Source organism: Arvicanthis niloticus, chromosome 2 (assembly GCF_011762505.2).
Source record: "Arvicanthis niloticus isolate mArvNil1 chromosome 2, mArvNil1.pat.X, whole genome shotgun sequence".
Classification (NCBI taxonomy): domain Eukaryota; kingdom Metazoa; phylum Chordata; class Mammalia; order Rodentia; family Muridae; genus Arvicanthis; species Arvicanthis niloticus.
In genome coordinates, this window is record NC_047659.1 from 62,883,428 (window position 1) to 62,955,516 (window position 72,089).

At 35.8% G+C, this 72,089-nt stretch overlaps 5 protein-coding genes across 7 annotated transcripts in view; 2 read left to right on the forward strand and 3 right to left on the reverse strand.

Moving 5' to 3' along the window:
* The window catches only part of LOC117704702 (olfactory receptor 4P4-like), a 5,900-nt gene extending 1,100 nt beyond the window's left edge, over nt 1-4,800 (reverse strand). The window contains exons 1-2 of the mRNA XM_076929066.1: nt 4,675-4,800; nt 1-3,188 (exon numbers count right to left, since the gene is read on the reverse strand). The exon at nt 1-3,188 is cut by the window's left edge and continues 1,100 nt beyond it. Coding sequence (XP_076785181.1) covers nt 2,217-3,146 — 930 coding nt within the window. The 5' untranslated portion in view covers nt 3,147-3,188; nt 4,675-4,800 and the 3' untranslated portion in view covers nt 1-2,216. The remainder of the gene's footprint in view (nt 3,189-4,674) is intronic.
* An 8,890-nt stretch (nt 4,801-13,690) lies between these two features.
* On the forward strand, nt 13,691-17,685 carry LOC117703467 (olfactory receptor 4C46-like). The gene is made up of 3 exons (XM_076929068.1): nt 13,691-13,716; nt 14,096-14,141; nt 15,035-17,685. The coding sequence occupies exon 3, from the start codon at nt 16,509-16,511 to the stop codon at nt 17,436-17,438; it is 930 nt and encodes a 309-aa protein (XP_076785183.1). The 5' UTR covers nt 13,691-13,716; nt 14,096-14,141; nt 15,035-16,508; the 3' UTR covers nt 17,439-17,685.
* Nucleotides 17,686-25,407: 7,722 nt separating this feature from the next.
* Nucleotides 25,408-32,798, forward strand: LOC117704077 (olfactory receptor 4C11). Of its 2 annotated transcripts, XM_076929069.1 has the most exons (3): nt 25,408-25,732; nt 26,986-27,436; nt 31,091-32,798. In XM_076929069.1, exons 2-3 carry the CDS (start codon nt 27,026-27,028, stop codon nt 31,124-31,126), a joined length of 447 nt encoding a protein of 148 aa, XP_076785184.1. In that variant the 5' UTR covers nt 25,408-25,732; nt 26,986-27,025; the 3' UTR covers nt 31,127-32,798. The 2 variants fall into 2 exon arrangements, with proteins under 2 accessions (XP_076785184.1, XP_034351948.1); XM_034496057.2 differs by having other exon boundaries at nt 26,986-32,798.
* Nucleotides 32,799-40,948: 8,150 nt separating this feature from the next.
* On the reverse strand, nt 40,949-46,317 carry LOC117702336 (olfactory receptor 4P4-like). The gene is made up of 3 exons (XM_034493544.2): nt 46,186-46,317; nt 44,866-44,931; nt 40,949-43,050 (listed from the first exon to the last, which is right to left on the reverse strand). The coding sequence occupies exon 3, from the start codon at nt 42,387-42,389 to the stop codon at nt 41,463-41,465; it is 927 nt and encodes a 308-aa protein (XP_034349435.1). The 5' UTR covers nt 42,390-43,050; nt 44,866-44,931; nt 46,186-46,317; the 3' UTR covers nt 40,949-41,462.
* A 13,021-nt stretch (nt 46,318-59,338) lies between these two features.
* Nucleotides 59,339-65,140, reverse strand: LOC117703804 (olfactory receptor 4C16-like). Of its 2 annotated transcripts, none has more exons than XM_076929071.1 (2): nt 65,028-65,140; nt 59,339-62,485 (listed from the first exon to the last, which is right to left on the reverse strand). In XM_076929071.1, the coding sequence occupies exon 2, from the start codon at nt 62,438-62,440 to the stop codon at nt 61,508-61,510; it is 933 nt and encodes a 310-aa protein (XP_076785186.1). In that variant the 5' UTR covers nt 62,441-62,485; nt 65,028-65,140; the 3' UTR covers nt 59,339-61,507. The 2 variants fall into 2 exon arrangements, with proteins under 2 accessions (XP_076785186.1, XP_076785185.1); XM_076929070.1 differs by lacking the exon at nt 65,028-65,140 and adding an exon at nt 62,569-62,763.
* Nucleotides 65,141-72,089: the final 6,949 nt, after the last annotated feature.

The window sequence follows — 72,089 nt, forward strand, 5'->3', positions numbered from 1 at the left end:
AAATCATCAAATATCCCAAGTAGCAAATTATGTGTAGATTTATCAACTAACACATATATACACAAGCAAACACCTACATACTGTGCTTTACCATTTAAAATTCCACTATTCCAAAGAAAGTCACCAGCTACACTGTGTCAAGCAAAAAGTATATGCATAAATAATGTTAGAGCTCATTTTGTTTTGGAAGGGGCAAAATATTTTCCCTTACTATTCTACACTTTTAAAAACTTGCATGCTTGAAGCAATGACAGAGATGAATGAGAAACTGAGTTGACTTTAGGATTCTCTCCTTTCCACTTTCTACATGATTCTAAGAGAGGAGTACCTCACTGCAGAATAAATTTAGGAGTTCTGACTGAAGTAGAAGTAAATATATAAATAAAAGGAATTAAAACACTGAGCTGAGATAGAGAAGACATAGTGACAATGCTATATGACACATGAGAAAATTGTTAAGTATACCATCAATATCTCTCTAGTGCAGAAAATAAACAAGTAAGGTTAACAGATAAATGTGCAAAGGCTGGCTTCCATTCCCTCTTTGAGGTAACTGGAGATATTTGATGATTCTTTTCACTTTATTAAATATTATTTCTCATAATGTATCTTTACTTCACAAGAGATGTAATCTATAATTTTAAAGACAGTAAATATCATCATATAAAAGATAAGTAAAAAGTTGAGGCTATAACTTAGTGATATACTGCATGTTGAATATACAAAAAATCCTAAGTAAATATTAATGAATATAAACATGTAAAACCAAAATGCATTTTAATATTATTTGGTGAGTTTATTTAGCTCTTAATATTTTTTATTATTTATTTTGTATTTTCAGTACATCCCAACTTCTGTTTCCCCTCCTTCTACTGCTCTTCTCTTCCATTCCTCCATTGTCCTCCAGAAAATAGCTGAGTACAGGATTATACATAGAACCTCACATAAAAGGTACACTAAGAATAAACAAAATCCCTCATATCAACACTGGGTAAAGCAAGTCAATAGAGAAACCCAGATTTTAAGAAGAATTGTTCTCAAATGAAGGATTATTAGAAAATAGTAAATATCTTGAGGCATAGCAGTATTGGAAATTCAAGAAATTTGGGGGTTTTGTTTCTTTGATTGTCTGTCACTTTGTTTGTTTGTTTGTTTGTTTGTTTGTTTTGGCTTGTTAACAGGTCTCCAGAATCTTCCTTGAGAAAGTAAGAGCAAGAAGGATGGTGGTATATATAAGGCATGGACTCTCAACTGTAGTAAATAGAGCAAGCTAAGCAAATGAGATGAAGGAAAAATGCACTGGGTCTGGGAGAGACTTTGTTTTACATCCATACAAAAGTATCATGGGAAGACAGGAAATAAAAGAAACAAGCATATATCATAAAAGTGTCTTTTTAAACATACCCAATTAAGACTTTCATGTGTTAACAGAGTGATCTTCTAATTGTGAAATATTATATCACTTTTCATGTTCCAAAAATATATGGATATGACAGTTGCAAATTACTAAAGCATAGACAGAAAGATTTACAAAGGCAATTATGTCCCTCTGAATTTACCACACTCAAAAGCCTATAATCATAACACCATACCTGGTTCAGGAATAGTGAGTTCTAAGGATACTGATCTACATCTGCTCTGTGAGGGCTGCCAAGGGGAAGAGAGTGAAATATGGGAGTTTATTGTGTTCTAAATATATAACATATACATATGAAGATGACTTTACATAATCCAGTATCATGTTAATAAATAAACTACAGAAGGAAACATCGAATAATAATAAATATAAAACCAACAAATGAGAACATTGGATTAAATTCCTACTAGTAACAGGGTTTCCTATAATTTTTTTGAGACAGAGGACTGATGTGGTTAAAGATGTACTTCATTTTTAGAGTGATTGAGTGCATCTGTGGGCCTGTGTGTGTGTATCTGTGTGTGTATATGTATCTGTGTCTGTGTGTCTGTATCTGTGTTGCAGTGGTTGGAAAGGAACCTAGATTTTCTCATCCTAAGTTTGTACTCTACCAAACAAGGCATTTCTTGCAGCCTATATATCCACCTGATCAACTCTGGACAAACTTGTGCTATGTAGATTACACAGATCATTAAGTTGGTCCTTTGACTCATAACTTTCTCACAAATTGTACTCTCTGTGACCTGTTGAATAGTAGCTGACCTGGAAATATCTGAGCAGAATCACAAGATTGTGTCACTTATTTCAACTCTGAGTGTGACAGCCGATACCACAACTTGTGCATGGCGCTTTTCATCTCACTGTTTCTCAGAGTGTAGATGAGGGGATTCAGCATGGGTGCAATCACAGTGTAAAACACAGAAATTTCCTTATCCTTGTTCTCCCTTCCAGCAGGTAAAACATAGGTATAAATACAGGGCCCAAAAAACAAAACTACCACCATTATGTGTGAGCTACAGGTTGAGAGTGCTTTGAGTAGCCCCGCAGATGACCTTGTCCTCAAAGAATACAAAATGAGTATGTAAGAAGCAAGTAGTACAGTAAAAATGGCAACAAGTACCATCCCTGAGTTAGCAATTGCTAAGATACTAACAACATGAACATCTTTACAGACCAACTTCAAGAGAGGCTTGACATCACAGAAGTAGTGATTGATGTGGTTGGGACCACAGAATGGCAGACTGAGCACCATGAGTAGTAAAGCAATGGAGTGCCAGAATCCCAGTACCCAGGCCATGACAATCAACATATCACACCTCTTCCTGCTCAAGATAACCATGTAGTGCAGGGGCTTGACAATGGCAACATAGCGGTCCAAGGCCATGGACACCAGGATGAAGATTTCCACACCTGCCAGCAAGTGGGCAGTGAAAAGCTGGGTCATACACTCATTATAGGAAATGATTTTTCTTGTTGCGACCAAGTCCCTGATGAGTCTGGGAATCACAGTGGAGGTGTAGCAGAGATCCATGAGGGAAAGATGGCAGAGAAAGTAATACATTGGTTGTTCGATTAAGTGGCTGCAGGTGATGGTGAGTAGGATGACAGAGTTTCCCATTAAGACAGCCAGGTAGCAAAGCAGGAACAAGAGAAAGAACAGCAGCTCTATCTGTCTATTCTCCCAAAGACCCATAAAAACGAACTCTGTGACATTTTTATGATTTTCCATGAATTCTAGGTGAACCAAATGCAGAGCCGAAACTTAGTTCATCTGAAAATAACACATGAAAAAAGAAGAGCATGAGTATGGAAAGGAATAATTGAGGGAAGATGAGAGGAATGACCAAAGAAGGAATAAAGGAGGAAAAAGATGGAAGGGGTTTTGAGAATAAAATCCATCATGTCAGAAAAGTTATAGTAGCAAATGAAGCTCTAACCATGGAGTCACAAACATGAAGTGGATGACAATGGTGGCATCCTATAAGCAACCTTTTCATATATAGGTCTTTTCTATCCTCTTCTGTTCCTTCCTCCATCCTGCTACCACCATGTCCCAATACTGCTATATCCTTCTGCTACATACAAGAGTATATTGATGGCTGTCATGCCACATATATGCTATTCTTGTTTTTTATCATTATATTCCTATAATACTGAAATCAATTCTTCCTCTCCCTTTCTCCCCATTTTCTCCCTCTCTCCTACTTCTCCCTTCTCTGTGCCCCCTTTTCTGTTTCCACTTGTCCCTTTTGTGCCTGTGCCCCTCTACCTTTCTCTCTCTCTTCCTCTTAATCTCTCTTTTTCTCTCTTTCTCCCCTGATACCCTCTTTTTCTTTTTCTCTTTCTCTTTCTGTCACACATGCACATACATACACACACAGAAAGAAAGAGAAAGAGAGAAAGAGAGTAAACACATTTTACTTTAGTTACCAACATATCCTATATTTAAACCATATTTTTGAAGGTCTGCAATTTTTGTTTTTAATGGAAAGTCCTCCGATGTATGTTGTTTTCAATGCTACCCCAATTGCATCTTGATGTAAAGAAACAAAAAGAAAGGGAAGCACTGAAGTTTAACTCTTGAGACTTAAATAATAGGCTAAGACCAGGAGAATGTGTGGCTGGTGTTAATGGTCAAGAAGGAATTTCTATGATTTTCTGCTACTTTAATTAAGCCTATCTTAGAGAAAAATTGTAAAATAGCAAAGCCTAATCTCCATGATTTTAGTAATTCAAATAGGGGAAAAGAAAATTTTGCATGCTTTACATTTATCAGTAATAATGCTATGAATATGGTATTAACTAGCTTTCATAATTTTTCTCTATTTTATCTTCATCAAAACTTCACAGGCCCTATGTCATTTTATTTCTGCTTGTTTTTTTAAATAGACATACAACAGTGTAGGATTGCACACTGAGTGAACATAGGATTTGTATCTCAACAGTGCTGTATAGTTCTAAAGATCATGGTTAAATAAAAGAGACATAAAACCTTGGCTACCAACCTAATTTTTCATATGATTGCTGTAAAATTTTAAAATGTTTTATTATTTAAAATATCTGTAAGAAAGATAGATTAGAAATTGTATTTATATGTGGGGTTTACAAATATCAAATTCTATGAAATATTCTATTAGTATCTAAAGAGTTTATTATATTCATAGCTTTGACATAATTTTTTATTATTATTATTGTTGTTATTATATATTATGTACATACGTGTGTGTGTGTGTGTGTGTACTATTCATAATACTTACTTCTGTTAGGATCCAAATTTTTCCAAACTGCCATGTGTCCTTTAATATGTGTTCTCTTTATTTTCTGTGACCATTAGATGAAATAACAGTAGATGTGGGAAGCACCAATCTCTCCCTTGAATCTTTAACTCAGTGCAGTTTTTAAAGGCTCACTCCCTGAAATACTGTAAGCAAGCAAGGCTAGCCAAGGGGAAGAGTCTCAAGGGCACTTTTTGAAAGAAGTCTAGGCTGTAGTTATGGGTGTGACTGCCAAGCCAACACTATCCAGTGGTTACATAGTAAGACTTTCTTTTATTCACTTATAAGAACTATGGCATAAATGCTCTATTGTTTCTGTTGGTGTTGATAAAATCCAGGGATTTTTTTTTCCAGAAATTTTCTTTAAAGACTTAAGTTGCTGAAGTTTATATGACATATATAATAAATGCTGGATTACTTCTCATCTCACTATAATGCTGTGTTGAGAATAACCTAAGACTATTACTATTATCTTTATAAATATTACCCTAAAATATTATTATTGTGGATTTGAAAATATTTCATTCTGACCACTGGAAACTTAGAAGACATGCATAATACTTTGAGTTAATAGATACTCACTAGCATTAGTGTAATACTTAAAATACAAAGTTCCACAGCATTTAAAGTATTGTTCTTTGCTTTAATATTGGAATTACTTTTCTCCATATCAGAGGCAGCTCATGTCATTCTGAATGAGGTAACCCAGACTCAGAAAGACATTCATGGGACGCACTCACTTAAAAGTAGATATTAACCATAAAGTATTTGAAAACCATACTACAATCCACTGACCCAAAGAACCTAAGTAATAAGGAGGGTCCAAGGGAGTAAGTTGTAATCTCACTGAGAAGGGGAAATAAAATAGTCATTGGAGGTGAGTGAAGGGAGAGAATTGGTTGGGAAAGGGAGTGAGGAAGAGAACCCATATGAGTATCTGGTGTAAGGACAGTGCAGTGGGAGAGGTCTGCGAGCAAGGAAATCATTGTGGGGCATCTTTGGGATTAGCTAGAGATTGAGGATGGGAGAGGCTTCTGGGAATCTATGGGAAAGACCCTAGCTGAGAGTTCTATAACAAAAAACAAATGGCCGGCCAAACTTGAGACATATACCCCATAGGAGAGAGCCAACCCCTGACACTATTAATGATACTGTGCTATGCTTGCAGACAGGAGCCTTACACCACTGTCTCCTGAGAGGCTTTATACAGCAGCTGATAGAAAGAGATGCAGAGATCCATAGCCAAATATTAGGCAGAGTACTCAGTCTTTAGCAAGAATAGGGAATAGGATTGAGTGAGCTAAAGGAGTCAGGATACCACAAGAATATGAACAGAACCAACTAACTTTGGCCTATGTGGGCTCACAGAGACTGAATCACCAACCAATGAGCATACAGGGTCTGGGCATAGGCCTGTTAGACATTTGTCACAGTTGTGAAATTTGGTCTTTATGCTGGTTCCTTAACAACTGGAGCAGGACTGTACATGACTCTGTCTCCTGCCACTAGACCCTCATCCCCAAACTGTACTGCCTAGTCAGGCCTCAGTGAGAAAGTATATGCTTACTCCTGCTGTAACTTGATTTCCCAGAGCAGTGTGGTACTCAAGAAGAGACTTCCCATTCTCTGAGAAGAAGAGGAAGGGGTAATAAGGGGAATAATTTTTAAGGATGGGAAAAAAGGGAGAGGAAAGAGGGTGACTATGACTGGGATGCAAAGTGAATAAAAAAAAATTAATGGAAAAGAACTGGAAATAGACATCTGTAATGACACCTGTCTGTAATCATCTATCTGTGAGGAGGCTGAGACAGGAGGACTGCTGTGAGTTTAAAGACAACTTGGTCTACCTCCTGAGTTCTACTCCAGTCAAAACTACAAAGTAAGGTTCTGTCTCACAGTGGTACATATGATACTATTTACTAAAATCTGGGAAATATTTGTTCCTTATATGCCATTTTCACATATTTTCATGCAGTCATTATCCACATGTTTATGTATAGTTCATCATAGTAGTAGTTTTAAAATTATTCTTCTTTCCATTTCTTCTTTTTATATGCCTTGATTACTCCAATTTATATCATTTTGTCTAATATTTTGAAATGTCAAAATTACTCCTCATATCTTCACTTTATATCTTCTTAAATGTACTCTTTATATCTATTTATTTATTACCACTTACAAGACAATAAAAACATTCTGTTCCTAAGCAAGAAACTGGTGTTTATTTGGCTTAATATATTCATCCTCATGTAATTTGATTGTTAAATACCTTTATTGTTACAATTTATTACAGACTCTAGACAGTATTTTATCAATTAATGAAGACTACAAAAATGGCTAATATTGTTTAAACATGTGGTACTTTAATGTGTTTCAGATCTTTTGGTGTTGTTCATGGTTGTTATTAATAAAGGGATAAACAAACTGATATTACCTACCTCAAACTGGAGATAAAAACATAATTGAAAAATATGAGCTTGTACAAGAACAAATAAAGAAAAATTAGTGCCCTTTATGGTGATGGTTAAATTTTGCCCATAACGGAAGAATCCAAGTGTGATGGCTATCTCAGTTTTCAACTTGAGCACACCTAGAATTAATGAAAACTCAAGTGTGCATACTCGTAAGGGATTTCTATTTTCCTTAACTGAATCTTTTAAACCACAACCAATTTGGATCTTTTAGGTGAGAATATCTACCCTTAATCTTGGCTATACCTCTGTAGCAGCCTATAGAAGGATTAAGAAAGAACTAACTTACATTATTGTTGCTTGCTTATTCTCACACTCAGTAGCAAGTCTATTCCCTCACTAGCATTAGAGCCTACTAAGACCTGTTAATCTTGACTAATAACAAAATACTAAGAAAATTAGTTGCAGTATGAGAAATGGAAACCTAACCACATATTTCAGTGACTGTAGCATAAGTTAGGTAAGGTGCACCCATTTCTCCTACTTAACCATGAATGCTCACAAAAAAGACCCCCTTGAGATGTTATCAGCAGGTCATTTTATCCATGGAAATAACAAAATACTTAAATATTTTAGGACATGATCTATGGACCTCAACATACAACTTTGATTTGTAACTAGAACTAATTAATCATAGATGCAATAACAATTAAAAGAGTTCAGATTATTATTTACAATTAGATGTGAATTGTGTGTCTCAATAAGAAATACTGAGATCCAGAGACAATAAAATCATAAATAACTTGAGAGGAAGAGAAAACAGAAACCAACACAGACATCAGATACAAATATATAAAGGAATAGGACCTAGTTGCTTTGTCTCAAAATATCTTCATGGAATATTTTTGTCTAAAGTTCAAGAGAATATTGATAATAAGCTGACTTAAAAATCATTAGTCATCAAGCATACTACAAAGAAAAAAGAATATAAGAACTAACCTAATATATATATAATATATATATATATTATATATATAATATATATTAGTATAGTATAGTAACTTAGTATATATATGTAATATATACATATTATATATAATATATATAATATATAATATATATAATATATATAAAATATGTATATATTACATATATATACTAAGTTACACCAAATGATCAGCCTTGGAACATACAAACTAACATTACATTAGGTTATGTTAACTGACTGAAAATAGATTGACTAGGCTATGTTTAGGAATGCATGAAATAAGAATAAGTAAAAAAGCCACAATTTTGAAGGAAAGTGTGGATGGGGATATGGAAGCCTTGAAGGGGGAAAAATCAGAGAGAAATAAAATAATTAAATAATCTCCACTATGTTCATAGCAGCCTTATTTATAATAGTCAGAAGCTGGAAAGAACCCAGATGTCCTTCAACAGAGAAATGGATACAAAAAGCATGGTACATTTACACAATGGAGTATTACTCAGCTATTAAAAATAATAAATTCAAGAAATTCTTAGGTAAATTGATAGAACGAGAAAATATCATCCTGAGTGAGGTAACCCAATCACAAAAGAACACACATGGTATTTACTCACTGTTAAGTGGATATTAGCCCAAAAGCTTGAAATAGCCAAGATTCAACTCACAGACCACATGAAGCTCATGAAGAAGGAAGACCAAGTGTGAATGCCTCGTTCCTACTTAGAAGGAGTAACAAAATACTCAAGGGAGCAAATATGGAGACAAAGTGTGGGACAGAAACTGAAGGAGGGGCCATCTGGAGACCATTCCACCTGGGTATCCATCCTATGTGCAGTCACCAAATGTAGATTCTGATGTGGATGTCAGGAAGTGCATACTGACAGGAGCCTGATATAGTTGTCTCCTTAGAGGTCTGCCAGATTCTGAAATATGCAAAGGCAGATGCTCACAGCTAACCACTTAGCTGATCAAGGGGTTCCCAATGAAGAAGTTAGAGAGAAGACTGAAGGAACTAAAAGTGTTTGTGGCCCCATGAGGAGAGCAACAATACCAACCTCAGAGCTCCTCAGGGTCTAAACCACCAGCCTGGGAGCACATAGGGAGGGACCCATGACTCCATCTGTATATGTAAGGGAGGATGGCCTTGTTGGGCATAGGTGGGAAAGGAGATCCTTGGTCCCATGAAGGCTGAACACCGAATGGGGGGGGGTATTTCGAGGGTGGGGAAGTTGGGGGGGTAGGTGGGGACACATCTTCATAGAAGCAGGAGGAGGGGGATTGGGATAGGAGGTTCCTGGGTGGTGGGGGGAATGGGGTAAGGGGATAAAATCTGAAATGTAAATATAATATCCAATAAAGAAAAAAAAAGAAAAAAGAATAATCTCAAAACTTAAAATTCTCCAAAAATAATCTAAAAACATTAATGGAAAGCTCTCAAAAGAATAACTACAAATAACCAGTATACATTACAAGAAATTAGAATAGCTCATAGCCATCAGAGAAATGCCAAATTAATTCTATTTTGAAATTTCATCTCACCCTAGTAAGAATGGCCTTTATCACGAATATAAGCTTTATGCACTTTGTCCCCCTAAAGGCGATATGTAAATATATGCAGCCATTATGAAAATTGGTGTGAATGTTCCTCAGAAAGCTAAAAACAGATGTTCCAAATGTGTCAGACACACCACTCCTGGACATATACTCAAAGGACTTTATATTCTGTGTTAGAGATACATCTCTAGAGTAGAGATTTATACATATTCATGTTAACTGATCATTTCTTCAGTAGATAGAGAGAATTAGCTCGGATGCCTATCAGCTGATGACTAATGATGAAAATGAAGTAGATATAAACAAGATAATTCTGTCAATTACTAAAGATAAATGAAGTTATGAAATTTGCAGTAAAATACATGATACATACACACATATGTATTCATTCTATGTCTGGAAAAATATGTCATACATAAAATATCACATATTGTTTCTCAAAATAAAGATTATAGCTTTGAATTAATTTGTTTAATTTGGAATACAGAGAAATGCCAAGAAGCTAAAAAACAAAACAAAACAACAGCCATAGGGTAGGGGAAGAGACTTGAACAAGGAAAGATCATAGAGCTGATACAAAATAAAAGTAGAGTTAGAGAAATCCTTCAGTAATAAGACTTGAATAGTGAATGTGTCCAAGAAATAGGTGATAGAAAGAGGTGGAGTGGGTGTTAAATTGCGTTGAAAGAAGATACATAAAAACCAACTTCTTTGTAAGCTTATTAAAATATTTTTTTAAAAAATAAGTTTGAATAGAAGTATATTATAAGGGAGGATAATGATATTTACACCAGTCATGAGTTGTTGAATAAAAATTACGGTGCCGCTTGTGAAATATTTTCCTATTAATTGTTTATCTAGGGAGAAGACCTCAAACAAAGTATCTTATTGCCATTGTTATTGGAGGTCTACCAAAAAAAAAATATGGTAGGGCCTTATTGCTAAAGATACCAAACTCCTTGGTTATAAGGCATAGAGAAATCAAGCTGGAACAGAACTGGAAGTTTCCTCCTTCCTGACTAATTTTTAATGGCCTGGAAAGTGTTATTCAGGCTAGTAGCTCAGAGAAACATATTTTCACCTTGTAGTGTATGACTGCTTCTAAAATAGTGGCATAACTTCTATGGGAATAAACAGCTGTGTTGGGCGCCGACTTTTAGCAGAAAGCGGCTATCAGCTTTGCAGCCATCTTGAGCCATATACCCTGACATGAGACTTGGATTACAGTGGCCTGCAACAGCTGAGCACACTCCGATAATCTTGGTTTAGATACCTTGAGATTAAAGGTGCGTGAGATTAAAGGTGTGTGAGATTTTAGGTGCATGAGATTAAAGGTGTGTGAGATTAAAGGTGTGTGAGATTAAAGGTGTGTGAGATTAAAGGTGTGTGAGATTAAAGGTGTGTGATTTAAGAGTATGACTTAGAAGTATAGAGATCAGAGTTAGAGACAAGACCTAAGGGCATGATTAAAGGTGTGACCAAAAGGCGTGGCTTAGAAGTAAGACATAAAAGGCAGAGGCAGACAGAGAGAATGAGACTATAGAGGGAGAATCACACAGGAGACACTTAGAGGAAGAGAGACTGAAGAATAAACGGGATTGAATCACACCTTGTCTGGTCTCCATTCTTTGAGTCTGCTCTCACCCTCGCTCTTGCTGAACCCTGTGGGGCAGAAATTTCGCAGGCGAGGGGAAGGGAGTCCGGCGACAGAGTCTCAGGGCGGTCCAGCACCAGGGCTTCCCGTGCCACCAGCAGAGGATCCCACATTCACGCAGCTGTCGGTGGGCGGGCCTGCGGCTGCATCGGTAAGGTTCCAGGGTTCCAAAAGCTGGGAATCAGGCAGAGAGACCATGGACACGTGGAGTCCGGTTTTCCAAAGCTTTTATTGTTCATGGAATGGTGAATGGGCGCAACTGATACGCGCCCCCCCCCCTCCAAAAGTCAGGGGAGACTAGTCTTATAGGGAAGGGAGAAAGGGGAGGGAATAACTTAATTAGCTATGCCCCTGGCCTTTTGATAATTCATTAATATTTAAATCTCTGGAGGTGGAGACTTGTTAGTCACACACTCTACCTGTCCTACGTGACTGAAGGTAACAGGTTAAATGGAGTTACCTCGTCCAAGGCCCAACAGAACCCCAACCCGCAGACCGGAGCAGCAGCTTGGGCCGGGATACAGTGGCCGTCCAAATGTGGGTCGGCCCGGGCCTCAACATTTTGCCTGGGCTGCAACATTTATTTTGGCCGCCCCACCGTGGGGCTAGTATGGACCCCAACATTATTTTGGCGCCCGAACAGGGACTCGAGCTTGGGCCTCAACACAGCTGCACTCTAATGAGGTTTGAAGCCTACGTCAATGGACAAATTTATGCCTAATCCTGTAAATTTGGTCAAAAGGCCAATGATAGTTATGTCATGGGCCCTCAGAAAAAAATTGTTGCTAGGTTCATGTAGAAACAAGGAATTTTAAATATCCATGTTTATATGCATAAATAAATGCATTCGCAGCAGTGATATGATAAAAGACGGCTCTCTGTTCAATGAATAGTGGTGAACTTAGTCCAATGGCTAATGAAGGTGCTTGAAATAAGTGATGGTTGAATGATTGGCCCTATACAATTCACCACTACCACAACTTAGACACAGGTAAAATTGCTGCTGAGGAAGCCTAAAAATCCCAAGACCCATAGAATTGGGAGAAAGGCTATAAAGTGCTATGTGGGGGAAGCATACTAATGACATCATAATTTTAGAATGTCTGTGGCTAGCAGCACTAGGTTTACACAAGACAGCCCATGTGACATCATTCATGGAGTAGAGAGACATTCATTGATCTCCAACATGCATGCTGATCTGTAAATTATTAATGAATGCTGAGAGAGAGTTATTTATTGTCTTCATATGAATATTGACTAGTTAACTTACCAGACTACAGTGCATATTATTAACCCCATATTTCTAGTCACTTGGATGGTCATAGTCAAACTCAGTCACAGGAAAAGGGGAGGAGGAAGAGGAAGAAAGAATGTGAAAGAGACTAATTGGAAGGTTAGTTTAAGCATGGGTTAGGGAACAGATAAGGGTAGGAGTGGGTAGAGGTAATCATAATGAAGTTAGAGAGAAGTCTCCACCTGTAAAGCCTATGCGCACAACTAAAAGGCACCAGAGAAATAAGAATGTGTTATATATATTTATTAAATTGTCACATGTTTTTTGGAACCAATGAAGAAACGAGGGAGTAGGGAGGACTTGGGAAGAAGAGGTAGAAGGATCAGCAGTTCAGATAATGCTCTGCTTCATTGTGAGTGCAAGACCAGCCCAAGCTACATGAAACCAAGTCTTACAATTTAATAAGCACAAATAATTTAATACTAACCATCCTAATGACTAAATAGTTTCTAATAACCAATAGTAAACCAAAGGAATAATAAGTATTTCTCTTTATGGTTGTGTTGTTTGGTTTTTGAGACAGCGCCCATGAGGTAATCCTGATGATAACTAAGATATGGTGATAAGTAGAAGCATAATATGGAGATAAGTATAACACACAGAACTGTAACAATAACACAAAAATCCAAGACACTCAGAAATATGGGAGAAAAAGGTTTTGGAGTTATTACTTTAAAATGGCTGTCCGTTTTGAAACTTCCTTGGTTTAGGTATTAAGCAATTTTGCAGAAATAGGCTCACATTGGTAGGAATATAATCAGTGCCCCTGTCATATGTATCACAAGGGAAGCTTCATTCATGGTATTCAGGCTAGACTGAAGACACTGTTGCTTACATGGCATTCAGTAATCTTAACCAAACTGTTAGAGAAGGGGATCTACTATATGCTTTCTTTCTATGCTTCCAGAATACTACCCCCCATTGAAGAGTAAGTGAATCACACATATCTTTTAAGAAACTAGATTCTATGACATAGCCTTCCCATCAAAGGAGTTAATTAATTCCTGGGAGAGAAAGCACAAAAACAAGATCCTTGACATTCATGGAAACTTCCTTAAATACCCTTTCACTGCAGTATACAAATGTTGTCTCTGCATGTCACATATCCTCAGCAAGATTCATTGTGAGTAGAGTGGATTCTTTGGAGACTTTTCTGCAACTCTGCCAGCCCCTGCCTTCCAGGATTAATGACCATAATCAGAAATCAAAGATCAACTCTATTAAAAGAATGCATTCCAGATTCAAACACCATACTGCCTGTGAAATATCTTTAGGCTTTTGGAGGGAAGAAAAGATGTTTCTATGGAGACATTATGGAATACATGTTGATTTGATAGATACAGATATGTTGAGTATTTCATACTGAATGACTTTCTTTCCTGGGGAAGTTTACTCTAAACACTTGCAGTACTCACTGGAACTGCTGAGTTATATCTTTCATTAGTGTTGATACATGGTAAATACTGTAATGTTTGTACATAAGAGTTTGATTTCATTTTCAGGATTTGTCAATAAAGTCATCTTCACCCCAACTCTTCAAGACATTTGGTAAGCAATTTGCATTTACTTATTGTACTTATTAATGAATTATTATAGAAGAATAGGTGAATTAGATGTACCTATCTCTGCTTCACACAGAGATACATCTTTTAAAAACTAAGACTATTCATAAGATTGAACATACTGTTTAGCTTGAACACACAATCAAATTCTAAATATGAATATTAAGTGAGTAAATATTGAGCTTTTATATTCTAAGCATAAACACAGATAATTCATCTGATGATATGTTTTAGTGGATTTTAAAAATCTCTGTGGCTTCTGGCCATACGGTGATAACACATGCTTCTAATCCCAGCACTTGGGAGGCAGAGACATGCAGATTTCTGAGTTTACAGCCAGCCTGGTATACAAAGTGAGTTCCAGGAGAGCCAGAACTACATAGATTCAATAAAAAAACAAAACAAAATAAAACAAAACAAACAAACAAAAAAAAAAAACCAAGAAGTTGAATTTCTGTGGCATCTTTCAAAGTATTAAAGAATTTCTCTTAAGCTTATTGGAAAGTTAAATGTTTCTCCATATTGCTACCAAGTTATCAATTATGCTTATCTTGTAGTTATATTCGTGTTTAAAAAAATTATAGGGACTGGAGAGATGGCTCAGTGGTTAAGAGTACTGACTGTTCTTCCAGAGGTCCTGAGTTCAATTCTCAGCACCCACATGGTGGCTCACAACCATCTGTAATTGGATCCAATACCTTCTTCTGGTGTTTCTGAAGACAGCTACAGTGTTCTCATATACATAAAATAAATAAATAAATCTTTAAAAATATTTTTAAAAATTATAGTCTTGTATTTGCTCCCAAACATCCTTGTTCATCTTAACCAGTTCTCATACTAAATTATCCAATACTATTCTTGTTCTCATTTTATACACAGATGATGAAGCAGGCATGTGAAATTCCAGAAAATGAACCCAAGGTCAGAGACAAGAAAAAGATCAAGAATTCTCATTTGGTGTTTACAATTCTTGAACTGATATATTTGAGAATTGTTGAAGCACATTTCCACAGTGTCTGCTAGTGTTTTGCAACCTCTACTATATAATCATATATGAGAAAGAGAAAAGATGGACTATGATCCTGTTTGCCTATGAATTTGCCTCAAAAGAAGTTATTACATAAATGGTATTCAAGTAAGTAAATCGTTAAATCCTATCTAAAGTAGCTTGTGAACCAACACCTCTGTTACATGGTAGTATTAGTTATACAACTGAATAATTTAAATTGCACAATACTTTAAAATGTGGGAAGTAAAAATAACTAAAAGAAGCAAAGTACTATAATACTGACAATTTTTCTGCTTACCCGAGGTAGGAAAAATAATTTCTCTGTTATCTTAATACATAGTAGGACTTATAACAATTTGTAGAGTAATTATGACAACCACTTGTTTTGTGTATATGAAAAATTGAACAAGTACACTTTTTGTAAAAGTTCTTAGGAATAGAAACTATTTAGTGGTTTTACTTAATGTTTTGTTTAAATAAGTAGATAATATTCCCTTTCTCTGAATTGATAAATAATAATAACAACACAGGTTACACAAAGTACAAAAGTCAGCATTGGGTTTAAAGCACTTAGTAACAACCAATGCAGAAACACAGACTTGTCACAGACTGTTTAAGACTTTTTACATGGGCTTATTAATTATTATGGATTCTTTTACATGTGTTCGCTTATTGTAACCACAGCATTATTTCTGCTGAATACTTCACATCAGTTTATGTTGCAACTTATTGCTTTTTTAAAATTATCTATATTATTGTCTAGCACATGAAACTTTGACTTAGTTTAAAATATTGGTAGTTTTATAAGTAATTTTAAGATGCTACTATTAATATTCTAATATTGGGACTAAATATCTACCATCTACTGCTCAATGGTTGCCAGGTTATTTCAAACAAAGCCAAGGCTCGGTTTATGATGCTAGTATATAAGAAATTTTATTACACAAATCTGCTCTATTCTTCTACTCAGATCATGATTTAAAATTTCTGGTTGTCCATTTAATATGAATAAAAGCAGAGTAGTTCACACTGATGGCTACTGCACTAAACTACTACACACCTTACTACACTTGTGCATATAACTGCCTCTATGCATATAATGTGAACTTCTTTTAGGCTCTCAGTTATCTCAATTGCTAAGCAGACTTGAGATTGCCTAGTGTTTTTATAAACAAACATTGCTTATGTTGATAATCTGTTCAGCTATCTACACTGAGAGGACAACTCTATAACTCTTTCTGGGTTATTATACATCATTAATTAACTGAATACAGAAATTATATAAACATGAATTTGTATCAGTTTTTTTTTCCAGGAAATATGATGGACTGTCTCATAAGCTAGATGGAAATTAGGAACAACGTGACCGAGTTTGTTCTCCTGGGGCTCACACAGAATCCACACATGCAGAAAATCATATTTGTTGTGTTTTTAGTTATCTATGTCTTCTCTGTGGTGGGAAATTTGCTCATTCTAATCACCATTACAAACAGCCAACTGTTGGGGTCCCCAATGTATTACTTCCTGGCCTATCTCTCTTTTATTGATGCCTGCTACTCCTCTGTCAATACACCTAAACTGATTGCTGATTCACTCCATGAAAGGAAATCTATTAAATTCAATGGATGCATGACCCAAGTTTTTGCAGAACATTTCTTTGGAGGAGCTGAAGTCATCTTGCTTACTGTGATGGCTTATGACCGCTATGTAGCCATTTGTAAACCCCTACATTATGCGACCATCATGAACAGACGACTTTGTAACATCCTTTTGGGAGTATCATGGGTTGGAGGCTTTCTTCATGGAGGTATACAAATTCTTTTCATTATTGGATTACCTTTCTGTGGCCCTAATGTCATAGACCACTTTATGTGTGATCTGAACCCTTTGCTTGATCTAGCCTGTATTGACACCCACATTCTTGGGCTTTTTGTTGCTGCCAACAGTGGCTTCATCTGTCTGTTAAATTTCCTCCTACTGCTTGTCTCCTACATGGTCATCCTTCGCTCCCTAAGGACCCACAGTGCTGAAGGAAGGCGCAAAGCCCTCTCTACCTGTGTTTCTCACATTACAGTAGTGGTTTTATTTTTTGTGCCCTGCATATTTGTTTACATGAGACCTGCAGGTGCATTACCCATTGATAAAGCAGTTGCTTTGTTTTATACTATGGTAACTCCCATGCTGAATCCATTAATCTATACCTTAAGAAATGCTCAGATGAAAAATGCCATTTGGAAATTGTTTAGTATAAAAATTCAGTCAGATGACAAATAAAGCAACAGTAATGTGTCTTCAGATGGACTGGAGAAAGAATGGGATGGACAGTTTGGGTGAAATCAATATTAAATATTACTTACTCAACAAAGAAACAAATAACTGCTGCTCATGTCTTAACTAAAGAAAGCAGAAATGAAACCCCAACACAGGAATAAAATCTAACTTAGGCTGCTTTATGGTCAAAACATACACATTGTGTGCGCATGTGCACGCGCACACACACACACACACACACACACACACAGAGGGGTGGAGGGAGAGGGAGAGGGAGAGGGAGAGGGAGAGGGAGAGGGAGAGGGAGAGGGAGAGGGAGAGGGAGAGGGAGAGGGAGAGGGAGAGGGAGAGGGAGAGGGAGAGGGAGAGGGAGAGGGAGAGGGAGAGGGAGAGGGAGAGGGAGAGGGAGAGGGAGAGGGAGAGGGAGAGGGAGAGGGAGAGAGACTGCCTCTGACTTATGCCAAGAATACATTGATTCTATTTGACCTCTTCTAGAAAAGTTATGATTCCATGAGCTAAATTTAAGGTTTTCCAGGTCAGAAAATTCTGGATTCTTCTTTCATGTTCTTTATTATGTAACTACACAAATAATACCTTTGGAAGTTAAGTCCTCACCATTGACCCTTTGCAATCTCATAATCTCATTGCTAACTTAACATAGGTATTTTTTTTACTGATGACGTGACTTTTCCACTGTAGAAGCAGACTGAAGAGAGTAATGATAAAATAACTATTCAAGGCATTGATCTTCTCATTTAAGAATTTGTTTATAGTTTTGAATAAAATTATGCCCTAGTCTCTCCCATGTTTAGGTGTAGGATTTAAATGATAAATCATGCCATGATTCCAATTTCCATAACCATAAATCCTTTCTTTCTTAATTTTTATTTTCAATTTTTTGGATAAATTTATTGTTTATATTATTATTGTTCTTACTAGTGTGAAGGCAAGACATCATTGTTCATACATACTTTGCTACTTTTGTAGAAGCTAGAGGACAACTCTGTGGTGTCAACTCTCTCTTTCTACGTCTCTTTCTTTTGTGTAGTTGCAGAGATCAAAAACCAATTGCCAGTATAGCTAGGAAGCACCATTACACCCTGAGACATCTTGCCCACCTATAATTATGTTTTAAAATTTAAAAAAAATTATGAGTACATCATTTCCTCCCTTTATTCCTCTTCGTTCTCTAACTTTTCCCATGCTCTCCACTCACATGCATTCTATTGCTTTCATTGGTTTATACATTTATTCATATGTGTTAAATTGCTTATGTATTTCTCACTCACTCTGGACATACATTTGATCATGTTGCTGTCACCCATTTTAACAGTCATCTATCAATGCCTGAGCTGTAGCACTCTGTGTTACATATTATCCCATTAAGTGTGCATCAACACAGTTGATCTGATACATTCTGTAGTTGTTTCATCATTATTACACATGTTTCGGGTTAAGTTAGACTAATCACGCAGCCCTTTGTAAAGAGGTAAACCTGCTTACAGGTCAAACTTTAAAATAGATGTAAGTCCACTTCTAGGTCTAGAAACTGATCATAGTGGTGGGAGTAATCCCTAAGGAGAATTAGCATTGTCTAGCATTAGCATGCCCTGACAGAATGCCATTATAGTTTCCTCAGAAAATGTAGGATAAATCCTTCTGAGCTGAGACCACCAGTTACAATGGAAGGTGTTGTGTTACACATGGAAACATACCAATGCCTACAAATACTCATTGTTTCCTGTTGTATTATTTTTCAACTTATTGAGTGATATAAGCCAGAACTCTGTGTTTTTCTTTTTCTAATTTTCTCTGTAGAACAAGTTCCTTGTCTCTATCATCCTGTTCCTTCTTTTCATAAAAGAAAGGTGTATTTTTGTGCATTATATATATATTGTGGACTCTTAAAGTTCAACTAAGCACATTTTTTTTCTTTGTATCCCAAGAAGTTCATAACCTATGGTTATCAGGAATGTATTATTATAGTTTGAATTGGAAACATCCTCCAAATTTCATGTTTAAATTCTTGCTCCCTGGCATCTACCAGGTGGCTACAATCAGTAACTCCAGATCCAGAGGTTTTAATGCATCCTGTGGCCTCTATGGTTACGGCAAACATGTCATATATAGACATATATGATGGCAAAAGAGTTATACACATAAAAACTAAAGGTAAAACAATTGAAAACCCATTTTGATAATTATAAAAAAATTTAATCTGTGTACTAAATTAGTATAACTTGTAATTTTGTACCATCAGTTTTCTACCAAATCTAAAGAGACAAATAAAAAACTAATTATTTCATACTATCTGGCTAATGTTTCTTAATTGAAATTAAGGGGACACATTAGAAAAATCACTTTCCCCAGACTCCTGTATTTTACATCATTAGTGCTGAATACTCCTCCTGGGAAAGCAAAAGAAACATTTGTAAACTTCCTGTGTGGAGTTGGGTTTCAGAATATCTGTGATGAATCTGTAAAAAGTTAACGTAATTTGTAATGCTCATTTTAGATCATGTCTAATGGAAAATATCTGAATTATCATTGGGCTATGAATCTATTTGTAACCTTCTATTTTGTCAATATGTGAAATAAAGTTTATGTAAATTTCCTGTCATATCTCGATTTACTCAAAAACATTTCTTTCTTTTTATGAACAATTAAAATTGTACATGGTTATGAGTTAAAATATAAAATTATGATAAAGATAAGAAAGATGATAAATAGGCATATACATGATGAATAGGCACATAGAAGATGACAGATGATAGTTGAAAATGTATAAACCATTTTAAAATCTAGGATGTAGCCAGTACAATCTTCATAGTAAACACCCCATACCTTCTTCTAAAATCTAGAAACAGAACTGCCATCTTATCTGGGAACTTCAATCAATTATGCTTATATTCAAGAAGATTAAAATAATTATGTTGAAATGACATTGACACTTTGTTGAAAAGATGTTGACACTTTCATAAGTGGAAATATTTTCATGTTCATTCATTTTTATAGCATGTCCTTAGTCACTTTACTGAGAATGGTAGAATAATAACAAATATGGATACTAGATGTCTTTTAGGTTTTATGTTAGTCGCATTTCCTTTATTAATACTTTTAATTATAAGTAGATACCACCATCTTTACCACAATATAAGAAGATAAATTGAAGAAATTTTCTTATGTAGCTACCTTAGATTTATTTTTAAAAATGTGTTTCTATACCAAACGCTGCCTCTCTCCCTTACAGAGTCTCTTCCCTAACCCCCTTCCCCTTCTCTGAGAGGATAGGACCCCCAATTGAGAGAATAGGGCAGCATTACAATATGACTCTCTCCAGACTCCTGCATATAACATTATCAGTGTTATATATTCCATCTGATAATGCAGAGGGAAATATTAGTCTCTCAAAATATTTTGTGAAAATGGATTTCAGAACACATATGATGACTCAGTACCAATATAAGGGATTTCTCAATATTCCAGTGAGAATCAAATAGAAGTGACTTTATTGAATCTCTATTGAAAATTTTTGAATTCTTAATTCATCTTACAACTACTTAAGCTCCTGTCTTTATCAACATATAAAATAGAATACATATGAAATATTAATCTTATTTTTCTTTATTCTGATAAAGATATTTTATTTTCTAATTAATTAAAATTATATATACATATAAGCTAAAAAGATGATTTTGTGACAGAGGCATAAAAAACATTATAATAAATATATCTCATCTAAATATATCTTAGATATACAAAAAGATAGATAATAGATAAATAGAAAGATAAGAAACAATCATGATTAAATTAAAATGGCTACCTAACTCATCATCTCACATATTTTAGGTAATCTTTGAAAATTTTGAAATATTACTGTTATTTTCTATAGAAAACATTAGTATAATAAATCTCAAGTTATTACTCATATCTAATTTTGTCTTTTGACCAATACCTGTCTGCTCTGTACCACTTATATTTTAAAAACCAACACTGCTGTGAATTCATCTTAGGTGTAAGTATGGCTGAAATTGCACCATTTCTAAGTCTGTGTCCAGCTCATCCTACTTAGAACAATGTTCCCCAGCTTTCTCCATGTTGTTGTAAATGATAAATTTTCCTTCTGATTTATGTTTGAATGTCATTCCATTGCCTATCTAAGCCAGACTTTCTGTATGTAATTTTCCATCAGTGACACAAATGTTGGCTGTCAACTTTATTGGATTTGTAATCAATGAAAGCCCAAGCCAGAAAGCATCTCCCGCAACCACCAGCATTTGTTGTTGTTTGTTTTCTTTTCTTTTTCTTCTCAGCTCTTGTCTCCAATTCATGTCTTGGCTTCTCTCAATGACGTAAATTTAATCTCTAAGCCAAATAAACTCTTTCTTCCCCAGGTTTGTTTTGACATAGAGTCATAGAGTTTTTGACAACAATGGCACACAAATTATAATACTACTGATGGAAAGGATGGTTGGTTCCATATATTGGGTGTTGTTAATAAAGATAGAATGATCATGGTAATGTTGCTATTATGGCATACTGATATATTTTTGTTAAGCACATGTTTCCAGCAGGATCATGGGCATTTCTATATTTGTTTTTTTGTTTGTTTGTTTTTTGTTTGTTTGTTTTGTTTTTTGTTGTTGTGATGTTGTTGTTTTTGATGAAACCCCAAAATGTTCTCCTTAATGTCTAAATTAATTTACATTCTGTCAATGTAAATGTACAAGGATTGACATGTCTTTATTTTTTTATCAGAGTTTATTATCTTTAGCATTATTGATGGAAACCATTATAATTGTGATAAAGTGGTGTCTCCTTATAATTTTTAATTCACATTCTTCTTATTTTGGGTGATGTTGGGAATGTTTTCATGTTTCTATTTGAGATTTACATTACTTCCATTTTCTTTAAGTACTCATTTGATAAATGGGAATAAGTGTGACTTTTAAGTTATCTTTTTCATTATTAAATTATTTAGTTTTTTGTTACCTGGGTCTTGTATCCTCAGCAGGTGAATGTTTCTCAGGATCTCTGTGAGGAAATAAATTAATGATATTTCTATTTACCCTGGCTCCGCATTCTTACAGAGAAAAAACATGGTACAGCCTATACTTGAAGGTTCAGTATGTGGAAGATTTCTTGAAACTCTGCTTTCTGTCTCACCTGCCCTATAGTAAAGATGTAAAACAAATACAAAGCATTTTCATCGATTTGTATGTGGCCTCTCAACATTACTACATTCAAATTTCTTAAGTTTTGACTATAGTTCTGATTCTCCACTGATGTGAAATTCTGATTCTATATAACCATAGACTTAGTCATCACATTACTTCAGCATGTCTTAACAGTGACATATTTTCCTTGTTTTTTTTCTAATAATATTCTTTTTGCTATTTTTTTCCATTTTACGTACTGGTCACTGTCTCCCTCCTGTTCACCCCCACTCACAGTTCCTCCCCATATGAATTCTTCCACTTCTCTTCTGAAAGGGTGTCCACCCCCTACCCTGGTATCTCCCCACCCTGGCATATAAATTCTCTGCAGGGTTGTATTTTTAAGATTGCAAGCTTGACATCTTCAAGTGATCTTATTAGGTATTTTTCTCAAGATCAATTTAGAATTATTGATTTGGGTTGAAATAAAAAAGAATCACAGTACTGTTTTCATCATGTCTGATCAATGGGTACATGGCTTTTATTTTTTTATTTAATCATTTATTTATTTTTTTATTTATTTTTTATTTATTTATTTATACTCTAGATTTTATTCCCCTTCTGGTCCACCCTCCGACTATTCCACAACCCATAACTCATCCTTGCTCCCTGTATCCACGAGGATGTCCCCACTAACCCCACCAGACATCTAAACTTCCTGGGGCCTCCAGTCTCTTGAGGGTTAGGTGCATCATCTCTGACTTAACCCAGCCCAGATACTAGTTCTCTGCTATATATGTGTTGGAGGCCTCATATTAGCTGGTGTATGTTGCCTAGTTGGTGGTCCAGTGTTTGAGAGATCTCAGGGGTCCAGGTTAATTGAGACTGCTGGTCTTCCTACAGAGTTGCCCTCCTTTTCAGCTTCTTCCAGTGTTTCCCTAATTCTACCAAAGGGTCAGCAGCTTCTGTCCATTGGTTGGGTGCAAATATCTGCATCTGGCTTTTTCAGCTGCTTGTTGGGTTGTTTAGAGAGTAGTCATGATAGGACCTTTTTTTCATGAGCACACCATATCCTCAGTATTAGTGTCAGGCCTTGGGAACTCCCCTTGAGCTGGATCCCAATTTGGGCCTGTAGCTGGACCTTCTTTTCCTCAGGCTCCTCTCTATTTCCATCTGTGCAGTTCTTTCAGACAGAAGCAATTATGGGTCAGAGTTTTGACTGTGGGATGGCAACCCCATCCCTCCTATAATGCCCTGTCTTTCTGCTGGAGTCGGGTTCTATATGTTCCCTCTCTCAACTGTATGGCATTTCATCTAGGGTCCCTCCTTTTGAGTCCTGAAAATCTTTCACCTCTCAAGTCTCTAGTACATTCTGGAGGGTCCCTCCCCCACCCCCAACCTCCTACCTCTTGAAGTTGCCTATTTCCATTCTTTCTGCTAGCCTTCCCGGCTTCAGTCCTTTTCCCTCATCCAATAGCAAATCAGGTGTCCCTATTCTCTACCCCTTCTTTGCCCAGTCCACTTTCCCTCCCAGATCCCTCCCTCCTTCCCCCTTGTGCACTAGCCAGGCCCTGGGATATCTAGTCACAGCAGGACTAAGTGCATCCTCTCCTTCTGAGGCCAGTGCAGTCAGCCCAGATAGGGTAAGAGGTCCAATGGCAGGATACAGAATCAGAGACAGCCCCTGATCCAACTGTTAGGAGATCCACCTGAAGACCAAGCTTCACATCTGACACATTAATGATACTCTGCCTGCGTGCAGATAAGAATCAAGCCTAACTGAATCCCATGAGGCTTCATTTAGCACTGGATGGAAACAGAGGTAGGCCGAGACACACAACCAAACATCAGGTAGAGTTCAAGAGTCCTGTGGAAAGGTGGGAAGTAGGATTGATAGATCTGGAAGGGCATCACATGAAGACTTTCAGAGTCAACTAACTTGGATCCATGGGGGCTCACAGAAACTCAACCACCACCTAAAAAGTGTCTAGGTGTCAGACCTAGACATTTGAATTTTGTTAATGCTTACCATTTGAGAAAATTAGCATTTATCCTATTCCTCCTGTGTAATGACCCCCATCATCCCTTTCCTTCTATAACTTTAAAGAGAACTCTCTTTGGTCAGATCACATGAGCTAAGGTAGATAATTATGCTATAATTCTTGGTGAGCACATTCATAAATTATTCCAAAATCGTGTCCTGTGGAGCTTTCTCTGTATCCCTATTTTATTCAGTTATTTATTCAATTATCTGTGACTATGAGGAATCTGATAAATATGCTATACACTTAGATTGCATCTCAATGTTGTAGTATTTTTCTTATTATATTTAATCTTACATAATCTATTACCAAACCAGTAAGATTTGTAATAAAATAATCATATTTTATACCAAAACATTATTAGTCATACTAATGTCATGTCTGGTGTCAAATATGTACTTTGAAGGACAAAACATTTACAAACATTATTGAAGGAGGGCTTTACAATCTAAAATGATGAAATAAAAATCAAACACTAGAAAGGCACTGTTAAGTATGATAGAAACCACTGGAAATTGGCACTGTTAAGTAAGTTTAAGTTGATGATATCAGAAAATTAGAGATATTAAAAATAACATCTATTTTGTGTCTTCCAGAAAATTCCTTATGAAAGGTTATGATTTTGACATGAATGTAGCATGATAGAAATATGCATTTTTTCTCAATGGCATCTCAGTATAAAATACCATACACAATTAATTTGTGTTTATATGGTATTGGTTAATCCTATGAAGTTTCTTCATGTCAGCATGTAAGCCATTATTTGTACTTGTGATTGTTTTCAAAGTAGAAAAACATAGTGATAATATTTGTTTTACTTACTTCAACCTTAAAGTGATTTTTGTTTGCTAAGAGACTTCATAAAGAGTACTGTTGGAATACATCCAACAAAGTAAGTGAGTCTTTAGTTAATGTCCACGGGGTAACTGTGTACAAGTATTTAAAGCATACTCAGTTTCAGAACTATCTTTATAGCTGAGTCATTTGACTATATTTCCAGAAATTCATTTCACCTTAAAAATGTCACAATACTTCCTATGTACAATCCAATATCCATGATGCCCCAGTGACAAGCCAATGTGACCAACAATCTCCTAAGGTAAGTCTTCATAGGTTTATTTTAGTGCAGTACTACCTTTTGACTTTCAAGATTTTTCTTACCTCTGTTGCTGAAAGGTTGCACAGATTGTCTGTTCCTGTGAGTTGCTATGCATAGGGTAAGTGATTATTTGCTGTCTGTGTCACAGTGATGTTTTAGCCTTGTTTACACATCACAGACATGACATTTGTTCGCACATCACAAGCAAATGTGACCTTACTGTTCTCACATATTTATAACCAATAGTGGATAAAAGATAGCATTATTATATTAAGCACCCTTAGCCAGAATTAGAACATATGAATAGAATTAATTACATACATTATATATGTTTTCACAATAAAAATGCCTTTTAAAATAAGATTATATATACTTAATTAATAAATACATTTACTATTTTGATAAATTTAGTTTTGACTGTGCTACCACTAGAATACACATGTTATGAGTCAATTAGAACAATTATATTTTATCCAAATAAACATATACATGTGTGTGTGTGTGTCCTTGTGTCTCTTTGTGTGTCAGTGTATGAAATACTCATAATATTATTTATAAGCACTTAATAATTTCACCAAAAGTTCAGCAACAGAATGAAATACCAATGTCTCTTTACGTCTGAAAAATAAGTAAGATTATGATTTATTTCAGACATTGTCTCTTTTTTTCCTGAGCGTTGACACCTGTGTTTCTGATAAAAAAAATCTGGAAATACTAACAGCTATAAAATGTTGAGTTCTATTTAAGCAGAATAGGCTAGATTGAGGAAGATAATTTAGTCATTTTTACTGTGTATATTAACCAGACAGGGGTGCTCTTCAAAAATAGAATTTTATGTTTATTATTTCTCATTTGGCAGTCTCATATATTTGAAAATCATTACATGAATGTTCAAGACACATAGCATGTGTCTTCTTGTGCAAATATGTGGTTCAAATAAAATGAGAGCATGTAAACATGAAAAACACTTTTGAAAGTTTCAACATATTAAACATAAACAGATAGTGCATTATACTAACACATTTTGTTCAGAAAGTTACCTACTCAAATTTCATTACTAAAAGTAATTCTTACTTCACAACATCATTGGCTTTTTAATTATTTGAATGTGAAGTCTATTTAGTAAGCATTAAACTGATACTTTCTGAATAAATTAAGCCAAGAGAATGGTAAGTGATAACTCACTGGAAAGATAAGATCTTATTGAACTTCCAAATTTAGCATGCATTTCATACTATTTTTTTCTTTTTCAGATTCTTTCTGGCATGTGGGCTTCTCTCATGAACTAGCACAATGCAGCAAAATAGCACTGTCACTGAGTTTATACTACTAGGATTGACACAGGATTCCCTGAAGCAGAAAATGGTGTTTATAATATTCTTAATTTTCTATATGGGGACTGTAGTGGGGAATACACTCATTATTGTGACAATCAAGTTCAGCAAGACACTTGGCAGTCCCATGTACTTCTTCCTGTTTTATTTGTCCTTTGCTGATTCCTGCTTTTCAACATCCACAGCCCCAAGACTCATTGTGGATGCCATCTCTAAAAAGAACATCATTTCCTACAATGAATGCATGACACAAGTCTTTGCTCTCCATTTATTTGGCTGCATGGAGATCTTTGTCCTCATTCTCATGGCTGTTGACCGCTATGTGGCCATCTGTAAACCCTTGCGTTACCCAGTCATCATGAGCCGGCAGGTCTGTGTCATCTTGATTATTATGGCCTGGATAGGGTCTTTTATACATTCTACTGCTCAGATTGTTTTGGCATTGAGACTGCCCTTCTGTGGGCCCAATCTGATTGACCATTATTGCTGTGATTTACAGCCCTTGTTGAAACTTGCCTGCATGGACACATATATGATAAATCTGCTGTTAGTGTCTAACAGTGGTGCAATTTGCTCAAGCAGTTTTATAATTTTGATTATCTCATATTTTGTCATCTTACACTCTTTGCGAAACCACAGTGCAGAAGGGAGAAAAAAGGCACTTTCTACCTGCACATCTCATATAATAGTAGTTATTTTATTCTTTGGGCCCTGCATATTTATATATGCACGACCACCAACTACTTTTCCTATGGACAAGATGGTAGCAGTATTTTATACCATTGGAACACCATTTCTCAACCCAATTATCTATACATTAAGGAATGCAGAAGTTAAAAATGCCATGAAAAAGTTATGGCATGTTAAAATTATGACTGAATAAATCCAGACACAAATATTATCATACCTGAATATTGTAGCTCTATATGCTATAACATACAGATTTCTGAGTTCTTAATATTTCTTATTGATTAAAAAAAGAAACAATTGACAAAAATTATACTCCTCTCTCATCTTCTGAATATAAATTAAGAAATATTGGTTGAAATAATTATGTAGAGAATAAACAAAGAATCTGAACTTAATTAAATACAGTCTGACAGACATTCTACTACTGTCACTATATAAGAAAGGAAAAATTTGGAAAGATTAGTATTTGATAGCCAAAAAAACCCACAAAAAATGGACTTGGAGGCATTGGTTAACTGTTACTAGAAAAATAGAGGAAGTATTCTAATTCAATTTGTCATTGCATCCATGGTTTATTTAACTACCTAGGAAAAGTATTCTATAGCATATAACTCATTAAGTATCTATTCAATTAAAATATATAATTAAATATGCTAAAAATGCTTCTGATCAATGTCTATAAAAATTCCTAGGCATAGTTTTTTATGTCATTATTAAATACAGTGTAGGTTAATTCATAGAACTTGTGCATCAATATTCTTTCTACTTGTGCATCAAAATTCTTCCTTCTTAGTTTGTAGTCCCCAACTTTTAAAAGTTGCCACACCTTTGTACAAAAATTTGGCTATTACATTTTTCTCTGTTTTGTTGTTGTTGTTGTTGTTGTTGTTGTTGGTGGTGGTGGTGGTGGTGGTGGTGGTGATTCTGGTTTTCTAGTAATATCCTGGTACCTTATCTCAAATCTTATGCTGGGTCATCTTTTTCACCTTAATATTTAAATTTGACAAGGTTTACTGTAAGTTATACCACAACCATATACAAACATACATCTTGGATAAGAAAAGCGATATTTATCAAAACTGGTAAAACTCCTGTTCAACAGGTATCCATTTTTTTTCTTCTCTTAATGTCCATTTCTGGTGAAGTCTTCAGGTTTCTCCTCATCACTTACCAGGGGTAATTACTGACAAAAGCATCAAAGGGGAACTCCCTATTCTTTCTCTTGTTCCTGATTGAAGAACTCCTTCAAACAAGATGCTATTCTTACGATAGTCTAAACTCGATGAAAAAGAAGTAAAGTCATCACAGGCTTTATAAACTACATTTTTTTTTTCCTTAACAAGTTGAAGAGATCCCACTACTCTAGAAATGATCCACATTTCCTCTTCTGTTTCAGTAAATAATTTGGGTTAGAATTGCTAATAAAATCTACACAACCAAAACTTACAGAAAAAGTACTTTGTATACCACAGTTGTGTGATTAGTGAACTTTTAATATTGTTTATTTATTGTATTAAATTACATGTTAAATTGAATAGAACCAGATTTTTTATCTGTCTCTTCTTCCTCATTAACCAATAGAAAAGTGTTTCTAATTCCAACCATGTTTTCCATAAAAGATGACATAGAAAATTAAATAAATCAATGTAAGATATTTTTACATTTATATCTTCATGTTCCAGAGACATAAAATGTTCAGGATTTGAAATGGTTTCTAAAACTTGATATACCTGTCATAAGGGAATGGAAGCAAATAATGGAAACAAGCAATAGAGACATAAGTGCAACTTTGTTCGATGTGTTAAAAAACATCTGTACACATCTAGACATATACAAACAGATACTCAGGCCATGGGAAAGGTAATTGAAAATAAGATCTTTACAATGAAAGATCAGGAAAAAAAAAGACAGTAGAGAAATCAGTATTTGAAAATAGAGCGAGACTCTGTCTGTGTTGGGGGATGGGGAAGGTGTAGGGGAATCAAAAAGTCTACCAAACTTCAAAATTATTCATTGCTAATTTAAAACTGGGAAAAATAAAGTAAAATGTTATTTTTAAAACTCTTTGATAATATATCCACCTGAAGAGTAATTTCAGGGTGACTGTGCAACTTCATCAATGATTAACAGAAAAATCCATGACCTATAATTACCTTTGTATTTTAGAAATTTGTAGTCCATTCTGTCCAATGACATATCTGTGATTCACTCAAAATGAATTAATTAGCTATATTAATTTTTTTCAAATGAAAAAAATCTAAAAACAGAGATTGAACCCAGCACCACTTTCAAAGAATCTACCCTTAGTACAGCCCAAGAATGAAGTTTTGAAATAGTTTATGTTTTTAAATCAGAAGCTATTTCATTTAAAATATTTTCCCAATGAGTTTAAGAAAAAAAAAAGAAACTTGAAAAGTTGAAGAAATGATTGTCAATTGCTCTTATTTTAACTTTAAGGTGGGTGTGTAATAGAACCAGTCTATTGATCTAGGATGAGACTCTGGTTCTGTGATAAAGCACTTTTCTGTGAAGACTGGGGTGCCGGCTTTACTCCTCAAAACTACACACAACATTATTTTCTTAGCTTTGTAATCATGAAATAGCAATCCTAATAGTGGTTTAATCACTCTAACTCTTCTTTTAGACGAACATATGAAAAATTAAGCCTAGTTTCTCATTCTCACAAGTGAATAAAAAGTGAAAATACTGTTACATTGGTTTGTTGTGAGAAGTAGATTGAATATGATAAGAATTTTAAAATGGAAACTTAGTAAGTGACATTTTCATCATAAAATAGAACTTTCAAAATAGGATCAAATAAACTTTATAGTTTTCATTAATAATTCCTGTTAGTATATATTGATAGGATAATTTTTTGAAACTCAAAGAATATCTCACTCATAGAAAGAATATTTAACTGAAAATATTACTCTTCCCTGTTTCTATAAATTATTTATTAGTTTTCAGAGACTTTTTATAATTACATCATCTTATAACTGTAAAAAAGTGTGGCTCTCATTGTTTTCACACAATCATAGCTGATAAGGTCTAAGCATAGAGAACGGTTGGAGCTTAGACACATGTAACTATCTGATACAGATCTCAATGTAATCTCTAACTATAACAACTTTTTATAACAGTCTAGTGAATTACATCAGAAATTAATTATCTAAGTAAATAATGAGGATAAATGTATTCTTGATTGTTTTCTTACTTGGTAACTAATAATTGTGCATTGTCAGAGAGTTCAGCGAGATATTTTAATACACACATGCTGCATCAATGGTCAAAGTCATGATAATTAGCATTTTTATAACCTTATCTTTTATTTCAGAGTCTTCATGGGACCTTAATTCAGAAGCCTTCATGAAATATATAATTAATATCATGAATGACTATCATCTTAATGTGTTATGGAACACAAGAACTTATAAGTAGTTGTTGGACTATTATTTAACCTTGCTTTCATTACCCAAGCCCACTACTGCCAAGGGCCAGCTTTGGCTTGGTGAGGTGTTCCTGAAAGAAGGGGTGTTTGGGAGCTGTGAAAAGAAACTATTTGAAGTAAAACATTGGATCTAAGCTGACAGCCTAGGTTCTGCTGAGATGGTAAATCTTTCTGTGTATTCTGCTCTACTCCAAACAGCTTTTTTCTTGCTTTTCTAGTAAAAATTATGTAAAAGCTATTTGGATAGCTCATGGGTTTTCTGACCAAAGTCAGAAAAGCTGCTGTAGGAAAAATTCATTGAATCCTCCAATCGAGTCAGAAATGCTGCTAGAAAAAATTATTGAAGAACAGTTTTCCCTCTCCAGACATCTCCAGACAGCACAGCTCTCTCTACAGAAAATTCTGAAGAACTGGTATCTTGTTCTGCTAGCTCAGCTCAAACAGAACAAAAGCTCAGGTTTTATTTACATATCAATTCAGTCATTTACTTGAGGTTTCCACTTGATTGTCCTATGTATCAGCATTCCAAAAACCCATACCCTTAATTCTAAGGAAACAGCAACTACACATGTCAAGAGCCATAATGGGACAAGCTAATAATTAGCACTTGATCATCCTGAAATGGCTTGCCTTGGATTATTATATAATCTGCAACAAGTGAGCCCTTATTCAGCAAGGCTGTAAGGGACTTATTTTAGGAAAGATTCCTGCTATTAATATGCTTTTACTATTATTATTATTATTATTATTATTATTATTATTATTATTAAACATATGTAACAATCACTAAGCATTAGCACACCACTTTGGAGCAGATCTCTGAAGATCCACGAAGATATAATGTCTTGTAGTGATGCTTTATAGACAAATAGATGAGTTCTTAAGTCTTGATGATGACCTTATAAGAATTCCTAAAATTATATCAATAATTATTAAGCTCTTTTATAATGGGACTGATATTAGGTCCCTTTCTGACAATCAAAACTGCAATGAGAACTCTGCCAGTCTCCCAAGTGTCATCAGTTAATTGCTCTTAGATAGTGACAACTTTCTCCTACTCAGAGCACATTCCAAGAGGTTGTAAAACAATTAACCAAAGGTCACTAAAAGGGAACTAACAATTTATTATAGGTGCTAGGACAGAAGATAAAATGTTGTCTGGGTTTATCTATACAAAACTTCACTAATTTCTTATTTATAGTTTTAAACATTCAGTGAACCTGTAGAGCTAGACATGATGGATGATGGATGTTTAGCCAAATAATTACTCCTAATGGATATGCATGTAAACATTCTCTGTTATAAACTTCTATTTTAATTTATGATTTGATTTTTGATGTGAACTTGTGATGAACTTTGTAACATGTGACCATGTATTCTGAAAGATATATAAGTACTGAAGACAAAGACAGAGAGGTTCATTAGAAGCCATTCCTCCCTTCCTTTCCTTTTCCCCTGCCAGAATTCTTTCCCTTAAAACTTTTCCCTTATTAGAATTTTTTCCTTTTCCCCACTTAGGACCTTTCCAATTTTCCCCTTAGATAGCTTTCATAGGAAATGTTATACTCTTAGTAATAAACTCTATAATACTTTCTGTAAGTGTTTTTTCTTCCTGGGACCTCAAGCTAGCAGGTATAAGTTAGGCCCAGCAGTTCCTGCTGAAAGAGTACAAAGGCTATTTACTTAATCCTTTGCTGTTTTGGGGCTGAGGTGCTAAGTGCCAGAAACTGCAGTTTCTGGCCACAGAATCACAGATCAGCAGGTCAGCTACAGTAGCATAGTAAGTAAACTTTTCTAGCATAGAAAAGTAAACTTTTATTATACAGCATCCCTAAATATCTCATAAGACCCAGCATTCACATTTTCTTTGAACAGTGAAAAAAAAAAAAAATCAGAGATCTGCTTGCTCCTGTTATCACAGGCAATAAGCTAGCTGGGTGGGACCCTGCGCTGAAATTACCATTTCCACCATGCCTGACCTTAGTCTTGCTCTGTTCTAGGCTGATCCTGAACTCGGGATTCTATCTGCCTTTGTAAGTGTAAACAAAGTAAATCTTAGCTGGATGGGATCTCCTGCGATTACCACTTCTTAAATCTTTTATCTTCTTCCTAGTGATTTTGATTTTCTAACAAGTTGGTACACAGTATAGCTGCTTTTTTCCTTTAGCTTCATGAAGCCCCTTTCATAATTCATATTGCATCCTTGTTTTTTGTATAGTTGAGAAATTATATATTTGCAAACTCATATATTTAGAGCTCTTTTCAATAGCCTTACATGTTGTCCTGAAGAATTTGTCTGTGGTGGGGGGGGGGGGGGGGGGGGAAAGGGGTGTAGGGAAATCACAAAGTCTGCTGAACTTCCAAATTATTAGTTGTTAATTTAAAACTGAAAAAATAAAGTAAAATATTGTATTTAAAATTAGCAATGTGGATCATTTTGATGAGACACAGCTACTTCCTCTACTCCTCAACTCCTGCTGTTTCTAATTATCATGAAGTCATTAGTATTAACAGGTAGGATACTTCTCCAAAGGAGTCTTCCACTGCTAGTACTGGTTCCAGAAAATATGTACATTATTACACAAACAAGTTCTAAATCCACAGCAGTCATCAATATCATAGCAGTTCACACTGGGGCAGGAATCATATCACTTTGTCCACACCAAGGCCACACCAGGCCCTGCATACTACCCTTCCTAAATATAAAACCTAAAATATTTTAAATACACTGGAGTATTTAAAAATAAAAAGAATAGAATCTTAGAGAAACATAATTCAGGCTTTATAAAGACTTTATCACTTACTGTAAACAGCACACCATAGGAAGAATAGAGAAAAGTCCATCTGAGATGAACATGTAGGGCAGATGTATCCATGTAGGTTCTAGGTGTTATAGAGAATGAATTTTAAAACAGTCATAAGTGGGATAACTAATAGTGAACCCCATTTGAAAAGAAAACATGGAAACCTACAATTTTAAAATGCTTCCTAAATTATATGCTAATATGAAAAGAGTTTAAATGGCCATATCCTGTAATTAGGGGCAAAGCCTCTATTAAACACTGCTAACATGTTCAAAAAACCTGGTATTGGGAATGTGTTACCTCTTTGGAATTGTTAGCTATTCGGGTACCATAGACTACAAGCATTAGAGTCTATTGCCAATATTCTTTGTTACCTCTCAGAATTTGAAAATAAAACCCTATTGCTGAATATATCACATACTGGAGACATTAACTAGGTGACTACACAGAAGCATCATGCCAATTAGTTCTAGAAAGCACTGTGAATTCTACTGGAGGAGAAATGTAAAATGATCATCAGTCTTACCAGTAGTAACCTGGGTAAGCTACAAATAAGATATACCCCTGGTATGATACTCATACAATATCATAGGAAAAAACAAACATTTTACAATTAGGTATTAAACATGAGCCTTGTGATGGTTTGTATATGCTTGGCCCAGGAACTGGTCATATTAGGAGGTGTGGCCTTGTTAGAGTAGGTGTGTTACAGTGGGCATGGGCTTAAGACCCTTACCCTAGCTACTTAGAAGTCAATCGTCCACTAGCAGCCTTCAGATGAAGATGTAGAAGTCTTAGCTCTGCACCATGCCTGCCAGGATGCTGCCATGATCCTGCCTTGATGATAATAGACTGAACCTTTGAACCTGTAAGCCAGCCCAAATTAAATGTTGACATTTATAAGACTTGCCTTGGTCATGGTGTCTGTTCACAGCAGTAAATCCCTAATTAAGACAAACCTAAAATATGATAGACAAGGCTACTATTAGTTTTCTGGATATTCATAGTATTAAACGAAGACTTAATGACTTACTGCCAAACCAATAGATCAGTACATTATCTCAGTACAGCTCTCTCTCATTTGTGCATAAACTTCTTGCAGCAAAATTAACACAGTGACCCACAACTGGTCAAAGTGAAGATACTAAGAAGTCTAAAGTCACACACACACACACACACACACACACACACACACGACCCTCTACAATACTGTTAAGGCATGACCCTGATACAATACTAGTACAATATCAATACTAGCACAATGTTAATGCTGTGGGAGACTTTCCAACTGGACTTTAGGCATTAGCCTAAAATGTGACTATATAAGTGATAATGGCCAATATAGTCCATAGAAAAAAGTGTGTGTGTGTGTGTGTGTGTGTGTGTGTGTTGAAAGCACAGAGAACTGTGTGGAACTGTATGGTTTAGGTCTTGAATCAGGGAAGGAGAGTCCACAAAAGTGAAGACACTGACCACATGTTGACTTCCAAACAAATGACCTTGAATAGCAAGAGATGTCTTTATTTATACAATTACAATCCTGCTTGTCCCATAAATGATATCACATATTATTTCATTGAAAGAAATCATAACATCAGCATTAAATTATAAAAAGGCCCCAATAATTCCCCTTCCTCCTTCCCCTCTGCTGTTGAGTCAATAATCTCCTAACCTTATTTTGTATTACAAGGAACAATTTCAGCAAGCCAAAAATAAATGTCTAGCCAGGCATGAGCTGTAGACATGAGCACATACCCAGCTGATAACAAATGCAGTTACATAGTTATGTAAGGTAAGAGACAGAATTAAATATTTGTGCATTTAAGTCCAGCCATCAGATAGAACCCTCAGTCATAATATGCTTTTAATTGCAGACAGAGATGTGTTCATTGTACCAAGCAACTTTTCTTGATATGTACCTATCAATTTCTGATATCTTTTTAAAAATCATTTTTAATTCTCTATTAATCAGACATAACTTTCCTATTTTCTAAGTCTCTGTTAATCAGACATAGCTTCCTTATTTCAGGTCTCTGTCAATCAGATATACCTTCTTTAGAACAGTTTTGCAAGCTGGACCCACCACACTTCACAACTGCCACAGGCTTACTCAATGTGACTGTAGAGACATGATTACATGTCCCAAAATACCAAGGATGATTGGTCACATCTAGAGGATACAGAGAGGCAAAAAGAGAAGAAGAGGGTTTACCCCTCAAAAGAGAGTTGGGAAAAATGTAGAATAATCCACAGGGCTTTCAGCCTGCCTGATTCCAGCCTTGCCAATGACTGAAAAGTGAACACATGTTGCTGTGAGTATAGACAACACAGCAAAAGCAAGGAGAACTTGTAACACATGGGATCTGGGTAATATGCATAGAGGCCACCAAAATTACCACAGGTCCTTGCCAAGCGAGAAGGGATTTCCATGGGCCTTGCCACAATAGAATCCCATCCATGAAGCATTCATATGATATTCCCTACAAATGCTCCAGGGCCGTCACTAAGGGTACAAAGATTTTAAGAGTTATTGTTGTTAGTTTTTAGGGTATTTTTTATTAATTGATTATTTGTTGTTGTTGTTGTTGCTCTTGTTTTGATACAACAGGGTAGTTGTACATATAAGCTCATGGCAGTTTAACTGTGTGCACAAGACTTCTGTAAGCCTGAATGAGACAACATTCCAGCATACTTAGGTACAAAATGTCATTCCCAGCAGAGGAGGTTTTGACAACTAATAGACAATTGCCCACAGAAGCAAGTTTTCTTCAGTGATGTGATACTTGTTAAGTTAAAGTATTCCACAATAGATCTCACACATAAGAGTATTTGGGTAGCAAAAAAATGGACTTGATGGGTTTTGTTTATTTAACTGGTTGGTCTGGTTTTTGTTTGATTGTTTGTAAGAAAGCAAATTTGTTTGGTAGGGAGGCAGATTGGATCTTGGAGGAAGCAGGATAAAGAGGAATGAATGTAATCAAAATATATCACACAAAACTCTCCAAGAATAAATACAAATTATGAAAACGAAGCAACAAAGACAATGGCTTCAAGCTACCTGAATATGGAGAGATAAAAGAAAGTTGTTAAAGAATCCCAGTAGACCTGAAAAACGTTTAACTTAAAGATAGTTATGTAAGCAAACATTGAAGGGAGTCAGCACTGCTTGAGTGTGGACAGCATGACTCTGGAATGCCTTGACCTTTGCCCCAATTCCCTTTGCCTTCCTAAGAAACAAAACAAACAAACTAACCAAACAAACAAACAAAAACCCACTGTATTACATTTGTAAAGCCAGCCCTCAAGGTTTATTGCCTTTCATGGCCAATCCCTCCTCTTGAAGCTGATTGTGAAGTTCCAGCTGTCAAAGTATTGAAGTCCAACAATCAAAAGCCCCTTTTCCACCTAATTAACATTAAACACCCAATTTACTTTAAACACCTCATGCTAACAGGGTGTTTTGTTTCCCATGTTACATTTGTAAACCACCATTTTCCTATGTGTAGTGTCTGTCTCATCTCTCATCAGAGGCTGCCATCATGCCCCCCCCCCAACCTCCAGGGCAAATATCACTTATCCCCCTTCTTTGTCCCCTTTTTCCCCCTTCTCCTTTGTTCCCTCCTTCTTCTCCCTTGTCCTCTATCCCCTGTCTTTGTCCTTTATCCCTCCCCTCTGTTCTTCTGGGTCATTTAAATCTCCTTTGTGCTAAGAACTTGGTATGAGAATTTCATCTTGGCATCCTGAACAGATACTTTTCTTTTTTTTCTTTAATCTTTTTTTTTTTTTTTTTTTTTTTACAGTCCTGTTTTTATCCCACTACCCTACCAGTCAGCCCTCTGATTTTTCCTCATTCAGTACCTCCTCCTTATCTCCAAGAGGATATCACTACCCCAGACCCTCACCCTACCAGACTTCCCTACTCCCTGGGGCCTCAAGTCTCTCAAGCCTTAGGTTCATCTTCTCTCACTGAGGCCAGACCAGGCAGTCCTCTACTGTATATGTGTCAGGTGCCTTATATCAGCTGGTGTATGCTGCCTGGTGGCTCAGTGTCTTCAAGATCTTAGTTGTCCAGATTAGTTGAGACTGCTGGTCTTCTATGAGGATCAACCTCCTCCTCAGCTTTTCCAGCTTTTTTTTTTTCTTTATTTACATTTCAAATGTTATCTTCTTTCCCAGTTTCACCCTTCCCCCCCAAACCCTATTCCATCTCCCCTCCCCCCCTTCCCCTGCTTCTTTGAGGATGCTCCCTCACCCATTCACCCACTCCTATCTCCCTGTCCTCACATTCCCCTACATTGGGGTATCCAGCCTTCACAGGGCCAAGGGCCTTTCCTCCTATTGATGCCCAACAAGGCCATCCTCTGCTACATAGGCAACTGGGGCCATGGGTCCCTCCATGTGTACTCCTTGGTTACTGGTTTAATCCCTGGGAGCTCTGGGGGTCTGGTTGGTTGATATTGTTGTTCTTCCTATGGGATTGCAACCCCCTTCATCTCCTGCAGTCTTTTCTCTAATTCCTCCATTGGGAACCCATGCTCAGTCTAATGGTTGGATGGAAGCATTCATCTCTGTATTTGTCAGACTCTGGCAGAGCCTCTCAGAAGACAGCTATATCAGGCTCCTGTCAGCATGCACTTCTTTACATCCACAATAGTGTTTGCATTTGGTGACTATATATGGGATGGATCCCCAGGCGGGGAAGTCTTTAAATGGCCTTTCATTCAGTCTCTGCACTACATTTTATCTCTGTATTTGCTCCCGTGAGTATTTTGTTCCTGGTTCTAAGAAGGACCAAAGCACCCAAACTTTGGTCTTCCTTCTGGAGCTTCATGTGGTCTGTGAATTCTATCTTGGGTATTCTGAACTTTTGGGCTAATATCTACTTATCAGTGAGTGCATACTATGTGTATTCTTTTGTGATTTGGTTACCTTACTCAGGATATTTTTTACTTCCATCCATTTGCATAAGAATTTCATGAATTCATTGCTTTTAATAGCTGAGTAGTACTCCATTATGTAAATGTATCATATTTTTTGTATCCATTCCTCTGTTGAAGGACATCTGGGTTCTTCCCAGCGTCTGGCTATTATAAATAAGGCTGCTATGAACATAGTGGAGCATGTGTCCTTGTTATATGTTGGAGAGTCTTTTCTGTATATGCCCAGGAGTGGTATAGCTAGGTCCTCAGGTAATACTTTGTCCAATTTTCTGAGGAAATGCCAGACTGATTTCCAGAGTGGTTATACCAGCTTGCAATCCCAACAATGGAGGAGTGTTCCTCTTTCTCCACATCCTCAACAGCATCTGCTATCACTTGAGTTTTTGATCTTAGCCGTTCTGACTGGTGTAAGGAGGAATCTCAGAGTAGTTTTGATTTGCATTTCCCTGATGACTAAGGAAGCATTTTTGTAGATGCTTCTCTGCCATTCGATACTCCTTAGTTGAAAATTCTCTGTTTAGCTTTGTACCCCATTTTTAACAGGGTTATTTAATTCTCTGGAGTCAAACTTCTTGAATATATATATATATATAATATGTATTATACATTATATATATAATATTATATATATTATGTAATATATATATATTATATAATATATATTGGATATTAGCCCTCTATTGGATGCAGGATTATTCCCTGAGCAGACCTTGGGCACTACCTCAGCACCCAGTCCCACAACACCCAGAGGAAGCTCGACTCCCAGGCGCTTTAACATCCCCAGGACCATAGGTGAGAAGGCTACAAAGTCTGCCCTACCATTCCAACTGTGAGAGTAATTGGGACCAGTGGGATCCAGGGACATAGGAACCCCCACCTGGCCAGTGCCCAGTGGCACGAGTTCTTTCACATCGGAGCCAGTGCTGTGAGCAGATCTTGGGCGCTTTCTCTGCACCCATTCCCACAACACCCAAAGGAAGCTTGACTCACAGGTCCTCATAGAATCTCAGGAGCTTGGTCACACCAGGATTAGAGGATCCTGGAGGTGGTTTGACTCGTAGAAGCTCTGACACATCTAGGATCTCAGCATCATAGGATCCCAGAATCACAAGATCCCAGACACAGCTAGACTCTGAGGACTTCTGACACAACCAGGATCACAGGAGGGACAGGCTACTGTCAGAAACAGCTAGCACAGGTAGCACTCGAGATAACCAGATGGCAAGCATAAGAACATAATTATTATTTTTATTAATTAATATATAGAGATTTGTAGATGTGTACGTGTATGCATGTATTTGTGTACTTGTGTATGTGTATATATGTGTATTCGTATATATGTATGTATAAATGTGTATGTATATATTGCGTATATATGTATATGCATGTCTATATCTTTTATTCAGTCATATAATGTTACTAGTACATATGATTTAGAGTTCATTATTTGGCTCTGGGCAACAAATAAATATGTTCTTTGGTGGGGAATATCACTTTGCCCACTCCCACAGGAGAAAGGCAATAAAGTCTTACTCACCTATCACACCTATGAACCAACCACACTGACAACCACCCAGGCCTGATAATCCAAAGGGGTACAATAGTGGCACAAATTCATTGGTAGTAATTAACAGCTCTCTCATTGGACTTAAGATCCATTTAACAGGAGGGAAATCATGATGATTACTGGAAGCATAGCTAACTACTAAGTCCTAGTGTAGTCATGGTTATTAGAAAAGAATCTACAAACACTAACCTACTAAACACTCACAATCCCTGAAAACAATATATTCATTTTCCTTATAACAACAGAGAAGTGTAGTCCCCATCCCTCAACAAATAATTTTCTCTTTGTAACAGACAGAGAAAACAACAATGAAAATGCAAAATTGTGGGGCCCAATTTCTAGGAATATATCTACAAAACTTTCCACAACTGAGATTCCGGCAATATTGCAAGAAAAAGGGAGAAAAGACTGTGAGAGCCAGAAGATCAAGAAGTGAGCTGCAAGCTGGTATGTTTTATTAACATAAGAAGCTATATTCATAAAGTCTCTCTAACATAATAGTGAAACATGAGGTGATAAGAAAAACACCAATGGACAACTCAGATACAGTGTTGGTTATTTTTCGATGTTTCTTATGTTATCTATAGCAAGAGCAGCAGAAAGGATGTGATTGAGACTCCTCTGTCTATGAAAGCTATCTCTAACAAATATGGATTACCTAAAATAAAGTAAAATCGTCAAATTATACAGTTTTTCTACTCTGCACCAATAATAATAATAAAATAATAGTCATTGTATCTGGGATGATGAAGGAAAGAATTTCCATTTATTTAACATGGAAAATAATTAATCGATTCAACTATATACATACTCTCCATTTATTTGGGTCTTATTTGGAGGGCTTGAAACTTTTGTTGGCTATGCACCATTTGGTATCTTACTACTTTGCTCACATTTATTCTGTAGATAGGACAAAATTGAGAAAAAAAGCTCCACCAGCAGAGGATTCACTTTCCTTCAAACAGTTTGTCTTGGCACCACACCTTCCTCATGGCATTCTTCATGTCTGTATTCCTCAGTGTGTAGATGAGAGGGTTGAACAATGGGGCAATCATGGTGTAAAACAGAGCAAACACTTTGTCATCCCCAACAGAATCACCCATTGGGACATAGGTAAAGATGAGTGGCAAGAAGAACATGAATACAACGGTGATATGTGAGCCACAGGTAGAAAGAGCTTTGCGGCGACCCTCTGATGACCTGGTCCTCAAGATGGACAAAATGATGATGTAAGAAATGATCAAGGCAACGAAGGTCAGAATGGACAGAACTCCTGTTGTGGTAATGATTACAATAACCAGGAGTCTTGTGTCAGTGCAGACCAGCTTCAGCAGTGGGAATATGTCACAGAAGTAGTGGTCTATTTCATTGGTACCACAAAAGGGAAGTCTAATAATAACCAATACATGAACAAGTGAGTGTATAAAAGCACCAAAAACTGAGGCTATCACAAGGATGTAGCATACCTGTCTGCTCATGGTGATCATGTAGTAAAGGGGTCTGCAAATGGCTACATAACGATCATAGGCCATGGCCACCAAGATAAAAATCTCAGTGGCACCAAAGAAGTGGGCATAAAACATCTGGGTGATGCAGCCATTGTAGGAGATTGTGTTACACTGTACCAATAGGTCTATAATAAATTTTGGGGCCACTGTGGAAGTAAAGCAGACATCCATGAAGGACAAATAGCTGAGAAAAAAATACATTGGCTGCTCACTAAGCTGACTGCCCTTGATAGTGAGAAGAACAATCAAGTTTCCACAGAGAATTGCAAGATAGCAAAGCAAGAATAATACAGCACATATTGCCTTGACATCCTCACTATGGAACAGTCCCAGCAGTATAAATTCTGTGAGGTTTCCATATCCCATTGCTTCTGTGTGTTTGATTATTTAGAGGGAGTGGATGCTGTGCCCAAAACATTGATCTCTTTGATTTATTTTCAAAGTCTTTTATAACCTGTAAGTGTATGCATTGACTGTTTAAGATAATTCAATTATAAATCTCTTACTACAGGTAGACCAACGTCTAAGATGCCTTAAATACTTGAAAGTATTGTAAATTCATTCATAAGAACAGATACACAGAGCGACACTAATCGAGTAACTGTAGTCCAAATAATAAATTAATTTTAGTTGCTGGAGAAATTGCTAAACTTGACACTTCGTAAGAACAAGGCAGATACTTTAAAACTTAAACACATACTCTAAGTTCAAAACTGAAATACAAGTGGACTCAATATGTCACATTATACTCTTCATAGCAATCTCAAAGCTGATGTTGAAGCCTACTACAAAAATAAATAATAAATGTGATAAAGAGCAACTAGAAAAGTTTTAGAGAAGATGGCGGATTCTTGTCTGGGTTTTAGAGAGACCATAACTTTCTAGATTTCACTTTATTTCCCAGTTCATTTTCCAGTCACATCTGGAGGCCTGGATACTATCATCAATTGCTCATATTCTAGCACTGTCTTGGATGTTAGCTCCTGCTGGGTCACAGTATATATCCAGAGGACTGCCTTCAGGTCACCTGTTTAAACAATATGCATTTTTAAATTGAACCACAAGTTTTTACTTCACGAGATTCTCTGCATGTGCATGATGAAAATTCTTAAAATTGTCAGTGGAAAGAAAAAAATAGAAAATATTTTCCTTCTTATTTTCTGTAACTGTAATAGCTAGTCTAAAATGTGTCACACAAATGCTCAGTACAAGAAGCTTTAAAAAAGTAAATCAGTTATTCAACCTTATTCATGAATGAAAATATGACCATGCTACAAAGAATTAGAATGGTGAGTGATCAATGCCCTTTGCCCTGCATGGTAGTACAGGCAAATCATCAGGACAAGTACGTTTGACACAAAAAGAATTTTTGGATATAATCTTATGGATTGATTCATGTTCCACCCAATTAACTCAAGTAAATACACTCTTATTTAATTATTCCTTAAATTTCTGAAATTGTCACATGAGAAAAAGTATAGTTACAAATCTAAAATCAGGAAAATGAAAATTGAATAATAATGTCATATTGCTCTGAGTTGTTGGCATCTTCCACATGTAACTAAAAGTGTTTTTAAAGACAATTTAATCATAGATTAGGTAATAAATATTCATCCTGTAAAAAGGACTTCACAAAAAAAGGGCAAAAGAGCATTCATTACAACCTTGTTGTTTGAAACAGGAAAAGGTCTAAATACATACAAGTAACAAAGCAGAAATAGAGTATGTTGTATTACTATGGAATAAATAGTAGACACTTCAGCATATTAAATGGATCTGTATGACAGTAAGGAGAATTAAATACTGTAAGAACAAATATGTTACGATTTAACACATTATCTCATTCTTTACTAAGGTAAATGTAATAGCAGAAGGACACTGTGAATTATAATCTGCAAATTGTCACATATGATGTAAACCATATACTTTGAAACATAATGAGTTTCAAAGATGACCCAAATCTAATAATGAGTATGTGACAAAAACATACCCAACTAATTTCTATAAGTACCTGAGTGATTATAAATGAATTTTAAAATATGAGTAACTATGTAACTCACAGTTACATCAAAAGAATAAAGTAGGTGATGACCAAAGGATATTATAATCAAACTGAATGTTGATTTTCTAACTAATGAGATTTTCCTTACTCCTTCAATGAAAAACTTAAACCCATTATTTTAATATGGCTTCAGAAAAAATACATTATATATCAGGTATAATTTAGGTCAATAAAGAAGAAATAATAATCTTTCATCGAAATTTTGCAAACTCTTGAAGGCATTGTTTTTTGTTATTTAACATATTATTTCTTCCTTTACTGAGGTAAAGCTAGTAGTGGAAGGAACATCCTATGCATTATAATCTGCAAATTGTCACATCTGATGTAAATATAAGCAGATACACTCCTGTTTCACATATGTATCTCCAAAGAAATATTCCTCAAAAAGAAACAAGAAGCACACATAATCACCACCCACATTTAAACAATTATCTCTAGTTCTGCATTTTCTTTCAGGATGAAGAAGATTCAATCCCCATGTACTTTTTTTTTATTGGTTATTTTATTTATTTACATTCAAATGTTAGCTCCCTTCACACTTTACCCTCCACAGACCCCCTATCCCATCCCCACTCTTTCCTGCTTCTAGGAGGGAGCGCCCACTCACCCCGTCTTGCCTCACCATCCTAGCAGTCCCCTCTTCTTTTAAATTGTTAATAGGATTTGAATTAAATACACGATTTCTTAGATATGAAGTTGACACTGAGGATTCAAAACAGGTTGAGAAAAGGAAGACACTCAGCTTTAGACTTTCATGTTTTTAATTTTTTTTCTACTCACATGAATTATTCTCTTCAGGAAGAAATCTTTGTCAATTAACTTCTAAGACACAATCTTTAGCAGTATCTACAAGAAAAAAATGCAGCATTATGCTTATGCTTATCCTTTGCATAGAATCGGCTTTGATTTTCTCATATCATATACAGCAATAAGCTTTGATTATTCTTATGTAGAGTTATATTCGATAATATTTTCTACCACAAAGGAATCATCTCAAAAATATTCAAACAGCCTAGTGTAGTCATGTATCTCTAATATGTTGTAAGAACTAACTAAAATGAGCTATTTTTGTGTGTGAAGAGGTGAAACTTCATTTTTTTAAATTGGCTTATTTTTAAAAGGAAAAAATTTTAAACATTTCTGAGGCATTTTTAAAACAAGGAAAGGATATTTTTCTTCAGCAATTTTAATGTGACCCTAAATATAGATTTGTATAGAAGGTATAGGCTATTTTGAAGACTAATTCTGAGTAAAAGGCTTGCATTAATATGAACACAGAGAGGACAATCCCGAAGTCATGGATGAAGGAACGGAAATTAGGTGACAAATTTACTCAAGAAAGTTTAATCTAACAGCTACAAAAGAGGAGCCCCTCTATGCCAAAAAATCAGACCAAAAACTTGCAGAAGGTAACATTTTCCTCTCTCTCCTGGGATATATATTAGATTATTTACATATTTGTGGGATTTACTGTGTACATTTGCATATTGTTTCTTGATTTACTTGTTTATATTATTTTCAAATGTTTGATTTTATCATCACTTTTCTATTTCAAGTAGTTAAAACCATATCCTCACTTCCCTTTACATTCTAATCCAGCATTTCTCATTCCAAAATTTAAAATTAAGACTTCAACAACATATTCCTATGACAGATTTTTCTATTGGAAAGCATCCTCTAGAATTTTCTCACAAACTATTAAAATATGAAGTTGGGATACAAATGGAATGGATTTAAGGTTAGCAAATCAGTTATCAGGCAGCTATATTTTCAGAATACATGGATCATGAGAATTACTATTCTACTGGAAAACAGGAAAATAAGAATTGATTATTCTGTGACTTTTATTTACAGTCAAGATATTTTTTAAAGCAAAGAAAAAACAGGATGACATAAAATAAAATAAGAAAAGCTTACACTTTTGATTTTGGTCAATTCCAATCAGAATTTGAAATACTATCAATTCATAACAATAACTTAAAAAATATAATCTAACACAAAATAACAAGTAGATATTTCAAGATATAAAAATGAAATCAAATAAGCAGTATGCTCTGTGTACTTGTTGAATTATAGTTAAATGGTGTCTTTAGCACTTACTCCATGAATACTATAAATGTGAATAAGAGACACATCAGATACATGTGAAAAATGGGAGATGCATCCCGACTCGTTTCCCTTGCCTTCTTTCTCTGTGGTGATGAAGCTTCAAGCCCAGTCCTGCTGGGCTCAATGTTTCTGGAGAAGCTGCAGTCCGGTAGAAGAGAATTTAAAGGCACTGGAGAGACTTGGATGAAATCCCACCTGACACTCCCCAAGGACATTCTGGGAGTAATATGTCAAAAATAAACTTATGTTTATTTTAACTATCCATGTTTAGCTTTTCACGTGTACTTTTAAAACAGTTTAAGTGGCTTAACTGTATGACACACCATACCACAAGATTTATGTTATGGGAAAGATGTATTCTAAAATATTTTCAACTGTGTACACAGAAATTAAATCTTTGCACATTCATTAAACCTTGATAGTCTTCCTGACTATAAAGGCTTAAAGTCTATTAATAATAAACATATTTGTTAATTTCTTAATATAATTAGGGTCAAACTTAGATGCACTCAATTGAAATTCCTCATAAGATGCACCTCTTACAATGTCATTCTATGCCCCAAGGTTTACACTATCCAATTTTTTTCAGATTATGTGAGTTTCTTTCATGTGGCATTTTCTATTTCATTTTGCTTAATACTATGGTTTTCTTGAAATTTTTATGTTTAATTACTTATCTTATTGCTTAAGATTATAATTACAGCATTCCCCCTTTCACTTTCACTATCCAAACCCTCCCTTATACCCAATCATTTTAATTCTTTACTACTTTTTTCATTAATGTTGTTAAATTAATTATGTGTGTGCATGTGTGTGTGTATATACATACATATTTCTAAATATATAAATATAACCTGCTCAGTCTGTATATAGTTAGTTGTATTTCTGTATCTAGGCAACTATTTGGTATGGGATCACTAGTTGATAATAATCTTCCTTGGAGTAGACTATTTTTCCCATCTCCCAATACTCCTTAGTTTCCAGGATTTTTAACAGACATCATATTGATTTTCCCATTCTTTTTAGAAAATTATTTAAAGGATACATGGCAAAAATAAAAGTTATAATTTTAAAGACCCATTGCAATACAAATTTGTAGTTGCATTTTACAAGAATTTTTTTACTAAATGCATATATTTTGATTTAACGAATGGTATTTTGTTGTTGTTGTTGTTGTTGTTATTTACATCCAGGCTCTTTTAAAAGAACACACGCATATGGATTTGTTAAAACTAGATAATTTGTTTTTTTTTTTTTTAATTACTTTATTTATTTACATTCTGGCTCCTCCTCCCAAGTTCCTCATCCCATTCCTCCTCTCCCTTGCCTCCAAAGGGGTGCTCTCCCACCCCCACCCCACCAGGGCTTTCTCTTCCCTGGAGCCTGAAGTCTCTCAAAGATTAAGCTCATCTTCTCCCAGTTAGAACAGACTAGGTAGACCTCTGCTACATATGTGTCAGGGGCCTCAGATGAGCCTGTCAATGTTCCTTGTTGGTGTCTCAGTCTCTGGGTGCTCCCTGGGGCCTGGTTTAGTTGAGACTGCTGGTCTTCCTATGCAGTTGCTGCCCCTTTCACTTTCTTCAATCCTTCTCATAATTCAACCACAGGGGTCCCCCACTTCAGTCCAATGGTTGGGCTTAAGAATCTGCTTCTGTCTCAGTCAGCTGCTGTAAGGGCTTCACAGAGGACAGCTATGTGAGGTTCTCATCTGTAAGCACATCAAATGGTAATGTAAGGCTTGGAGCCCACCCCCCATGAGGTGGATCACAAGTTCACCAATCATTGGACCTTTTTTCCTTCAGTCTCTTCTCCAGTTTTGTCCCTGCAGTTTTTTTAGACAAGAACAATTCTGAGTCAGGAATTTTGACTGTGGTTTTGTAACCTTGTCTCTCTAATTTATGCCCTGTCTGTATACTGGAGGTGGACTCCTCACAATCTCTTTCCCCAATGTTGGGCATTTTGACTAAAGTCACACCCAATGAGTCCTAAGAGTGTCTTGCCTCCCAGGTCTCTGGTACTTTCTAGAGGGAACAGGGCTGCTTACTTCCATTCATTCTTTTAGCCTTCTGGGCTTCTCTCCTCTCCACTAACCCTTTTCCCCACCCATTTTTCCACCCAGATCCCTTCCTCTGCCTCCCATGATCATTTCCTTCCCCCTTTGTGATGGTTTGAATATGCTTGGCTCAGGGAGTGGCACTATTAGGAGGTATGGCCTTGTTGGAGTGGATGTGTCATTGTAGGCATGAGCTTAAGGCCTTCATCCTAGTCTGGAAGTCAGCCTTCCACTAGCAACATTCATATGAAGATGTAGAACTCTCAGCTTTGCCTGTAACATGCCTGCCTGGATACCGCCATGCTTCCACCTTGAAGATAATGGACTAAACCTTTGAAATTGTAGACTAGCCCTAATTAAATTTTGGCCTTTATAAGACTTGCCTTGGTCATAGTGTCTGTTCACAGCAGTAAAACTTTAAGACACCCTTCTAAGTGAGATTGAAGCCTCCTCACTTGGCCATTTCTTCTTGTTACACCTCTTAAGGTCTGTAGGTTATATTCTATATATTCTATACTTTTTGATTAACATTCACTAATCAGTAAGTATATACCATGTTTGTCATTTTGGGTCTGAGTTACCTGACTGAGGATGATATTTTCTAGTCATCCACTTGCCTGAAAAACTTATGATAACCTAATTTTTAATAGCTGAATAATATTACATTGTATAAATGAACCACATTTTCTGTATTCATTCTTCAATTAATGGACATCTGGGTTGTTCCTAGCTTCTGGCTATTACAATGAGGCTTCTATGAACATGGTGAAGCACATGTTCTTGTGTGATGATGGGGCATCTTTTTGTATATGCCCAAGAGTGGTATAGCTGGGTCTTCAGGTAGAACTATTTTGAATTTCTAAGGAACCTACCAGATCTGTTTCCAGAGTGGTTGTACCAGTTTGCAATCTTATCAGCGATGGAAGAGTGTTCCCCTTTCTCACTTCCTTACCAGCATGTTCTGTCTCTTAAGTTTTTGATCTTAGTCACTCTGATTGGTGTGAAGTGGAATCTGAGGGTAATTTTGATTTCATTTGATGACTAAGTGCTTTAAGTACTTCTCAGCCATTTGAGATTCTTCTGTTGTAAATTCTCTATTTAGCTCTGTTACTCATTTTTTTAATTGGGTTATTTAGGTTTTGTGATGTTAACATCTTGAGCCTTTTTATATATTTTGGATATTAGCCCTTTGTCAGATGTAGAATTAGTGAAGATTTTCTCCCAGTCTGTAGCCTTCAGATTTGTCCTATTGATGGTTGTCTTTTGCCTTACAGAAGCTTTTCAGTTTCATGAGGTCCCATTTACCAATTATTAATCCTAGATCTTGAGCCATTGGTGTTCTATTCAGGAAAATTTCTTCTGTGCCAATGAATCTAGTTTTATGTTGAAGTCCTTGATCCAATTGGAGTTGAGCTTTATGCAAAGTGATATGTATGGATCTATTTTCATTCTCCTACATATAGAGACCACCAGTTTGAACAACACCATTTATAGAAGATGTTTTCTGTTTAGCATTGTATGTTTTTGGCTTCTTTGTAAAAGATCAAGTGTTCTTAGGTGTATGAGTTTATTTCTGGGTCTTCAATTATATTTCATTGTTCAGACTGTCTGTATATATACTAATAATATGGTTTTTTTTAAATCAAATTGCTTTATAGTACAGCTTGAGGTCAGGGATGGTAATTCCACTTGAAGTTCTTTTATTGTTGAGAATTATTTTGGCTATCCTGGTTGTTTTTTCCATATGTAATTGACAATTGTTCTTTCCATGCTTTTGAAGAATTGTGTTAGAATCTTAATAGGATTGCATTAAATCTGTAGATTGCTTTTGGCAAAATGACCATTTTCACTATGTTAATCCTAACTAATCCATGAACATGAGAGATCTTTCCATCTTTTGAGGTCTCCTTTGATTTCTTTTTGCAGAGATTTGAAGTTCTTTTCCTACAGATCTTCACTTGTTTGGTATTATATTTCAAATGAGGTAACAGGAAGTAATTTGGCCAGGGATGAAAAAGAACAACTCATAAAACCAAAACTGAGTCTCTACTAAAATCTTTCACCATTAGGATTATATGAAGCTGACATATGATACATTCATGTTGTCATACTTTACCAAATTTGTATTACTTTCTTGTAGCCAAAATAAGTAAATAGGATGGCATTCTCCAATATTTGACAGTAATGGCCATTTCCTAAGAATCTCAAAAGAATCTTTAAATTGTGTTTCCTAGGTACCAATGAGTGACTTAAGTACCACAAGGTGAATGACTTAAACGATAAGAATTCATTTTCCCGCTCTGGCCCAGATACCAGTGGCTCAAGCAGTCTCCCAGCCGATCTGCTCCCCTCTGGAAACTGAGTCCGGAGGCACCCTAGGGAGGGCACAGACCGCAGAGCTGCAGAGGCACCCAAGAGAGGTCAAGGACCTTAGAGCTGTAGGCATCCTAGAGAGGACACAGCCTAAAGAGCAGCAGAGCAGGGGACACCATATCCTGAAGCATCCTAGAGGAGCAACTACATTCATAACAGCAAACACCTAGCTGGTCAACCACTGTGGAGACTCCATATCCTAAAATATCCTAGAGGAGCCACTAAACCCAGAACAGCTGGAGCTCAGGATCATAGAGTCATCCGTACCCCGAGGAGTTCTGATACAACCAAGATAACTGGAAAGGCAGACTCCAGTCAGAACCAGTGAGTGCGAGTAGAACTACAGCTAACCAAATGCCAAAAGGCAAGCGCAGGAATGTAAACAACAGAAATCAAAGTTACTTGGCATCACCAGAACCCAGTTCCCCCACCATAACAAGTCTGAACACCACATCACACCACAAAGGCAGGACTCAGAATTAAATCACTTCTCATGATGATGATAGAGGACTTTAAAAAGGACATAAACAACACTCTCAAAGAATTTGAGGAGAACGCAGGTAAACAGATAGAAGCCCTTAAAGAAATGCAAAAATACACAACCAAACAGGTGAAGGAATTACAGAGAACCATCCAGGATCTAAAAATTGAAGTAGAAACAATAAAGAAATTGCAAAGGGAGACTACACTGTAGATAGAAAACCTAGGAAAAAGATCAGGAGTCAAAGACACAAGCATCACCAACAGAATACTAGAGATAGAAGAGAGAGTTTCATGCACAGAAGATACCATGGAAAACATAGACACCACGGTCAAAGAAAATGTGAAATGTAAAAAGCTCCTAACACAAAACATCCAGGAAATCCAGGACACAATGAGAAGACCAAACCTAAGGATAATAGCTATAGATGAAGGTGAAGACCCCCAACTTAAAGGGCCAGTAAATATCTTCAACAAAATTATAGAGGAAAACTTCCCTAACCTAAAGAAAGAGATGTCCTTAAATATACAAGAAGTCTACAGAACACCAAATAGACTAGACCAAAAAAGAAACAACTCCCGTCACATAATAATCAAAACATCAAATATACAGAACAAAGAGAAGATACTAAAAGCAGTAAGAACAAAAGGCAAAGTAACATATAAAGGCAGACCTATAAGAATTACACCAGATTTCTCACCAGAGACTATCAAAGCCAGAAGATCCTGGACTGATATCGTACAGGCCCTAAGAGAACACAAATGCCAGCCCAGACTACTATACCTAGCAAAACTCTCAATCAATATTGATGGAGAAACCAAAATATTCTATGGCAAATCCAAATTTACACAATATCTTAGCACAAACCCAGCACTTCAAAGGATAATTGGTGGAAAACTCCAACACAAGGAGGGAAACTACAACCTAGAAAAAGCAAGAAAGTAATCTTCCAACAACCCTAAAAGAAGGTAGCTATAAAAACATAACACCACCACCAATAACAAAAATAACAGGAAACAACATTCATTTTTCCTTAATATCTTTTAATATCAATGGACTCAATTCTCCAATAAAAAGACATAGACTATCAGATTGGATATATAAACAGGACCCAACATTTTGCTGCATATAGGAAACGCACTTTTGAGAAAAAGACAGACACTACCTCAGAGTAAAAGGTTGGAAAACAATCTTCCAAGCAAATGGCCCCAAGAAACCAGCTGGAGTAGCAATTCTAGTATCAAATAAAATCGTTTTTCAACCAAAAGTAATCAAAAAAGATAAAAAAGGACACTTCATATTCATCAAAGGAAAAATTTACCAAGAGAAACTCGCAATTCTGAACATATATGCTCCAAATGCAAGGGCACCCACATACATAAAAGAAACTTTACTAAAGCTTAAAGCATACATTGCACCCTACACAATAATAGTGGGAGATTTCAACACTCCACTCTTAGCTGTGGACAGATCGTGGAAACAGAAACTAAACCCAGACACAATGAAACTAACAGAAGTTATGAACCAATTGGACTTAACTGACATCTATAGAACATTTCATCCTAAAACAATATACCTTCTTCTCAGCACCTCATGGTACCTTCTCGAAAATAGACCATATAATTGGTCACAAAACAGGCCTCAACAGATACAAAAAGATTGAAATAATCCCTTGTACCCTATCAGATCACCATGGATTAAAACAAGGGAAAGCCCACATACACGTGGAAATTGAACAATGCTCTACTCAATGATAACTTGGTCAAGTAAGAAATAAAGAAAGAAATTAAAGACTTTTTAGATTTAAATGAAAATAAGGACACATCATATCAAAATTTGTAGGACTCTATGAAAGCAGTACTAAGAGGAAAAATCATAGCTCTAAATGCCCACAAAAAGTAAATGGAAAGAATGTACATTAATAAATTGACAGCACACCTGAAAGAGTTAGAACAAAAAGAAGCTAATATACCCAAGAGGAGTAGACGGCAGGAAATAATCAAACTCAGGGCTGAAATCAACCAAGCTGAAACAGAAAGAACTATATAAAATATCAACAAAACCAGGAGCTGGTTCTTTGAGAAAATCAACAAGATAGACAAACCCTTACCCAGACTAACCAAAGGGCGCAGAGACAGTACTCAAATTAATAAAATCAGAACTGAAAAGGGAGACATAACAACAGAAAGAGAGGAAATTAAAAAACTTATCAGATCCTACTACAAAGGCCTATACCCAACAAAATTGGAAAATCTGGAGGAAATGAACAATTTTCTAGATAGATACCAGGTACCAAAGTTAAATGAGGAGCAGATAAACTATCTAAACAGTCACATAACTCCTAAAGAAATAGAAGCAGTCATTAAAAACCTCCCCACCAAAAAAAGTCAGATGGTTATAGTGCAGAATTCTATCAAACCTTTCAGGAAGACCTAATACCAATTCTCTTCAAACTATTCCACAGAATAGAAACAGCAGGAACAATACCCAATTCGTTCTATGAAGCTACAATTACGCTCATACCTAAACCTCACAAAGACCCAACAAAGAAGGAGAACTACAGACCAATCTCTCTTATGAATATTGATGCAAAAATACTCAATAAAATTCTCGTGAACCGAATCCAACAACACATCAAAGCAATCATCCATCATGATCAAGTAGGCTTTATCCCAGGAATGCAGAGAAGGTTCAATATTCAGAAATCCATCAATGTAATCCACTACACAAATAAACTCAAAGAAAAAAACCACATGATCATCTCACTAGATGCTGAGAAAGCATTTGACAAAATATAACATCCTTTCATGTTAAAAGTCCTGGAAAGATTAGGAATTCAAGGCCCATACCTAAACATAGTAAACACAATATACAGCAAGCCAGTAGCCAACATCAAACTAAATGGAGAGAAACTTGAAGCAATCCCACTAAGATCAGGGACTAGACAAGGCTGACCACTCTCACCCTATCTATTCAATATAGTACTGGAATTCCTAGCTAGAGCAATTAGACAGCAAAAGGAAGTCAAAGGGATACAAATAGGAAAGGAAGAAGTCAAAATTTCACTATTTGCGGATGATATGATAGTATACTTAAGTGACCCTAAAACTTCCACTAGAGAACTCCTAAACCTGATAAACAACTTCAGTAAAGTGGCTGGATATAAAATCAACTCAAACAAATCAGTAGCCTTCCTATACTCAAAAGATAAACTGGCTGAGAAAGAAATTATGGAAATGACACCCTTCACAATAGTTACAAATAATAGAAAATATCTTGGAGTGAATCTAACTAAGCAAGTGAAAGATTTGTATGACAAGAACTTCCAGTCTCTGAAGAAAGAAATTGAAGAAGATGGAAAGATCTCCCATGCTCCTGGATTGGCAGGATTGATATAGTAAAAATGGCCTTCTTGCCAAAAGCAATCTATAGATTCAATGCAATCCCTATCAAAATTCTAAATCAATTCTTCATAGAGATAGAAAGAGCAATTTGCAAATTTATTTGGAACAACAAAAAACCCAGGATAGCGAGAACTATTCTTAACAACAAAAGAACTTCTCGGGGTATCACCATCCCTGACCTCAACCTATACTACAGGGCAATAGTAATAAAAACTGAATGGTATTGGTACAGAGACAGGCATGAAGATCAATGGAATAGAATTGAAGATCCAGAAATGAGCCCAAATACCTATGGTTACTTGATCTTTGACAAAGGAGCTAAAACCATCCAGTGGAAAATGGACAGCATTTTCAGCAAATGATGTTGATTCAACTGGAGGTCAACATGTAGAAGGTTGTAAGTCAATCCATTCATATTTCCTTGTATAAATCTCAAATCCAAGTGGTTAAAAGACCTTAACTTAAATCCAGATACACTGAAACTAATAGAAGAGAAGGTGGAAAAGACCCTCGAATACCTAGGCACGGGGAAAATTTCCTGAACAGAACACCAATGGCTTATGCTCTAAGATCAAGAATTGATAAATGGGGCTCCATCAAATTGCAAAGCTTCTGTAAGGCAAAGGACATTGTCAATAAGACAAATTGGTAACCAACAGATTGGGAAAAGATCCTAACCAATCCTATAACTGATAGAGGGCTAATAGCCAAGATATATAAAGAACTCAAAAAAATTATACTCCAGACAACCATATAACCCTATTAAAATGGGTACAGAGCTAAACAAAGAATTCTCAACAGAGGAAACCCAAATGGCTGAGAAGCACCTTAAGAAATGCTCCACATCCTTAGTCATCAGGGAAATGCAAATCAAAACAACCCTGAGATACCACCTCACACCAATCATAATGGCTAAGATCAAAAACTCAGGTGATAGTAGATGCTGGTGAGGATGTGGAGAAAGAGGAACTCCTCTATTGTTGGTGGGATTGCAAGCTGGTACAACCACTCTGGAAATCAGTCTGGCGGTTCCTCAGAAAACTGGACATAGCATTACCTGAGGATCCAGCTATAGCACTCCTGGGCATATACCCAGAAGATGCTCCAACATATAATAAAGACATATGCTCCACTATATTCATAGCAGCCTTATTTATAATAGCCAGAAGCTGGAAAGAACCAAGATGCCCCTTAACAGAGGAATGGATACAAAAAATGTGTTACATTTACACAATGGAGTATTACTCAGCTATTAAAAATAATGAATTCGAGAAATTTTTAGGTAAATGGATAGGTCTAGAAATTATCATCTTGAGTGCGTTAACCCAATCCCAAAAGAACACACAGGGTATTTACTCACTGTTAAGCAGATGTTAGCCCAAAAGCTTGGATTAGCGAAGACTCAACCCGCAGACCACATGAAGCTCATGAAGAAGGAAGACCAAGAGGGGATGCTTCAGTTCTACTTAGAACGAGTAACAAAAATGCTCAAGGGAGCAAATATGGAAACAAAACATGGGACAGAAACTAAAGGAGGGGCCATCAGGAGACCATTCCACCTGGGTATTCATCCCATGTACAGCCACCTAAGCTAAACACTGTTGTGGATGGCTGGAAGTGCATACTGTCAGGAACATGATACAGATGTCTCCTTAGAGATCTGCCAAAGACTAACACACTCAGAGGATGATGTTCAGTTAACCACTGATATGATCAGGGGTTTCCCAATGGAGAACTTAGAGAGAGAACTGAAGGAGAAGAAAGGGTTTGTGACCCAGGAGGAAAGCAACAATACCAAACAACCAGAGCCCCCCAGGGTCTAAACCACAAGCCTGGGGACACATAGGGAGGGACCCAAGACTCCAGCGGTATATGTAGGAGAGGATGGCCTTGTCGGGCATAGGTGGGAGAGGAGTTTCTTGGTCCCATAAAAAATAAACACAAAGTGGGGGAGAATGTGAGTGTGGGGAGGGGATAGTGGTGGGGTAACTGCCTCATAGAAGCATGAGGAGGGGGATAGGATAGGAGGTTTCTGGGTGGTGGGAGGAAGTGGGCTAAGGGATAAAATCTGAAATGTAAATATTACAACCAATTTTAAAAAGGAGAAAAAAAAGTTGTTATAACCAACATCTTTAAGAAAATGTCAGCCCCCTAGGGAAAAAATTTTTTTTCTTGATACTAAAACTTGTTCTGAGAATTGTATATTGCAGAATACACAGCCTTGGTGTATCTACTCATCAAGCATACTGAGCAGACCTGCCCAAACCTCCAACGTCCTGGAATTCCATCTGGATTCAGTGAAGACACAGCTTCAGAGGCTTATCAACTTATTCTTCCCCCCACCCCTCTTCTAATATCTCAAGGCCCATAATCAGCTTAAAGAAGTTAAAGAAGAGTCAGCGCCCCTATTCCCTGGGCTTGGGGACTAATGTGGTTAATAATGGTCTGTCTTTCTAGGGAGAAGTAGTGGTTTTGTTGGAACAGGGAGGATTAGCTAGGATTTATTGCAAAGCCATAACCTATTGGTAGAAATCTGTATAATGAATATCAAGATGAAGTTATAATTTCTTAAATGGTACAAAATTTACTTTGATTTCAAATTTAAGGTTTTCATTGGTATGAGCTTCTTATTAATATAAAAGTGAGATGAATATTGATACTCTCATGTGTATTGTGCCTGTATAACACATTTAGGAATACAAGGCCTAGACCCAGTCCTTCTTTAATTTTTTTTAACTGATTTGGGACGGTTAGACTATGAGTTAAGGGACTATAACAAATTCATGGCTTTGAGTTTATTGTTAGGAGGTTTCCCATATTTTATTTAGAAATAGCTGAGAGGAGTTAACAGACAACAGTCCAGGTTACCTTACATGGATAGTTGGTTTTCAAAATATCAGAAGTCCATAGAATTGACGTTACAAATATTTATATATAATGTCCATTATGATTAGAGAACTGTCTGCTCCTGACAGCTTCCTGTCATGGATTCAAAGAAGAAATTGAGCATCCTTGGAGTTACTCCAGTTGTGTGGTGACAGCTACTAGGCAAGAATTGCCTCTTTCCATCTACAGACAAATTACTTTCCAGAAAAGAACACACATGCAGAATAGTCGACTGATTATATCTGCCTAGACAGAGTAATCAGCCCTTAATAATCCTGCATCACTAAGGTCAGTCAGATGACTCTGGGCCAGAAGGCTGAAGATTTGATGCTCCAACATTCGGTAGTATAGGGGCTTTTCAGGAGTTCAGAGGTCTCTATAAATTGGCTAAGTTTTAGAAGCTATGTTTAGTGCTTCCTATAACTTCAGTTAACTCAGTCATTCTGGATTTCTGACGGGGTTGAAGACCTGTAGTCTCATAGCCAACCCTGGCCATTTACTTTGAGAGAAAATATTTTCAGCTGACATTCATTCTAAAGCCAAAAAAAAAACAGGTTCAAAACTAAGTGTTTTAGTTAGGAGAGATTCAGAGGTTCTGGTTAGTCAACAAAATGATGGACTGGATATTAGGACTATCTTGTACCTCACTGGTACAATTAGGAATAAGTATGCTCTAATTGTATTTTGAGAGAAAAGTTTTACTTTAACAGGAAGAGTGATATGTAGGAGGAGCTAAGTGGGAAGGAGTACTGAGAGGAAGAGATGGAGTAAGGGGAGAAGATGAAGGAGAGGAGAAACTAGGTGATGAGAGAGAAAGAGAGAAGGGGCATGGAGGCAGATGTTCACATGTCTCCACCAGTCAAAGATAATTTTCATATCTAGGTTGGGTATTGGGCTATGCTTCTGATTGAGCATTACCAAACTTATAAAGCCTTTGATTCACATTAAAAAAATTGTATAAAAGCAAAAAGGAAAGGCGGGGTATGGGACAGGGGCTTTCTAGGGAGAGGAAATGGGGAAAGGGGATGGCATCTGAAATGTAAATAAAATATAAAATAAAATTTAAAAAAAGAATTCATTTTCCCATGTTTTCAAAGGCGAAAGATTGAGATCACACTAGGAATGGGATAATTTACTACTCAGGACTCTGAAAAAAATCTGTACCATGCACCACCTAGATTCTGAGAATTTATTGGCCTATGTGGAAGGTTTTTTTTGTTGTTGTTTCTAAAAGCATCAATTCAATCTATCATCATTTGCATATAGCATTCCTCTGTGTGTACCTTTTTCTATTCCTTAATTTCTCTTTATAAAGGGGTCACATTATAAACTATTTTTGCATTATTATCTCTGTTTCTTAGTAAAGTTACAGGCTTAGGTAGAAGGAATCAAGACTCATGTCATTGTTTTCTAGGGGTAAGCAAGAGAAATACAGTAATTTCTACTGTAAAAGTATGATGAGGTGTCTTCTTGTGTAAATTTCTACTCCTTAGAATTGTATTCTGACAACCTCTGTGAAAATCTTCATAACTCACTCTGGTACTGAAGTTCTATCAGGTTTCTTCCTGCACTTACTAGCCATCCCTTATTATTTCATAGCATGGCTTATATCTTTATAATGTAGGTCTTTACCATCCTACATAGGCTTACAGATTTTCCTTAGATGTTACACTGACTTGCTGTTGGAAGCAATAAGGAATACACTCACGTAGAAAGCAAACATGAGTGAATGGTGTTTTTTTTTTCAGGGGTAACCACATTGTCTAGATGTGAAAAACATATTTCTCTTTCAAAGAAGAGAAAGCTGTTAGTAACAAGTCAGTGGATATGAAATAGATAATCAGGTCAAAGCCATCACTTCCATTATATCCATTTTACTACTTGAATTTCCATCCTTTCCTCCATTGCAGTGTTTACTTTGACCAATATACCTACAGAAGTTGCACATTCAGTGTTATTTACATCTTTATTGCAAAACACTGGAAATTGTTCTGTATGGGACATAGTCTACCAGAGATGTGTGACAGCAAAACTGCAGATGCTATGTTCTTTATATATTTGAAAGTAATATGAGACTCAGAAGGTACATACAGGGCTGAAGAGATGACTCAGTTGTTAACAGCACATGTTGCTTTTGCAGAAGACCCAGATATAATTCCCAACATCCACACTGAGGTTCAATACTATCCATAACACCAATTCCAGAAATCCAATTTTCCCATTACATATCTGTGTGGATACCAGGCACATAGCACAGATATGCATGAAATATTAACATTCAAATGATAAAGTAAAATAAATAAAAAGGATAAATATACATTCAAAGTTCATTATTTTCTTTTTCATAAAAAAGATAAGGGACCAAGTATAATTCTGTCAATGAGAATTTAAAACTGAAAATCCTGCAACAACATGGTCAAGATTTATAGGTATTGCAAGAGGTCAAGATGGTCAAGACTGAGACTGGAACTCAAAGAATGTAAAATGAAGATATATACACTACACATATCAATGTGCACTGTTGTAGAGTGTACAGATTTCTATTAGCGCGTGCGCACACACACACACACACACACACACACACACACACAGTAATTCTGGTTAGTAATTTGGGTTAAAGAAATTCTAAGTTTGAATTACGTCTCATGACTGGCATGAGTGAGGATCTAATTTCAATCCCAGACCCTAGAGAAAAACAGGAGTTAATGAGATAGAAAAGAGGAAATGAAAAAATTTATGAGTTCTGCTATAACAAAATTGATATAAATTTTGTTTTCCAATTTACTAGTTTATGAACATTATAAAAGTGTCAAGGTAAAAAATAGTCATGTTTAATTTCTTCTATGAATAAAAATACATAAAGACATTGAAATTAGAAATATTCTTAACATTAATATTTTTTAGTATTGAAATATTAATGAATAATGAAAAATTAATATTCTATTTTAATATAAAAATTTCCATTTCTCCTTTACTAATATTTGCCTCAAAATTGGATTCAAAATTTACTAAAGTAATTTATATCTGAAATATAGTATTTTTGTTTCAAACTGTGAAAAAATCCTTTGAGTCATCCTGCTTTTGCTTAATCTGTCAATATATACAGATAACTTTTTGAAGAGATTGTTCTATTGATTCTAATCAATACAAACATCTCTAGCTTTAACCTACATATACTGCACTTAATTGAATATTTTTATAAAGAAAACACTATAATTAGTAGGACTAAGAGTAAGTTTAATAATTAAGTTAGAAGAGATCAATCAGAAGAAAAGTATAAGTGTTAAAAAAGAAAAATTGTGACTACAAACCCAATATTGAGAGCAGAATATCAGAGATTCTCAAAATTGAACTTTTTTCTCTGTACCCAGTTAGTGTTCTAGTATTTTATCAAGCTAAACATTTGGTAACACTCAGAATCAATTCTCAAATAGAAGAGATTTCTTTAAGTGTATGCATTTTTTCCTATACTTGCACTTGCTACAGTTATTTGAATCTACCACAGTCTGTTGAGTCTAGAGACTAAAATAAGTATAATTAAAAGGACTTTATAAAATAATATATAATTGAAATATATATGTATGTACATAAATGCATAAATGCAGTAACAGTTAAAATACTGAATTGGAAAGGTAAAAGGAAGGTGTAAATAAGATATTTTGAGAGAAGAAAGGGAATGAAGAATGTTGTACATATATAAACATCATCAAAATAAAAAACACAAGTAACTAGGATAGGTAAACTTTATCAGCCTGTGAACAGAAGACGTGATGATATAGAAAGACCATTATCAGGAGGAAACTCAGAAGTCAACATTGAGAAGGGCAGAAAATACAATCAGAACCACAATTGGTGTTAGGACAGAAAGTGTGGCGAATGAGAAACAGCATCAAACATGAACAAAAATCAAGGACAAGTCTTTGTGCCTAATTGTATTTCATGTTTTATCCTGCTACATAAAATCAACTCAACAAAATTGTGTTTTACATTGCCTCTTTGCTACATCAACTTATAATCCTCATGCCCTAAGAAGCTAGTATATTAAACATTAATAAAAACAATATTTTATTGACTTCTAATTTAATGCAAACTATGAAAATAGACTGGAGACCTCATTTACTTTTGATTATCTGAAACCACTTTCTTTCTCCACAACTTCTTCATGGCATTTTTCACCTCTGCATTTCTCAGTGTGTAAATCAGAGGATTGAGCAAAGGTGTCCCAATTGAATAAAATATAGCTATCATCTTGTCCATAGGAAATGTTGTTGCAGGGCGTGTGTATATAAAGATGCAAGGTCCAAAGAACAGGATGACCACAATAATGTGGGATATGCAGGTGGATAGGGCTTTCCTCCTCCCTTCAGCACTGTGGTTTCTTAGGGAACGAAGAATAATGACATAGGAGACCATCAGCATGAGGAAACTCACTGTACAAATGGCCCCACTGTTGGATACCAGAAGCAGGTTGATCATGTACGTGTCTGAACAGGCAAGTTTCAATAGTGGCTGCAAGTCACAGAAATAGTGATCAATCTCATTGGGACCACAGAAGGGTAAACTCAAGGCCAGAAATATCTGAACTAATGAATGCACACAAGATCCCACCCAGGCTATGGCCACCAGCACCCCACAGACTCGGCGGCTCATGATGGTCATATAGTGCAAGGGCTTACAGATGGCCACATAGCGGTCAACAGCCATGAGGATGAGGATAAAGATCTCCAGACAGCCAAAGAAATGAAATGTGAAGACTTGGATTATGCACTCAGTGAAAGAAATAGAGGCCTCCTTCAGCAGGGAATCCACAATTGTTCTTGGGGCTATGGTTGTAGAGAAACAGGTGTCAGACAAGGATAAGTAGAACAGGAAGAAGTACATGGGACTCCCAAGAGCCTGGCTTGTCTTGATGGTAGCAATGATAAGCAAGTTGCCCAGTAATGTCCCCATGTAAAAAAGTAAAAACACAACAAATAGGATTTTCTTCCTAAAAGGATCCTGTGTCAAACCAAGTAGAATGAATTCAGTCACATTGTTACTCAGCCACATTGTTTCGCATTAGTGGTCAGAAATGGTTAATGTGAAATACTATATCTGAAAAAAAAAAGACATTCAGTTTGAAGTTTATATGTGATGTTATGCTAAGCAAAAGTAACCATATTAATGATAATTTTTACCTGTAAATTTATAAGTAATTCAACACTTCTTTCTGAAGTTTAGTGACCATATATTTGTACTGTTATGAGTCCCAAATATGGTTAGAAATGGTTTACCATAGAACTTTATAAGATTGGAAGCAATTGAAGAAGACAACTTCTGGTCTCCACATATGGGCAAACACATCACCACATCACCACATCACCATGTACACCAACACCTAAAATGCAGTATATATCTAATTATTTTAGTGATTTTTCTAATGTTAGATCATATTCTAATTCTGACTTTGCTTAAAATTTTACCTAATGTGTATAAAACGAAGAAAATAAGATCCTATTTTATTTTTTAGAAAGCTCCAAGACTTAAATAACTGGAGAATCAGCACCAAGGACTGTAAAACAATATGTTCTGTTTAAACAGTTCTGGCATCCACAAAATGAAGATTTTCAGAATCTGCTGTGGTGTTTTATGTGGATAACCTTGACATTTTTACATACCCTTGATAAAAATCTATTCTGGATGTCTGTACACATAACCCTATGTCCATTTCCCCTCCAGAATCCTTACAAATTTTTCAGCAGGTTCTGAAAGGCACCTAATGTGAAAACTCTGTTGAACTGGCCCTGAAAACAGCAGTGCTGGAGAGACTCTATGTTGGCTTTAAGAGATCCATGCAGGAGTTAACAGATGAAGAGCTGATGACATTGTAAATGGTAGGGAAGAGCTGAATGAAAAACAACCCAGAAGATGGGGAGAACCGAGAAAGTAGACTAGAATGTGTGGTGACTCTTGCCATTAGAAGCATCACCACTTTTCCATGCCCCTATCTTTTCTAATTCAGCTATACTGCTTTCCTATCTTTAAGGGAATCCCCACACTCTTTGTTTTCATGATGAGCTTACCATTCTTACTGAAAAGAAAAATAGTTTTTTTTAATTTATTCATAGAATGACAGATTATTTCTCTAGGAGTTTTAATCTTTCCCACAGTAAAAAACAGTATTATTCTTCTCTCCTGGTGAAATGATATGTGGAAATCAGCTTGCCTGAGGACTCATTATGTACTCCAGAGATCTAACCTAGTCATTGCACACCAGGTTCCTTAAATAGCGTGAAATTTACATGCAGTTATTCTTCCTTTCAAATATTCCTAAGCAAAGGACATAATCATTTTATATGGGCAAGAGTAAATCATAGGAAATTTCAGTAGAAAACAAAAGCGAACAAACAAACATGCAAAAAGAAGTCAAGAATACCGTAAGAAAACTGATAAAATCAACTAACCTGGGCTCACAGAGACTAAACCAGCAATCAAGGAGACTGCATGGGTCTCTGACCCAGGCCCTTTGCATATATGTACGTTATAGTTGTGTATCTTGGATTTCTTGTGGAACAGTGGGTGCAGAAACTGTCTCTGACAATTTTGTTTGCTTTAAGGACCCCATTTCTCCTACTAGATTGCCTCATCCAGTTGTAATATGCATGAAGGTGCCTACTTAATTTCAATTTGACTTGCTATATTTGGCTGATATCTCCCTTCTGAAAGGAAACAGAGAACAAGTGTATGGGGAATCAGGGGCTGCGAATCAGGGGGGAGAAGAACCTGATGTAATACTTAAAAAATTAAGTAAAAAATAAAACAATAAAGTAAAAAACAAATAAAATAAACAAAGTTTGACTGGGGACAAATTCTGAGGAGGAAAAAAAAAAGATTCTTAGCCAAAAATATTTTTAGAATTTTCCTTCCTATTCTCATAGCACTTTTCTCTCACCTTTAGCATATATTTATGTTTGTGTCATTCATTCATGCTATTATGAAATAGATTACATATTGAACATATTATGTTAGTCTTTTGTTTATATTAATTCTGAACATTCTCTGAAATTTAGTGGTTTATTTTCCAGATAAATCTCAGATGTGAATAAATTACAAATTATAGTCTCATGATATTGAAGAAGAACTGTAAAAGTAGAGTATTCTATTCGGGTTTGTCAGTTAGAGATGGAAATACCATCCTCCAGAAGACTGTCACTAGTCTTTGTTAACCATCCTCTGTTGATAAGACACAAAATCTCCCCTCAATTTCTGGTATCTATAGCTCATGGTAATATCACATCATGTACCACCACATCAAAAATAAAGTACTGGGGTATTATCCTGCACACCCCTGTGTCAATAAACTATGGTCAAGTTTAACTTCTGTAGCACATCCTGGTCTTCTCACTATGGTGGCTTTTACACAAGTAGTTCTTGCATAAAGCTTTTGCCAACACCAACGAAGGATTTTTGCCTAAATGTTTTTATTTCACTTGATTTTCATTATAACAGTAAAGTTTCAAAGTGTTGGGTTATGTTTTCTATACCTTGCTCACAGGATGTAAAAGTAATTTTATTTAAGACTACAAATGTGTTTAAAATACACTGAATTAACCTGTGATTGGAATTTGAGCTCAAAAAGCAAAAATCTGTCACTTACCAGCTGGAGGGCTCAGCAAGTTAACACCATTGTCTGTCCATCTCCTTTTGAAGGCATTTTTCCCTTAGAGTACTGGGCAAATGATATATATTTGCATCCCAGAGGGAATTTTTAACACATAACATATCAATATTCTAAAAGAAATTAGTCCCCAAAGTTATCATTATTTTTAAATGAGACACTTGAATGATATAAGTTCAATTTTGAATTCTATTTAGCCCACAAGAACATCAAAGTAACCCTTATCTCACTCAGGAACAAAATGGAAAGCAAGGTCTGTGGTTAAAAGCTTCAAATATAAACACACACACACACACACACACACAAATACAAGTAGATGATGAAGTCAGTAGAAAATAGGAAATAATACAGTTAGTGAAAAAAATAGGTAGTGAAAGAATATTACTGTTTCCACAAGTTTCTTAAGCTACACTCAAGGTGTTAGTAGATAAACCTTTGAGCTCCTATAATACAATGAGTCATGGTATCTTTTTAAATTTATTTTATTGTTTACTTAAGTTTTATACAATATATATTTGATCATGTTTTCCCTCCAGAAAACCCTTCTGATCCTCCCAAACTCCCTACTCAGCTTCATGTTCTTACTCTCTCAACAACAGAAATTAAATATAACCAAACAAAAGTTAAATAATACATGGGTTTTTTATCTTAGCCATTCTGATTGGTGTGAAGTGAAATCACAGGGTTGTTTTGATTTGCATTTCGCTAATAACTAAGAACTTAGAAAATTTCTTTAAGTGCTTCTCAGCCATTAGTGAATCTTCTGTTGTGAATTCTCTGTTCAGCTTTTTCCCCTATTTTTTAATTGGGTTGTTTGCGTTTTGAGAGGTTAACTTCTTGAGTTCTTTATATATTTAGGATATTAGCCCTCTTTCAGATGTAGGGTTAGTGAAGATTTTTTCCCTATCTGTAGGTTGCCAACTTGGCCTATTTATTGATGGTGCCTTTTGCTTTATAGAAGCTTTTCAGCTTCATTTATCAATTTTTGATTTTAGAGCCTGAGCCTTTGGTGTTCTGTTCAGGAAAACCCCTGTGCCAATGAGTTTGAGGATCTTTCCCACTTTCTCATCTATTAGAGTTCTTCTTGAATTGGTCCACATTTTTGGGAATGAGACCTAGAGTGTGGTTGATATATACAGTGACACTCTATTTGAATAAATGGATTATCTATTTGCCAATTAGCATCAGTTACATATAGCTTCTTGTTTAGAATCAGTCCTACGGTTTTTGAAAGACACCATTACCTTGGATTAGTATACCATTTGTGGCACCTACAATTGTTTCTCCTTTTCCTTATAAACCTTTGAACTTGAGGGGAGATGTTTAGGAGTAAGTGTTCAAAATATTCACACTCTGTATTTTTTTTATTTCTTTGAAGTTGTGGACCTCTGTATTAATTTGCATCTACTGCAAAATGTAGCTCCTCTAATGAAGGTTGAGCAAAGCACTTTCTATGAGTACCATAATATGTTATCAGGAGTCATTTGATTACTATGTTTCTTTAGCAGAATAACATTGATGGGTTTTTCCCCGTGGCCTATGGCCTACTAGCCTCAGGTTCTTAGCCATTTTACTAGTGTCAAATATAAATTCCATTATATGGAGTGTCCCTTAAACCTATTTTTTAAATTTGAAATAGTAGTTGGCTAATCCAATAACATGTGGGTCATTATTGTACTTGAAGGGAAAGTAAAGTGATACTATGAAAGTAGAATCAATTCCCTGGTTTACAGACATGTTCTTCTAAGGACTTCAAGATTTATACTTAAAATTATTCTGAAGAACAACATGTACAATAAAGAAGCATCTAATTTTGTATCTTTTCTATTTCATTTTATTTGTTTCAATAACTACTTTTTCTGGTAAGTAAGAAGTGGTATCTCAGGTTAAATAATCATAAGGAAATAAAACCCTGAGACCTATTGTCCCTATGGTACACATAAATGAAAATTTCAGTAGACAGATAAATATACTTAAAATTTTAACTTTCCTGCTGGTAAGATAGCTTAGCAATCAAAACAGCATGCCACCAAGTTTGACAATCTGTTTGATCCCTGAGACCCAAACAGTAGAAGCAAAGAATAGTCTCCTGAAATGTCATTCTTTGACTTACATATTATGAAATTATTTGTGACACACTTTCCATAATCTCTCAAGCATGTGCACACACACACACACACACACACAAATACACAGACTCACACACAAACAGTCAAACACAGACACACATACACACACAGACTCACACATTCACACGTACACACACACAGACTCACACTCAAACACACAGACTCACACACACAGACAGAGGGAGGGGGGCTATAAATAAGTATAAAAATGTCTAAAGTATAACTTTTCAGTCAGTGCTGAATAACTTCATTTGGAGGTTAAAAAATCATAAAACTGGGTGATGTCTCTCAAGCAAAACAGTTACAGAAAGAGTGAACCAACAGTGATATGTTGGCTTTTACCAACATTTAAAGAATTCCCAAATTGACACAAGAGTTCTGTTAAAGAATTGTGATTGTGACAAAAGGTTGGAAAGATTGCTCAGTGGTTAAGAACACTGGCTGCTCTTGTAGAGAATGATGCTTCAATTCTCAGCACACACATGGCAGCTTACACCTGTCTGTAATTCCAGTTCCCAGGCTTCTAAATTCCTCACACAAATATGCATGCTGGAAGAACACCATTGAACATAAACTGATAATGAATTATGTATTAAAAATAAAGTTTAAAAAGAAGAATCATGATTAAAAGTTTGTGATGGGATAATGTAAATGTTGGAATGTCCTCATAACAGATGGGAATGTCCTAATGATGTAGTGTGGATGGAAGTATCCATAAAGAAAATGTCCTTAGTTCAATCTTTGAGGGAATTTGTAGTTTTTCTATATAGTATTTAAATATTTTGCAGATATATCTCTATCTCTATCTCTATCTCTATCTCTATCTCTATCTCTATCTCTATCTATAACTTGTTTAATGATGATGACAGTAAGCTTTGACAGAACTGTTTCAATGGATTCTGGTTGTTTACATCTAACAACATTTTCTTTTCATTTTGGATATTTGAGATCACTTAGGATGGTTTATTTATTTATTTATTTATTTATTTATTTATTTATTGCATTTTGATTATTTCAAAATAATTCCATTTTCCTGTCAGGAAACATTTGATTGCTATGAATAGCATAATCATAAGCATTTTAAAACATATCTCATAGGAATGCAATTCATAGACTGCAGTACATGGTCATACTCAGTTGCTTAAGGTGATAGTCATATATTCAACAAGAAAATTTTGTCTATGGGTGAGAAAGAAAAAATGCCAGAATATTTGTAACTTATGTACTATGATGAAATGAGTGACTTTGTGAATACTATATTATATTTTTGTTATTCTAAATCTATAAACAGATGAATTAAAAACACATAACAATCTTGAACTCACATTTTCAGGTATATTTTTAAATGTGAATTGGTCCAGGTCAACACATTTGGAATATTTCTTAAACACTAAAATAGAACAAGGTCCTTGAAAAAATAGTTTTTTGAAGCTTAAAGTCTTACTATTATTCACAAAATTAATAAACCTATGTGATCCAGAAAGTTAAATATAATTTTATGAATTATAGTTATATAAGTGAAAACATTTATTTGAAACTTCTGTTACAGTCTTTAAAATATACATTAATTACAGATGAATTGCCAAAGCAAACAGAAGCATAAAAATGAAACTTTTTAAAGTTCTGTTTGAAGCATCATAGTTATTTCTTACCTACAATGTCACTTGGGAACTTAAAAAAGATGAACAGATGGCTCTCCCTAACCTATCTTTAATAAACCTGTGCTTTAATAAGCCTTCTAAAGTCAGACTCTGCATGCAAAATCTTTAATCTGTATAAGAATTTTAAACTGCATACTTAAGAGCTCCCTAATAAAAGAATTATTTTCAGAGTAAATTATAATTTAAAATCTACTAATTGTCAGATGATCAAAAATGAGTGGGCATATGCCAGTTATTTCTCAGTGGCATTATTTACTGGACCTCTAAACTGTATGCAGGTGATGCTCATGAAGATACATTTTTCAAACCAATCCAATGTACAAAAACCTTAAAATACATGTTTCAGCTTTTGGCATATTCTGTAGGGGAAGGGCAGAAGATTCCCCAGAGATGTACAGCACACTGTGGTCAGTATCTTCTTCCAACATGGTCTCTTAGTCTCCAAAGCTGATGCAATATTTTAATTGTTGGCAATGCTTGCTGCCAAAAACATTTCTCTACTAACAGCCACTGTTGTTTATCAACTCCCCAGTGATGGCTTCTTGTAGCCAATAGTTTTTGGCAAGATATGTCAGAGTTGGGCTACTAAAAATGACTCCTACAAACAGGGCCAATTCCCCAAACATAACTAAAGATTCTCTGCACTCATTATGCTGGGAGCTTTGTATGGTGTTATGTCTCTAGTTCTGTGTCTTGTCAGTTCTGTCAAAAATGCAGCTTATCTCTTTCTCTCCATTCATGAAACCATGCCAACCCTGTTTTTACAATAACTGCTTCCTGAGGTGGCTTTTTTTGCTCTCCTCTCATCTAGAACATAATGCATCTCCACCCTCATTCAAAACTTGTACATTCCTAGGGCTTTCGTATATATTTAAGACAACAAAGAACATCTTGTAATTTATACACATTTTTTTCTCAAACTTAAGTTGTTATTGAAGTCTTTTCAATAAGGATATCCTGAAAAAGCCTCAGGCTATTATCAATCTTGACTTCAACATTTGATAGTTTTAAATTGAAATGCCTACATACTGTCATTCATATTCCACTGTCTTCAACAAAACAACTGCACATGTTGCTATCATTTTCATTATTCAAAATAAATGACACTATTCATACTAGTCATAGTGATTTGATTTGTTGTTACTCTAGAAATATATATTCTGTGATATTGATGAACACCCTACTTGTAACTTAAATGTTTTATTTTGTTTTGATTTTTGATTTTTTTCTGTTTTGTTTTTAGTTGTTTTTTTTTTTTTTTTTTCTAGACAGCGTTTTTCTGTGTAGTCCTGGTTGTCCTCGAACTCAGAAATCTGCCTGCCTCTGCCTCCCAAAGCTGGGATTAAAAGCGTGAGCCACCACTGCCCAGTGACTTGAATGTTTTTAATATTTCTTCAATGTGGTCATACACCAAACATTAACCAGATCAATATTCTTATAATAACAGTATTAACTTATTTTCCAACATTGAAGCATAATCAAGACAAATATAGTTGCTTCTGATAGAAAATCAGATCAAGCTCAAACCTTAACAGAGTAACAAGAAAAGTGAAATTGTACAATGTTTCTTCTCTTCAGTTTTAAAACAATACCACGTTGAGAAATGCCAGAATATTGTTTTGTGTTCCTGACAAAGAGTAATTAATAAACGACCCTGGGGAGACTAAGGTAGTATTATGATACAAGTCTGTGTCCAAATTTAGATCAGGAGTGTCCTCTCTAATGCCTGCACAAAAGGTTAATCATCAACTTGTAGCATTAATGAAAATAACTAAACTTTTAGAAGGTAAATCTTATGTTATCAAAGATAGTTGAATCATGCATATATAACCTTGAAGGGAATATTGGTTTTTATTGGGTTCTATCTATCTATCTATCTATCTATCTATCTATCTATCTATCTCAGTGTTTTAAGAATTAAATAAACCTATTTAACTCTCTATGATAATTTTTTCAAAGTAATTTACTGGTCTGCTATAGAACTAAAGCAATATAACCAAGGAAACACGATGGTAAACCTGTAAAACTATGAACCAATGTAAGGTTTTCTTCCATTTGTTTGTCTGGGACATTTTTGTCAATGTAATGCAAAGTTTATTAGCATATGCACTTATCAATATATGTGCACTGCACAAACATACAATCTCTTCAGAAACATAAACTTTCAGCCCCTTGCCCAATGCCTGTGGCTGGAGCAGACACCCAGCTGGTATGCTCCTGTCTGAAAACCATATCCTGAGACATCCTAGAGAGGCCACTGACCTCACTGTGGCAGATAAGATCAGTCACTCACCTACCTATGCCCCAGAGCTACAACTGGGAGCAGAAAGCCCACAGGACCCAGGCACCCAAACCCCACCCCTGCAGAATACCACTCCCCTTCTGCCCCTCGCCCAATCCCTGTGGCTAGAGCAGACACCCATCTGGTCTGCTCCCCTCTGGAAACCGTATCCCGAGATATCCTAGAGAGGCCACTGACCTCAGAGTGGCAGACACCCGTTGGTCTGATCTCGTGTGGAAATTATATCCTGAGACATCCCAAAGTGGTCACTGAACTCAGAGCAACAGACACCATATCCTGAGACAGCCTAGAGAAGCAATTACACTCAGAGCAGTAAACACCTAGCCAGTCTGCTACCATGAAACATCTTATCCTGAGACATCCTAGAGGAGATGCTGCATTCAGAGCAGCGGACACCTAGCTGGTCTGCTACCATGGAGACAACATATCCTGAGATATCCTAGAGGAGCCACTGTACCCAGAGCAGCTGGAGCTCAGGATCACAGGATCACAGAGACATCTGGACACTGAGGAGTTCTGACACAGGAAAGATAACTGGAAAGGCAAGCTCCAGTCAGAACCAGTGAGTGCAGGTAGCACTAGGACTAACCAAATGGCTAAAGGCAAGTGCAAGAACGTAAACTACAGAAACCAAAGTTATTTGGCATCACCAGAACCCAGTTCTCCCACCATAGCAAGTCCTGAACAACACATCACACCAGAAAACCAGGATTCAGAATTAAAATCACTTCTCATAATGATGATAGAGGACTTTTAAAAGGACCTAAAAAACACTCTCAAAGAATTTGAGGAGAACACAGGTAAACAGGTAGAAGCCCTTAAAGAATTGCAAGAAAACACAACCAAACAGGTGAAGGAATTAAACAGAACTATCCAGGATCTAAAAATGGAAGTAGAAACAATAAAGAAATCAACCAAGTAGAAACAGAAAGAACTATACAAAATATCA

Excerpts from the sequence above, each read along its gene's own strand:
- LOC117703467 (XM_076929068.1), top strand. The coding sequence starts at position 16,509 with ATGGAAATTAGGAACAACGTGACCGAGTTTGTTCTCCTGGGGCTCACA.
- LOC117704077 (XM_034496057.2), top strand. The coding sequence starts at position 27,026 with ATGCAGCAAAATAGCACTGTCACTGAGTTTATACTACTAGGATTGACA.
- LOC117702336 (XM_034493544.2), bottom strand. The coding sequence starts at position 42,389 with ATGGGATATGGAAACCTCACAGAATTTATACTGCTGGGACTGTTCCAT.
- LOC117703804 (XM_076929071.1), bottom strand. The coding sequence starts at position 62,440 with ATGTGGCTGAGTAACAATGTGACTGAATTCATTCTACTTGGTTTGACA.